General features: G+C 39.0%; 2 protein-coding genes across 3 annotated transcripts; one reads left to right on the top strand and one right to left on the bottom strand.

The window, feature by feature from the left end:
- The first annotated feature begins 15,632 nt into the window (after positions 1-15,632).
- On the top strand, positions 15,633-42,470 carry WASHC5 (WASH complex subunit 5). 2 transcript variants are annotated; one of them, XM_030446460.1, is made up of 29 exons: positions 15,633-15,778; positions 17,005-17,300; positions 19,510-19,655; positions 20,616-20,700; positions 20,967-21,067; positions 21,963-22,155; positions 23,361-23,513; positions 25,822-25,935; positions 27,030-27,201; positions 28,096-28,223; positions 29,096-29,225; positions 30,616-30,728; positions 31,333-31,499; positions 32,131-32,206; positions 32,913-33,023; positions 33,142-33,282; positions 34,688-34,768; positions 35,439-35,540; positions 36,179-36,358; positions 37,015-37,139; positions 37,460-37,622; positions 38,343-38,445; positions 38,540-38,619; positions 39,547-39,650; positions 40,123-40,252; positions 40,364-40,460; positions 40,867-41,020; positions 41,293-41,380; positions 42,049-42,470. In XM_030446460.1, the coding sequence occupies exons 2-29, from the start codon at positions 17,115-17,117 to the stop codon at positions 42,103-42,105; spliced, it is 3,480 nt and encodes a 1,159-aa protein (XP_030302320.1). In that variant the 5' UTR covers positions 15,633-15,778; positions 17,005-17,114; the 3' UTR covers positions 42,106-42,470. The 2 variants fall into 2 exon arrangements, with proteins under 2 accessions (XP_030302320.1, XP_030302319.1); XM_030446459.1 differs by lacking the exon at positions 15,633-15,778 and adding an exon at positions 15,827-16,070.
- A 6,729-nt stretch (positions 42,471-49,199) lies between these two features.
- On the bottom strand, positions 49,200-66,036 carry SQLE (squalene epoxidase). Its single transcript, XM_008505327.2, has 11 exons — positions 65,120-66,036; positions 62,581-62,833; positions 62,119-62,299; positions 59,843-59,939; positions 56,665-56,778; positions 54,606-54,777; positions 54,217-54,312; positions 53,508-53,650; positions 52,353-52,449; positions 51,769-51,856; positions 49,200-51,047 (listed from the first exon to the last, which is right to left on the bottom strand). Exons 1-11 carry the CDS (start codon positions 65,402-65,404, stop codon positions 50,855-50,857), a joined length of 1,719 nt encoding a protein of 572 aa, XP_008503549.1. The 5' UTR covers positions 65,405-66,036; the 3' UTR covers positions 49,200-50,854.
- Between the last annotated feature and the right edge of the window lie 6,053 nt (positions 66,037-72,089).

Raw genomic sequence — 72,089 nt, 5'->3', positions numbered from 1 at the left:
TACATCAAGATTGACTAAAGCTGCTCAACCTGTGAAGTAAGAGATGCTAAAGGTGACTTTCTACTATCTACCAATACTACCCTGATGATTTCTGAACATATTGAACTCTTTGATTATAAGACAGAAACCTAAGATCCACTGCCTGAAAAGTGAAACTCAGCTTATGAAGAAAGAAAATACAAGGTTCTCCATCAAACAAAGCTGGACTGTTTATTCAGAGATGGGATGAATTCTCTTATAACTTCAGTTGACTTTTTGCTGAACTGTGGCTTTCCCTGGTAAATTTTCTTCCCACAAGCAGCTTTAGTAGAGCATTTCTTCAATCAGTGTAATATTTTCTTTCTTCACATAGTACAATTTATTGACCCACTAATAAAGATTGAACTATCCTCCTGTATACATGGCTAGAGGATCCACTCATAAATTTTATCTAAGTACAAATCTTTTCTTAGTATCCTGTGTATATTTTAGTAGCTCAGACCAGTTCATACCAACTATAGTGGTTCTTGTAGATGTGATAATTCCTATTATGTTAATTCACAAAAGGTAAAAATTCTATCTTTGCTAGGCAGTTATCTTCTGTTGCCTTTTATTTTCCCTGCACACATTTTTTCCTGCCTGCCTATCTCCTACCTTTTCCAACCACCTCCTGCCATTAAACACTACCCAATTTTTATTTCTAGACTCTTGCAACATAATTTCCACATGCACAGAAGGCACAAAGAAACAACAGAAGTTAACATCTACACAGGAGTTTGAGATATTCAGATGTTCATACATTCTCTCCCAACACTCCTAACACCTCTTTTTATAGTAGGGAAACTGCTATAAAAAGTGAACTTCAATGCCTTGCCCAAGGCCACATGGTAGCAATGCAAGTTTGAAAGCAGAGTTGTTCCTAGCCTCAAGACCTCAGGAAAACTGGACTTTGAGCACCTCATTTGTGTTACCCTTTTCATATAACACTATTAGGAGTTCCTTGCTCTTCTTGAGAGAAAATAGAAAAGAAAATAAGAAGAAAAGCAAAAAACCCTGTGAAAATTGTAATAAAAAATATTTTGAATCTACTGTTTGGTCAATCAACATCTGCCTCTCCTCCAAAGAATGGTATTTTTTATATGCCTCAGTATCAGCAATTATAAGGAAAATACAAGCCTTACATGTGATTCCAACTGATTAAGCAAATGTTCCCTTTCGAATTACTGCAATTTAATCAGTACACATTACAATTCTCATTCTCCACTAGATCATCAGTGTGCTATAGAATATTGGTGTAAATGGAAATGTCACAAAACCTGGATTTGAGTCAAAATACATTTTTAAGTTTTGGGTTTTTTTTTATTTTTAACTGAAAATATTAATTCTACATACAATGACCAAAAAAGGTTATAAAAAATGATAAAAAACCCCCTACTTGCAAGTTCTTGAATTCTTGACAAGAACAAGAAGAGAAAGGAAAAGAAAGGGGACAAAACAAGATGAGTGTCCTGTGTCTATGGTGTCTATTTACCAGGAATTCAGATTTCAGAATGATCATGTCTACATAAGGGCTTCCTTCATGTTTTGACCAAACATTGAGAACATTTAAGCATAATGTTTACTTTTAACCCAGATAAATCTTTCCCTAATGGAAAGCATCAGAAAAGAAATACAATTCTTTATATTCTTAATCTTTTGAGTGCTGCCAAACCCAGATTTTTTCCTACTTTTGTGGGTTTTTTCCTCCCTCCCTAGATATTTAGGCCTACAAATAGATGACTGGAAGCTAAATACTGATCTACTCAAATTGATAAAAATGAAAGCTTTCAGAGCAGGTTCTTCAAAGCCCACACTACTTTCTATATATACTGTATGGATCCACATGCAAGCAGGAGTTAGCAGTATTTTCTTTTTTGCCACATTTCTGTGGCAGAAATATGACAATAAGAAAATGACAGGTTAGTATACTACAGAGAATATTTTCATACAGTAAATTATTCAGATAAAATATTCCCTCTTTGGCTTTTGTTCAAAGAAGCTGATTTATCTTCATGCAAAAGAGCCCACACAAGACCTCTGCAGTACTTCATAGTATTTTGAAGCTGGAACAGACCATTAGAATCATCTATTCTGATCTCATGCATAGCAGAGGCCAAAGAACCTCACCCAGCAATTTCAAGCCCATAACTTACAGCTGTAAGCTCACTCATTCTCTCAAGGTTAACATCACCAGTGTGCAGAGGGTCTGCAAAAAGGTCTACACAGCATTTAAATCCCACTTATGATCTATTTTGAAGCCCACTGAGAATTTATGAGGTCCAGGACACCAAGAAATTTGCAGTGACTATGGGTACATGAGGTAACCCACCAGGTGACTGCAAACCTCCATATCTCATAGTGACCTTTGGGGGAGAAAATTACCCACTGCCTTAGGAAAACACAGTAAAAAGTACAAATATACACAAATCCATATGTACGTATATTAAATCAGTGTAGGTATGTATATTAAATCACAAGAAACTGTGATGAAAACTGTGCAGTTTTCATCTGAGCACAGACTGGAGTCCTGACAAAAACTGGGACTGTCCAGAGGACAACGTTCTGTTCCAGAGCAAGTTCTGTTCATTTCCATGAAAATGCACTAAAGAAAGTTGTCCAGCAAACTAGCTTTAAATCAAGACTCAATCTCCCTCTGAATTATACCTTCTACTGCAACCAAAACATACCAGCTTCATTCAAGAATAATTCTATGAAATGCAACGATCTGTGTTATGCAGGAAGTCAAAGCAGGAGATCATGCTGGTCCCAACTCAGCCTTAAAAATCTATATTCTGGTAATATTAATTATTTCCCTCCACTATTAATCTTAATTCTCCATTCATTGGTTAGTGTTATTAAGTGTTATTAGTACGGTGACCCGGGACAAACACCTCTAACTTCATTCTAGGAGTGTTGGTGTAGAGCCACTACAAGATGAACACCCTAGGTGAAGGGGGAACAGCACAAGCTGCAGAAAAGCCTTTGCTGCCACCTGATGGATTTCTCTTTCCTTAGAGAAATGCAAAAGTTGAGTAGCAAAGACACTTTGAGACACTCGGCTTGCCGAGTACCCAAAACAAGAAAGCGCCAGCAGAAGAAAAGTGTGCTGCTTGATAAGCTACTTTCACCTGGCTGTGCTCTTTGGAAAGTCAACATTACAGCTGGGAAATAACAACCCCACACATCTGTTTCTTCCCAGTTTGTAAGATTACAGACTATAGTCAGGGTGGGTTTTGGATAAATATAAAAAGAACATAAATCTTTCATTGCAATCCATGCTTCTCCAGATTTTGAAGCAAGGGACATTTGCAATGTCTCATTTTTCAGCTTCTATGAAGAACAGCCTTCAGAACCAACCAGTGTGTTCTAGAAATAACACACAGTGCTGGCTATAAATGTTGTGGCTATAAAAACGTTTGCACCGTAATTATTGAAGAACCAAGGTATAGAAAAAATTAATCCAGCCCCCTCTTCTAAAAATTTTGGTATTCATTGAAGAGCATAATACACAAAATGTAATTTTTTTGTCATCAGAAAAGCATTTCACAAGAACCTAACCAGCCCACTGTTCCAAAAAATAACATTATTTGAAGAAGAAATACATAGTGTGACACCATTTACCTATCTACTTCAAAATAACATATATATCTTCCTCAATGTTAGTTGAAAGGTTGAATACCTATAAAACAATCCAAGAAGAATAACATGACAGAGAACCGGAATTTTTGAGAATCTGAAACATTTTATCTCACACACCCAAAAATAGAAGTTTTCTTTAAACAACAGAAAAAGAACCTTCCAAGAAGAAAGATGTAATTTTGGTGCCTCCACAGAGTTTGTGCATACCACCAGTTAGTACCACAGACACTGGTGGAGCAACTACCCAGGCCAGTCAACCAGCAGCTTCTGGGAGTTGAATGCCTGAGGTCAGAAAGAAACTTCCTCTGTGTCCAGCTCAGTACGGGGAGGGAATTCCTGTAACTTCACAGGTAGCATCTTGTAGAAGCTAAAACAGAAGGGTTACTGAACTTCAGGGATCACTGGTCTCTCTGTTTTCTACAGTACCTTCTATCTATCATAAACAGAAAACATTTTTGTATAGCAAGCATCAGTGAAAAGTCATTTATCTCCAGGATGGACTTTGACATTGCACTCATACATTCTGCAACAAGAAAAAAAAAATCTGCAACCCTTACTTGGAATTTAATTTCACTTAAAAATCAAGTGAATTCTGAGAGACTGAGGCATACTCTTGGGTATTTCAAATCCAGGTAAGATTGTTCCCTCATGTCAATAAAAATATATTACTCAATTTTAATGCTATTCCTAGACTGCATATAGAAGTGTTTGTTTGCTATTCACTTCCTCACTGATGAGGATGAGCCCCTTTACAGAGATATGGGCTCACAATGGAAAAACAAAGCCTGATTCCCTTTACAGGATCCCTACAACACAGGACACAGCTTTGTCCATTATGAGACCACTATGAGGTGGAAAGGGACCTAACAAAACCTTGCATACCAAGGATGTGCAAGAAAACATCTTGACAAAGCTTATCCTCTCTGGAAAAACAGTAGGATAGCAAATCAAAGTTTAAGTCCTGGCTCCTTTCCTTAGTCACCACTTTCAAGCAGGTATACTATAAATACTATAGAGTGTTCTCTGGACAAGTACCTTATGTTTTGTTTATTTTTACTAAGCACAATGATCTCTAACACCATGGAAAATAACAGAGCATACAAATTTTAGAAGCGCAAGTGTCATCAGGTTCATTTCTGGATCCTCAAAAAAACATATCATGGTCATTTCATAGGAACTTTTCCAACTTTTCCAAACTGACACAGACAGCCAGTCAAGGGAGGGGATTCTCCCCCTCTACTCTGCTCTTGTGAGACCCCACCTGGAGTACTGTGTCCACTTCTGGAGTCCCCAGCATAAGAAGGACACAGCTGCTGGAATGTGTCCAGATGAGAGCCACTAAAATGATCAGAGGGCTGGAGCACCTCACCTATGAAGCCAGGCTGAGGAAATTGGGGTTGTTCAGCCTGGAGAAAAGAACGATCCTTCTTATTGCAACCTTCCAGTATCTGAAGGTGCCTACAAGAAAGCTGGGGTAGGGCTTTTTACATGGGTGTGTAGTGAAAGGAGAAGGGGAAATGGTTTAAAACTTGAAGAGGGGAGGTTTAGGCTGGACATTAGGAAGAAATTCTTTAATTTGAGTGATGGTGAGACAGTGGCACAGGTTGCCTAAGAAGTTGTGGCTGCCCCCTCCCTGGCAGTGTTCAAGGCCAGGTTGGATGGGGCTTTGAGCAACCTGGTGTAGTGGAAGGTGTTCCTGCCTACACAGGGGTGTTGGAAGTAGATGATCTTTAAGGTCCAAACTTAGACATTCTGTGACTGAAGGTTATGATCCTCAAGTGTGACTGTTACTGCTACAGGTTGCTGCAATGTGTTTAGAAAACCACTGTATGTATGACTCGTGGAAATTCCATAGAAACTCATGAACTGCCTATTAGAGGCTGCCAATAATTTCATAAAACTAGGCTGACCACTGTGTCTATACTCTCTACACTCCCCCCTATGTCAATAAGGGTTAGCAAAGTTTGGAGTGTAACACCATATTAAGGCAGCAGTGAGAGAAATTAAATGCTGTAGGCAACTTCACAGAGTTAAACCCACATTGAAAAAAAGATCCTATGTTACCACAGTTTGGCTAGTTCTTAGCAGGCATCACGACACAAGTGGATCCCAAGCAATCTGGAGAAAAGGAAGCAGTAAAGGCAGGACATTGCACATGGTGAGATGCAGTGCAGCACATGAAGAAATGCAGAGACAGCTCTGATGCAAGGGAACCAGACAAATGGGATAAGCAGCTGGAACTGAGGTTATGCAATAGGAAACAAGCAGACAAGCAGGAAAAGCCTGAGCTGTAAAGGGCTAACTTAATCCGGGGCACATGCCAAAGAATTGTATCACTAACACTCTGTAAAACCCATGGGCCTACCCTGTACATAGTGAGGAGCAGAAAAATCCTTCAAAGTGTGGGAAAAGAAAGGAGGAATTCTAAAGCAGACCTTGCTATTGCTACAGAAGATTACTACTAGGTAATACAGCTGGCAAGGAGCCATGGATGGCAGCTGACCATGACATTCATTTTAGTGCAAGTTTTTAAGGAAAAAGAAGCCATCCCCAAATAAGATGAGATTTCAGGTACAACAACTGCTTCCCTCCCAACTGTTCTATGCTCCAGGGGCTCTGGGGGAATGTGGGAATGTGATATGGGTGCAAACACAGTCCCAGACATCAAGGAAACATCTTGCTCTCTACCTTAAAACCCGTTCAGCTAATCAGACAAAACCCTATCTGTTTATGCTATAAAAAGCTGTCAGAGGTTTTATACTAAGAAATCCTTATCACCTTGTCTGTGTTAGCACACACTTCTGCCCTCCCAATTATTTCCCATTTGTTTTGGGCATTGCTCTCAGTCTCACACAGCTTTGTCTCCAGCCACAGACAAAAGCAATGGTCCCTCTAAAGAGCAAGCTGCTAGGCTGGGCACCTGGAGATGACCATGAGTCTTCATTTCAGTATCTACAGATTTCTCTACTTCACAGTTTCATATCCTTGAGGAAGTGGTGCTGCTTTGTCCTGAGGAGTCAGATAAAACTGTCATCCTCAGCAAGATGGCAGAATTTACACCAGCTAACTCCAAACAGAGCTGGGAATGGGAGCCTGTTGTGCATATGGCAGATCTGCACTGAGCTTGCACCTTCACATCATTATCAGCACATCAGGCAACATACAGAGCAAGTTACACTAATTACAAAAACAAAGAATAAGACCTATCCTTCAAGTAGTTCATATGGATGCCCATCAGTGCCTTCTAACTCTGCAGAAGCACCTTAAGGAAGTTCATCAACAAAGAGAATTTAGATTAGCAGAGCAAAAAACTGTTCCTCAGGGTGCAGAGATGTCAACAGGGGGCTTACGGTCCAACATTAGGAGCATTAATATTGAGAGACATCTCCAAACAATGACAAACTCAGCAAATTCCTTTTTCAGCCACACCACTATAGCTCAATCAACAGATGGAGGATAAATCTAGGAAGATGCAAATTACAGTAGAACTTGCATGATTTTTCTTGCATTATAATTAATTTTAAACATCATCACCTTCAAATTCACTGTCTATCAGGACAATCCAGAAAATTATGTAAGCACGTGCTTAAATTTTAAAATGTCCAGACCACTCTGAGAGATGGTGGACCACTCAAAAATTTCATTGTGTCCTTCACTATTTTGCTGGGCTGAGCCACAGAACATTGAAGAGTGTTTTGACAACAGGGTAGACATAGTGAAAGCAGCTGTGTGCACTCTGATTTTCTGCTTATATGGTTCTTATATAGCAAAATTTTAAAATGTTTCTACACCACAGTGGTATTCTTGAAAGAAAAGTATAACCTATAGGCAATGTCAGTATCTAAAGGCAACTAGCAGAAAGACCATGATGGACATAAAACCTACCTTTCTTTTAAACTCATTAAATAAAATAAAGTTTTAAATTGGCTGTTTCCCATTTAGATTCAGCTTGGTAAAACCAGTTTTCACCTCTAGATAGAGATCCTTAATCTTTACATTTGTGTCTTTGCCAACACAGCTCACACCACTATGAATATGCTCAGTGCTAAAAGTCTGTAGGTTGTCAATGGACAGGGAGGTCTTAACACTTTCTTCACAAAGTTATTGAAAAATACAATGTTTTAAGGATCAGATGCATTAAAATTGACTAGTCTTCACCTAAATTAACAGCAGCTAGCAGAAACTCTGCCTTATTTTGCTAGAGAGCACCCATGTTCACATTCAGCAATGCCTGACCTGAAAGGTAACATCAGTCATTTCTTTTCCTAAACCTATAGAGGACAAGGACATAAATGTATGAGTGGGCTAAGCAATAGAATCACTGATGAAATTAAGACTCGGTTAAATACAATTTTAGCAATAAATCTTAAAGTAGTCTAAGTATCTCATCCTTAAGACACACTGTGAACAGTGGATTCCTTAGAGAAAAGTGACTTGGGAATGACTGTAGTGAGAGCTAACTTAAGGTTTATCTCCAGAATGCAGCAGCATTGAACAAGAATCTAGAAGATACAGAAGAAAGGGGAGGTAGTGCAAAGCTCAACAGACTCTGAGGCCTAATGAGAGGTCTCACAGACATTTCAGTGTTTTAATTCATCTGTGATTATTTTGCTTTTGATTCTTCATGTGAGGTCTATTATTTACAATTTCAAGTAAAAAATCTGTACTTCCATATTATCTCTCACTAGGAATTCCCAGCACATCTCACAGCATTAAATAAAGCTTAAACGTACAGGAAAAACTTTGAATTTACTATTGTGTTCCACTGCAAACAGATGTCAAGAGAACTATAGCCTAAGTACAGAATAATGTGAACCTGCCTGGAAATATTGGGTATTAAATCTTTCCCTTATTCATAATAAGTAGGAAAGCATTATTTTTATTAGAACTATTTTGCAGAAAGTAATAAAACAAGCAAGTTCAAGGTCATGGAGAATTAGATTAATTGTTAAATTCTGTCCTACATTTCAAAATGTGGGGCCACGTGGTGAGAGGCTATATATCTTTAGATCTTCAAAGTAATCTGAATTGCAATTTATATTCATGAAGATTATTCCCTCACTTCTCTATATTTCTCTGACCAACATTTACTGCAGAATTACAACATTTAACTATTCAGTTGAAGCCTTCCTTTCAATTCCTCAGAATAGCTGTGTCCAGTGAGATTAATTAATCTTTCCGGATTATATTATAATCTAACAGAAAAGAAAGTTAAAAGCTATTGGGGAAAATACCAAGCTAATAGGAAGTTCTGAGCAAATTAAGAAAAGAACCCCAAACCTGAGAACTCCATCTGAACTAAAACGCTCTGTTGTTATTGCCAGAAAGTAATTGTCCCATGCAAGTTAACTATGAAGAGTACAAGTGTTCTTTTTTCAGAATGTAATGAATAGATGTACACAAGACTCTTCAGACAGAATAAACTTAATAAGAGCAGCACAATAATGGACAGTAGGCAAAGTAATCAGTGATATCATCAGTTTTGTGTACTCATTTGAAGCCATGCCACCTTTACGCAGAAGCAAATAAATTCCATTTAAGCAGGACTGAAATGAGTTAGCAGATGGCAGCTTCCTAAAAGGAATTATTGTGTGGGGAAAAAGGATAATAATAAAAGGAAAAGGGTGAAAAAAGCATTTTTATATGAAAATACTGTTTAAATAAAAACCCAATCTGATTTATTTCTGAAACTTTCAAACATTATATCAAAATAAGGTGTGAAATTCTTCTGTGGTATTTATTCGTGAGTAAGCAATTTAATCTGAAGTCCTTGATGTCCAACACAAAACCTCTATCTTCTCTAAAAAGGTTTTATTAGTTGTTTCAGTCAGTTGGAGGAAATTTTTTATTTTATTTTATTTTTCTGTGTTACATTACGATAAATTTACACTGTTCCCATATAGCAACCATTACTCACCCAAGAGATTTCAATTTCAGTAATGGTGAAGTAAGCAATCCCTGTAAACACTATTTACCTTCCAGAGAGCTGAGAGGCTTAGTCACTGTTTGCAAAGCATCTGGGATGTCTGAAGAAAGGTTAGTATAGGATTGGAGCTTACTGTAGGTTATGGAATATCATGAGCCAATTCCTGCCCACAAGTCTGGCACCTCTTTCTATCAGCAGTCCTCTAGTTCCAGGATCAAATAACTAATTTTATTCCCTCTTTATACTACGTAACCCTGCTACCATCTGTTTACAAAGCTTAAATTCAAAATCATTCTGAGGGGGTTTTACAGCTTCCACAGCCATTGTAAGAGTTCTTTGTTCTCTGAATGGTTTAACCAAGGATGACTTTAGTTCAGATCAACAACAGGTTAAGAGGCCAGTTTCTTTTCAATGCCTTTTGTAGCTTCAATTAAAAACTGCACACTTCTTACCTTCTTCTGCCCCCTACTGAGCTTTGATTTTCACTTCGCTTGAACAATGATGTGGCTGCTTTATAATTTGCATGCACACAAAGTGCTGAAATGCCAAATTGTTCTCTTTTAACATCCCCTAGAAGGATTCCTTGTATCATTCTCCATTAAAAACCTCAGAAAATGAAGAGCTTTATCTAAGTTCTATAGAGCTTATATGCAGAAAGTAATTTTTACTGAACAGGAAAACACCCCATAAAACTGGCTTACCATAAAGTCCTTGTCAAACAAAATGAACTTGTCAAAGAAAACTTAAATTTGTGAATTTATATTTCTCTGCTTCACTAGAGCTCTGAGGTCAGAAAAATCACGCACAGATTCTTTCACAAATCCCTGCTCAATTGTTAAAAAAAAAACAAACCAAAAAAAAACCTTTGGTGTTCGCTGCTGACAAAGCATCTCAAATGCAGCACCAGAGCAAACCCACCACCATACTTAAGAAAGCAGAGAAAAGTGATCCAGTTAGCTCTCTGATCTATCTTAGAATCAGGTACATCTCTAGGAAGTCCATCCATGATACTGCATCAAACAGCAGCCAGTTCAGCCAACACTACCTACCACGTACTATTTAATAAATATTAAATAAATATTAAAAACTATTAAATATTGGAACAGGCTGCTGAGAGAGGTTGTGGAGTCTCCTTCTCACAATGAAACCTGGCAATGAAAGATGATGTACAAAGTTACATTTTTGTAAACGAAATTAAAACAAATTGCAAATGGAACAGGAACAAAAATGCAGAAGCACATTCTCTAATGCTGGCTCAAAATTAGTTTCTTGCCCCAGAACAAGAAGCCACAGTAGGATAGATGACTAACAGTTCTAGAAGTGAAACCTTCATGTATGTGTTGGATTGGATGTAGAAACACAGAATCATATAATCATAGCATTGTTTGAGTTGGAAGGAACCTTAAAGATCATCTAATTCCAATTCTCCTGCCTTGGGCAGGGACACTTCCCATTAGATCAGCTCAAAACCACATCTAACCTTGCCTGTAAGAGCTGAACAGTCAAGTATGGTACATCAGATGATACTAACTCTAAAACACAAGAAGTATTTACCAAGAGTATGTCATGCTACAGAAATCCAGCATCTTTCCTGATGACTTTGTACAAAGAACATAAGAACATGAAGTCCAAATGGAGTAGTCAGGGCAGTGAAAATCAATGTTACAAAAGTGAGGAGCTTCACTCATTTCTTCCATGTACACACATCCACAAGGGACAGTGTAGGAAGACAACTATTGTAAGTAAAAAGCTAGCACAGTAACACCAGACCAAAGCAGTATAAATTAAAAGTTAGGCATAACTTTTCCATAGAGAAATGAGATGCACTATTTGAAAAGATCATGTTTGATAATTCTTTTACTAAGATTCTACAGGAAACTTGTTTCCCCCCCCTAAATAAAATTAATATTATGGTCTGAGAACTGTTTTCCAGTCGCATAATGTAGCTTAACAGTAGCAATGGCCACAGGTATTTCATCAAGAGTAATCCCCTCCTCTCAGGACAGGATGTTAAATATGGTCCTTTTTGTTACTGAATGAAGCAGGCAAAATAATTTCAATGTTGTAATCAAAGATTAATGTGAAGCAACTGAGGAAAACAATATTTCCTATAACGCACAGGCCTCCAGCTGCAGACATACACAGTGAGGCTTAAGTTGCCTTTCACCCTTCCAAGTAGGAATGCAACAAGGGCTTCTACTGAAAGGTGATATTATTCAAAGCTTGTAACTATTGTGAAAATAACTGAAAGAATTCAGTACATTCAGTGTATTTCCATGTACTGCTTATGGCTAAGTAGGAAAGACAGTGACTGCAAAAGCTGAGAGGAAAAAGAAACAGCTATACCAGTTGTACCTCAAAGGAAATCCACAGGTGACAGTTCATTCAAACTATCCATTTCCTCTATCCTTCTCCTCTAAAAAGGTCATACAAATTCAGGTTGGAAGGCATCTCAAGGATCATCTCGTCCAACCCTTCAACTGTCCCTGAAGTCAGTATGGATAAAAACATCAAAGAGAGAATGACCACACTAGACAGGGAAAAACATTAATCTTGATTGTACATAAATCTTGGCTTAGTTGAGTGCACAATTTATAATCAGCAGTGAGGCTTTCATTTCAGAGGATTCTAGTTTACCACTCATAATTAAAATACTAAGTTTTTGGAGCTTTGAAGTTTTTTTTTCCAAGTGAAAACATTACCACAGATCTAAGATGAAAAAATGGGATGCTTAATATTTGTCTTTGAAAAGGAGCTCTGTAGTGCATGTTATTGTGAAATAGCAATGACAAGACTATTATACAGATTTAAGGTACCCCACTTCGCAAGGGACCAAATGGAAGCACCCTAAAGGGGTCTGATTTTTGGCAGAGACAGCACTTAAAGAAACAGCATCCCCTAGCAGGTGTCTCAAGCTTTGTGCTCAAAATTACTAGCATTATTTTAATATATCTTCCCCTAAACATCAAATAAAACACACACAAAGAAGCAGTATTAGAATGAAAAGTAATTTTATTAACCCTTGGCTTTCTCCATTTCATTCAGCAACATTATAAAGATTTTAAAAAGGTGCATGGTGACAACTACTGGAACTCAATTAGATCTTGGGTGTTACAAAAGTGGGAACAGTATCTGACTGGTATTTACCTTTCACTGAATTTATTAATTTAAGCCAATTAAGTGATTGGAATGAAAACACCCCGGTCTAGACAGAAGTGCTTCAGTTCCTATAATATAAATTTTGAAAGTAACTAACTCAAAATACATAGGCCTAGGACTCACCTGTCAGATTCAGGATGCAATGAAAGAGAGAATATACTTACTGAAGCTTTCCACAAGGTCGAAGGCAACATGAGTAGCAATATCCATTCCAGTATTTATGTAAGATTGGCAGTTTTTCAAAGATGAAAGAGAGGAATCCACAGAGTTGAACGAGATTCTTGCACCACCTGGCATCTTGAAATTGTTACTCTAGAAATAACAGATACAACATTTTAATGCAGTTTACACCCAAAGAATCTGGGAGGAAAAACAGCTACCCACAAAGCACTGTTAACAGAACTACTGACACATCCTAGAGCTGAGCTCCCAAGACATCAGTATTTTCAATGAAACTGCAATTCACCTCCTGTTCAATATTAAGCAAAATTACACCACAAAAAACAATTTGCAGTTTTTCATCAGTTCACTCCTATTGCTAGACCACAATGAAGTTCAAAGTCAATTATTATGTTCACTTGGAAATTACCTCTCTATTTCAGACCCAAAGAAGCCCAAGTGCTCAAAAACTCATGTGTTTTTTAAGCTTATTATTAATTAGGCTAGAAAGAAATATGCTTTCTCACATCCAGTTCAGCCTCACCAATTACAAACCTTTTTCAACAGTTAGCTCTTGGAAAAAATAATCTAATAAAGGGACACTTTTCACAGAAATCACAGAAAGTTGGAGGTTGGAAGGGACTTTGAAAGATCATTTAGCCCAACCCCACTGCCAGAGCAGGATCACCTACAGGAGGTCACATAGGAACACATCCATGTGGGGTTGGAATGTCTCCAGAGAAGGAGACTCCAAAACATCCCTTGGCAGCCTGTGCCAGGGCTCTGTCACCCTCACTGTGAAAAAGTTTTTCCTTACATTTACGTGGAACCTCCTATGCTCAAGCTTGTACCTGTTGCCCTTTGTCCTGTCATTGGACATAACTGAAAAGAGCCTGGGTCCATCCTGACACTCTCCCTTTACATATTTGTAAACATTAATGAGGTCACCCCTCATTCTCCTCCAAGCTGAAGAGACCCAGCTCCCTCAGCCTTTCCTCATAAGGGAGATTTTCCACTCAATAAAGCAATTAGCATAATTTTTAAACAAAAGTTCACCTTACAAATGTTGCCCACTTCCCCCAAAGATGTTATAAACTTTCAGAACCCATGTTCCACTAGGACAAAACAGTGTCACACAAGAATCATGTTTATCTTCTTTACCATCATCTTACTTTCCAACATGAAGCCACAACCTACAGCCTTGAGGGTGAACTGCTTCTCCCCTGCCATTAATACAACCTTCAAGTGGGTTTGCTTATGCTGTGCCTATCCACACTGCTCACATCAGTTTGTTCCTTCTAAAAAATTCCAACTTCTGCTCTTATTTTTTCATTCTTTGCTACAACTTGCTCAGACAACAGGTTGCTATTACAAGAACCACAAACATGGTGGGCAGAGTTTTGTACTCAAAGTTGCAGGACACAAGAAAAATTCTGCTCTGCTCCAGATAGACAGTTTATAAAAATGTAAGTCTTGGATAAACAGAAATAACACATTAGACCATGTAAAGAATACAGGTATGATCAAGGACTCTACTGCTATCATATCAGCAGAAGGAAATCCACAAAAATAGAATCCACAACCAAATTCAGAATATAGCAGATGTTTTGTCTGAATTGTACACAACATATCAATAGGGAGGAGTTATTCTATCAACAATAGCCTTTGACAGGCTATAATCCAGTCTCAGTAGGACAGTTTGTATAGAACCTCTGTGATTAAAATATACATTAATAATTAGTGACATAAAATCACATTAGCAGCTTTGTCTTTTTGGACCTGTTTAGTATATCAAATTTAACAGTGAGAATCTAATTCCCTTCTTGAATTTGGTAAATCTCACTAACTGAGAAAGCCTGCTGTTCTTTTGGAAATTTTACAGATACACACTGTGAAAGGCAGGAATCTAGAGGAAAAAAACAAAAAAAAACCCAGTGAAAAGTTAGAAAGGCTTCTTCATCCTCTTGACATTTGTGGAAGCAAAGAGCGAACTACACAGGAGTTATTGTTTACAATATTAAATAACACCATTGCATTGGTAGTTTCATCTCAATATGTCTTTTGGAAAGTAATTTAGGTACTTTTGGGTAAATTTTCCCTTTAAAAAATACTGGTTTTCTTAGAAAATGCTTATGATCCCAGGGAAACATTTTGCTCTTAAATTTCCTAAGTGAATTCGTAATGCTTTTAAGACATTTTTTTTTCTTCCCAAGAAGGTCTTCAATAGACACATCAATGAAACATTTAAAATTTGCAACTCCCACTCCCTTTATTTGTGGAAAATACAACCAGCGAAATCAGAGTTATATAGAACACCATGAGAGACTACCGAGGCAGGTTGGTTTTATTTTCTCTTTCAATGAGTGATTAAACAATACAGACAGGATTACAAAGCTGCAAACTTTAAGTTTCTATCCTGCCACTTATTTTAAAAATTTAAGCAAATTACCTAATTTCTCTACGCTTCAGCAATCCAAACTTTGACGCTGAGGTAAGAAAAAAAAAAGTTCCTTCTGTAACACAAGACCCATAGGTAACAAGTGCTCACTGACTACCAGGGATAGCAGCTCCCCCTCGACAGAGGTGGTGTCCATCTGCCACGGGGAAACGGGACTTCCCTACCAAGCAGAAAGCTCTCCCAGCCTTCCCTACCTCGTCCATGACAAGCCAGGGCACCCGGTCCGGCACGCCCTGCCCCTTGTCAGTCATGCAGGGAGGGAAAGGGCCCCACATCCCCGCCCGCCTCTCCCCGCTCCCTCGGCCGGGAGAGCGCTGCCCTCACCCCGCCAAGGGGCAGCGAAGGCGGCTTCCCCCTCACCACCGGCTGCTGCTCACCTCGTCTCAGCTGCCGATACCCAAAGGGGTCCTGGCCCGAAGGTAACCCCCAAACCGACCCTCTCAGCTGCAGCAGCGGAGGAAGGCGGGCCCGGCTGCCAGCGGAACCGCCTCATCAGCCGGCGCCTCTCCACGGGTCGGCGCCGTCATGTGATGGGGAGGCCCGGGCCGCCCCCTCCTTCTTTCCCTCCTTCCCTCTCTCCGTGCTGCTGCTTGCGCCTCACCTGCCGCCCCAGCTCCCCTCGGGCGGCCGCCGGCCTTGCCCGCGGGCGCTGGCGGAGCGGAGCTCCCTCCTGCGGGCTGCCGCCACTCGCCGCACCGGCAGCGGGGGAGGGTGAGCACCGCCGCGGGGGGTGGCACTGGCGGGGAGGCCGCTGGGTGCGGGCGGAGAAGCGGCGGGAGCGGGGGGCGGTGGGAGTGGGATCGGGATCGAGGCCGTCGCCGCTGCTCCGAGGAGGTTGAGCCGAGGCGGGTTCAGACCATGAGGGCGTTGGCGGGAGCGAGCGGGACGGCTGGGAGGGTCCGTGACAGGGAGGGCATGGGGAGGCTTAGAGCTCAGTCCGGATGGGGTCTGCGAAGGAGCCAACCCTGCACCTCCTGGTTCTCATTGTGGGGCAGAAGAGGTACTGTTATCTCAAATTTATCTCATTGGTTTGGAAGGTTATTGGTGAAAAGCCAAACTGCCCACAAATGTTTCTGAACGCTAGAGCTTATTTTTAGGAGTGCTGCGCTCTGTGTCTTGCAGGAAACATAGCAATAAATAAAACTGTGGCCAGGAAATGCAACCACAGCATGGAATAAAACCCTTCATCAATTAAAAAAAAAAAAAAAAAAAAAAAAAGAACAGAGCACATTTCAAATAGCTGGGAAAGCTTTCCTTGTTGCTAAAGCGTATTACAGTCGCTTTGGTGCTTTGGTTGTATTTTTTAAGGCTTTTATATCTTGTAACATGTTTTTTCTTTCCTTGATGCCATCTCCTTGCATGGCCTCAATTGCTTCAGTATTTGTCATCATTTCATTCATCAGCAGTTCTTTTCAACTTCTCTGTTACCCAAGGTAATGCTTTCCTTGCCTGGTCACACACAGTGACAGTCAAACACTGTATATGTGCTGGAGATGTATTTGATGCCATTCTCTCATCCTTCAAAACTGGATAATTTGGGTTTATAAACTGAAATAGTTGATAGTATGTTTAAGAATCCACTTAGATAAAACTATCAGAAATATTAATATGAACCACCCTGAATGTGATGGGTTTGTTTTTGCAGGTTATTAATGGCGCAGATAGTTTTCTCATCTGTCATTCTTCAAGAAACCTAAAGACCAATGATCAGAACCCAACTGCAGGACATCTGCTGCTGTCACATCCAGCTCCACAATGGTTGATTTTCTAGCTGAAAATAATCTCTGTGGTCAGGCAATTCTTCGAATTGTCTCCTGTGGAAATGCCATCATTGCAGAACTTCTGAGACTGTCTGAATTTATTCCTGGTGTTTTCAGGCTAAAAGACAAGGCTGATCAGCAGAAGTACGGGGATATCATATTTGATTTCAGTTATTTTAAGGTAAATCCTTTTATTCTTAAATTTCTTAAAGCATTGCTTTAAGAAAGCTTTTCTTAAAGCACTGCATAAGGGTGCTTCAGGTCATGAAATAGCCATTTCTGAGCATTGTGGTTATCACTAGCATTCTTCAGAATTGAGTATCATGACTTCTTACTTGCTTAGTTTTTACCAAAAATTCACCACATTGAGCTAGCAGTTAGGATATGCTTGCATGCTAACATTCTACTTCTAGGTTATCTTGTATTTTATATACTTATGATCATGTTCAGTCTTATCTGACTCATTCCAGTGAGCAGAAATAGTCTAAGGAAGACTCTGTGCTTAGGCCTCTAGGCAGAATATAAGTATATGGCACTGAGATTATTAGGGCAAGATGAGGGTAAGGTAACGTTTTTTAAGCATATTCATGAGCAGAGAAATCCATCAGAACATTTGATAAGTCATCTGGACAGTAAGCCTTAATGGATACTGGTTGTATAAAACTTGAGTATTGGATACTGAGGTTGTGGGCGTGGTTGTTGTTGCTGTTATTTCCTCCAGGAACGTGAAATCATAGATTTACCAGCAGGTTCTGAGCCTGTGCAGTTGCTTGTTTTATTTTGGAGCAGTACGGTGGGCAGTATGCCCATCTTCCTTTGGTTATCTGTAGCTTATTCTTTGCATCTATGAAAACTGCTTTCTGCTTCCCTGTTTGACAGTACTGTGATTGTTCATTCACTGGACTTGTCACATGTGCTGAATAAAATCAAAGGGTAGTCTATATGGAAAGCCCTTCTTTTCTTTATAAAATTAAGCTTCTTGCAGCACCTATTTCCCTCTGTTATTCTTCATCAGGTTTAAGAAAGAACTGCAGACACTGTCTTTATCTGGATTGAACAATACAAGAAGTGTTAATAGTAAAGCAAAGGGGGGGATAATTTTATTTTTTTTTTAATAATAGTGGTAAATTTCAAACACTGACTGTGAGCCTTGAACACTGAAAAACCTGAGCAGAAATTATTTCTCAGATATTTTTGGACCTAAGTGCTTGTTATGAGTCTGTTTTTTATACAAATGACATGAACATTTAAAAGCAGAAATACAATAACCCTTGGAACTCTAAGATTGTTAAATGTTAAGGAACCACAGCAATGCTGCTGTTTTTCTTAGTAATCACCAAAAAATCCATAAAGATACACTTACAAAGCAGAGATTAGTGAATTTACAGCTATTTTCACTGGGAATGCGTTATTCCTGTATTCATGATTCTTAGAATTACCTAATGATTAGAGATTTGAGTTTTTGAAAATTTAGGCTGTTTACTTTTTGCATTTGAACTCAATGTGCATTTTGGGGCTTGGTTTATACTTTATTTTATTTAGGTATTTTCACAAAAAGAGAAGCAGAAAATTCTTAAACCACAAAAAAAGTTGTCAGATGGGTATTATGATTGATATTAACTATATTTTAAGCTATTTTTATGGAGTTCATGTTGACCTTAAGCTGTGATCTCATCAGTAGGTGGACTGTACAACAACAATAACAGTGCTTTCAATTAAAAGTTAATATTTTCACTTAAACATTAACAATATTTTCATTTAAATGATGATGGTAAGAACAAGTGGTGGTTTTGAAAAATGTTAGTGGCAAACGGTTAGTAAAGTTTCTGCTGTTACTTTAAGGAAGTCAGGCTCTTCATCCCAACCCTTTTCCTCCACGGCTGTTCATGACATAGTTTCTGCATTCATTTGGGAGACTGGTGATCGATCCAGTGTCTTTAAAAATAAAACAGGTCTAATACTTTCCAGCAGTTTAAACATATGAGAAGATACTAAGCTTTCCGAGGCCCCAAAATGATGATTTTTACGTGAAAAGTCAATTGGATCAAGTGTGTAAAGCACAAAACTCATATAGGGAGATAGCACTACAAAAAGCAAACAGTGGCATCACGTGTATTGGGGCTTTACCCAAAGTATTAAAGATTCTCATTAGTTAGTTACTTAGGATAAATCCTATTTAAAATCAGTGGAGACTGTAACATGTAAAACTCCTCTTTATGGAGTTGGTGCTGAATCATAAAGCAGCTTGGAAAGTTACAGATCCTTGTTCTAATAAGAAATGTAAATTCTGGTGTTGTGCATACAGTTTTGGATGTTATGTCCTGTGTGTTCTGAAGTTAAATAGGGGTGAAAGTCAAATATTGCCTCTAAAGATGAATTTTTTATCTTAGGGGCCTGAGACATGTGAAGGCAAACTGGAAGCCAAACCTGAGTTACTGGATTTAGATGAAGAATTTCGTGAAAACAATATTGAAATTTTGACAAGATTTTATCTAGCATTTCAGAGTGTGCATAAGTACATTGTAGATTTAAACAGGTATGGTATCAAAATCACAGGTGTGGTATCAAATCATGGATTTTTTTACAGACTAGAGTTCTCTTTAGTCTTAATGAGAAGCTTTTTCCTTGGAGGCCAAATATTCTCACTGTTGAAGCACATTGATGTGCATCTGGAAACCTGAATTGTTGAAGTGAACACTTCTACTCCTACTGTTTCTTACCAGCTTAGTTTATAACTTTAAAAAGTTTAACCTCTCTACCTCCTCTCCTCAACTATTATAGAGCTAGTTTCTTTTTTATCTTGGAGGTTGTATTGAAGATTTATCTTTTTAATAAAACAGACTTCATATTGTTGAACTAAGTTTTTCTGTGGTCTTGCAAAACAGAGTATCAGAAAAGAGGTTTTTTTCTTTAATTTTCATTGGCATTATTTTCCTGATCTGAATTTTTCAATGGAGTTGCCATAGTCTCAAGTTTGCTAATGTTGGTTGTAAAAACCAATACTCTAAGAAAAAGTTCCAGAGAATCTTAAGTGTAAGAATTGTTTTTGTTACTGATCTATATGAAATTATTAATAAAAAGTTTAAATGCTTAACATTACTTACTAGTAATTAGTGTTACTGGAAAATCCTTTAAAAGGAAGAAATCTTCTGTTAATTGAGTTGAACATACCCTATTCCTTGCTTTCTCAGTACTCTCAGGCTGTTACCATGCATGAGAAGATAAAGAGGATGTAAGTTAAAGAGCTGCAAGTTAATGAGTACCCTCTAGTGTCTTTCACATACACCCTCAGGGTATGGCAGGAGGTTTTTGCCAACTGGTTGACTCTAACTCTTGTTTCATAGTAGAGCATCTTTATCTGAAAAGGCCCATGCTGGTTGTATTAGGAAAATATTTTGATGTGTCTGACTTGCAGAGAAAATAGGCCATTTGAGTTCTGAGGGCATGTGATTCAAGAGTAAAATAGTCAATGACTGCTCTTTTTTATGATCCCTAGGTATTTAGATGACCTCAATGAAGGAATTTACATTCAGCAAACATTAGAAACTGTCCTCCTTAATGAAGATGGAAGACAGCTTCTAGTGAGTATTGAACAGCTTCATTATAGTAGAAAATGTACCAATTAATTTACTGTCAAACTAGACAAAAATTTAAGTTTGCCAAATTCATGGAAGTGCTATGAGTCACTTTAGGGAGGACAAAGACCAAAATTACAGCTTGCTCTTTTTTCATTTTGTGTGGACCATGTAGTTGATATTGGGTTAGTTTGCCAATATATATGTTTGTCTTTAAATGTTACTACAGAATTGTGTTTATTTTTTCATTTATTCTTTATTTTACCAAACAGTGTGAAGCACTCTATTTATATGGAGTTATGCTACTGGTCATTGACCAGAAGATTGAAGGAGAAGTCAGAGAAAGAATGTTGGTTTCCTACTACAGATACAGGTAATGTATATTGTTATGCAGAAACACTCAAGGCTGAAAGGATGTAACATGCCATATATTCATGTAACTAGGTTATTGAGTTAAGATAAATGGAAATACTGGAACTATTTTGATTGACTGCCTGTATACAAAGACTGATAGTTCAGGAGAGTTCTCTGAACGGCAGTAGAACTCCTTGCTTTAGCTGTGTTTGCAGGTGTAGCTGCAAAACCAAAGCAACAGATCTTTTCCTGCTGTCACAACAGAAATTTGAAATCCCCTTACAAAGAAACTCTCAGCTAAAGCTTTAATGCTTCAAGTGTCAGCTAAGAAACTACCATAGATTCCCAAATGTGCAAGCAAATCTGGGTGAAGAGTCATGAGTATCCATATGAAAAACATGTTGCAAGTCACACGTCTTGCAGTCGCAGTGCTTGATTAGTCAAATCAGGAATGAGTTTCCAGGGTAGGTTGAGAGCACCGTTCTGTGACAGTTAAGAGTCTTGAAAGGTGTCAGTTCAAATGCTTTCACACATATAAAAAAAAGGTGCTGTCCTCTTTCTATGCTGCTTTGACTATGTTTATGCCTCTTAGTACGTAGTGGGAGAGGATTCCTTGACTAGAATGTAGAAGGGAAGAAGAAAAAAAAAATTAAAGCTGCTTTTATTAATGTTCCTGAATAAAGGTTGTTTTTCTATTTGTGCTTTGTGTGCCTATCTGGGATTCTGGTATAGACATTTTTCAGTGTCCTCTTGTAGTACAGTGAGCATTATATTCATGGAGTAAACAGACAAAAAATCATCCAGACCTTAGTATCTGTTCATTTTCTTGGAGAAAAGGCATGGTTACAGGGTGAGAGAAAAGGAAATTGTTATGCTACACAGCTCAATTTTTGTTCCTTTCTTTTGTAATACAGTGCAGCCCGTTCTTCTGCTGATTCCAATTTAGATGATATCTGTAAATTGCTTCGAAGCACTGGGTACTCGAGTCAGCCTGGAGCCAAAAGACCTCCCAACTACCCTGAGAGTTACTTCAGCAGGGTGCCCATAAGTGAAACCTTCATTAGCATGGTTATCGGCCGCTTGCGGTCAGATGACATTTACAACCAGGTGAGTTACTGTGAGATAGGACAAGGATCTGAAAATTAAAATAAAATGGTTCCTCAGGTTAGTTACTCATTCGTGAAGAACAGAAAAAGATAAGTCAGAGAGTCATGGAGGTTGGAAGGGATCTCTTGAGATCACATATTCCAGCCCCCAGGAGGGTCAGCTGTAGCAGATTGCCCAGGACCATTTCCAGTTGGGTTTTGAGTATCTACAGAGGTGCAGACTGCTGAACCTCTGTGGGCAAACTGCTGCAGTGCTTGGCCACTCACAGTAAAAAAAAAGAAACATCTTTTTTATTTAAGTCTTTAAATAGTATATGATTGACCACTCTTAATAACTTGATTCCTTCAGAGATTCCTGTTCTTTTAGTTACTGCAAAGAGATTCACCATTCCTTAAAATGCAACGTGTTTAAAAAGGAACAGGTATATCACGTTTTTTAATTATGGCAATTTTAATAATAAAACAAAAATATGGTTACTGTATTTACAGTCTCTTGCAATATAACTCCTTTGAGAGATCTCCAGCAAAGCATTTGCGTTTGAGCAGGCCTCAATCTTTAGCACAGAGAAGCAATCTGACTTCTGTAACTACTGGTACACTTAGAGAATCCTGGAAAACTGAAGCAGTTCACAGATGCCAGAAAAAGAGCATTTGTAGATTAATGAATTGATTGTAAGAAAGAAACAAGTCTTTAGGCGGGAGTAGTAATTTAAAATAGGGACCTTATTGATGGGACTTTAATACTGTGGATAGACATTAACCTTTCAAAGAGGAAAAATACCTTTTCAGATTGGATTTTTTAGGATCTGCAAGGTTCCAGAAACAAAAAAAAAAAAAAAGAGAAGTTGGTAAGTTGTGAAGAGCCCATTTTATGACATAGTCTATATCTTTGATAGGAAACTGAGATGTTTATGAGACTATTCTCTTGTAGAGTACTTAACCTAGGAATCTTCCATAAATCAGCTAATATTGTGTATCGCAGTTACTTTTCCTCCTTTTTATATGACACTTTTATTGGTTTGCATTAGAATAATATTACAGTTTGATTATTTTTTTATTTTGTAGTGCTTAGAGTTGATAATGAGCAACATTCATGTTTCTATACAATGGGTGATAATGACCTATGTACTCATTCCAAATGTAATGCAAAAAGCAGGGTCAGCTCAATTCAAACTGAATATGTTTTGGTTTTTTCCCTTTTCCTAGGTTTCTGCATATCCATTACCAGAACACCGCAGCACCGCCTTGGCTACTCAGGCTGCCATGCTCTATGTGATACTGTACTTTGACCCTTCTACTCTTCACACTCAACAAGCAAAAATGAGAGAGATAGTAGATAAATACTTTCCAGATAACTGGGTAAAAGAGAATTCATTTTTAAAACTTTTCCCTGGATTTAATGTTATAGGAACAATTTACCTTCGTTTTGCAGTGTGCATTATAGAAAATAATGATGTCCTAAAATTAGGACAGATTCTTCTCTAGGGAAAGGTTCTTCTGTTTACTTTGTTCAGAATTAAGTGATCTGACTCAGACCTTCTGGAATAATGTGGAAAGCTGTCTTTTCAAAGTACCAGTTATTGTCTGAAAAGCTTGTACCAACCACTGACACCATAATGATGAAGGGAATCATAGAAAAAGTGTAGGCTGGAAAGTTACACAGGAATCTTCTAATCCAGCCTTTTTTTCAAAGTTAAATAAGGTTGCTTGGGCCTTGTCCAACTGTTCTGTAAAAACCTAAAAATAAGATCTACATTCTATGGGCACCTCTGGCTGTGCTTCATCACTCGGTTGCAGCTTGTGACTTACCACCTCTTTTTATTTCCCTGTGTGCCTGAGATGAGTCTGAATGTCTTTCTTATAACTTCCTTTAGATGGTGGAAGTTTGCATTCAGATCCCTCAGTCTTCTTTCCTCCAGTTTAAGCAAACTGAGCTCCTGTAGCCTCTGCTTACATAGTGGGTCACATAAATGTCTTTATTGATTCATTCCAGTTTGTTTGTGTCTTACTGAGGAGCCCAAATCTGAATGCATTACTCCAATCACTTCCCTCAGTGTGTTGGCTACAGTGTAGCTGACACAGCATAGTGTATGGTTAGTCTGTTGTTGTAAGGCTGTAGGTCTGTTTAACGTTCAATTTGTCCACCAGGACACTCAGGCCTTTTTATGCAGAATTGTTAGGTAGTCAGTTCCCAGACTGTGCTGTTGCAAGGGCTTGGTTTTGTCCCAGGTGCAGGGCTTCATATTTATTGTTACTAAACTTGTGATCTCTGCTGATGAATCCCACCAGCTTGTTAAGGCTTTTCTGTATAGGACTCTTGCTCTCCGACAAATAACTGATGTTGTTTCAAAACTTATTTGAGGATTCATTCCATACCTTCATGCAAATAACTTAGAAGCAAAACCTGTCACTCTGGGCAATTCTATAGACCTTACCAGATGTAGTGATCAAAATGGACTTGCTATGTGTCTCAGTGCTGAGGTTTAGGATTTTCATTCTAAAGCCCTTGTCTGCAAAAAATGCTCCTGAAACAGGCTGGCTTGTAACAGTATAGTCTGCAGGTACCTGAGGTAGCCAAAGGTTGATTTGTATTTCTTTGTTAGTTTCAAATTGTATTCTTCTCTACTGTTAGTGAAACAGTGAACAGAGGAGAAAAGAAACTGTAATCACTGGATCTTTTACTAGGCACTAAAACTCACTATTTTCTTAAAAACTGCAAGCGTATTTTACAGATGAGAACACTGGGGGTGGGGGTTTGTTTTTGTTTTTAATTATGCTAGCATTTTTCCTCATTTGACTTCATAGTAAAAACTTCTTTTAAGACAACATCTACCTTGTTGTGATCAGAAATGGATCAGTTAGCTGCACAATCAGAAGACTTGACTCTTAGGCTGGTTTCAGATCCTTGTTAGCAGATAAAGCACAGCTTTTTAAGGAACTGACAGCTGCAAGGAAGTAGTGACCTTTATTTCTGCACTATGAGAGGGATCCTTCTAGCAGCAGACCTGTTTGCCTTCACTGGCTTACTTTTGACACTGTCAGAAGAGCTCAAAGACTGAGAGTCATCCTAGATGTAACCAGTTCTGGATGGAGGAATATTGTAGCAATAGTGTGACAAAGCTCATAATGCCACATCTCTCTAAGTCCTTAATCCATCAACAATCCAAGGATTCCGTTTTTCAGTTCTCTTACAGACACTTGTCATTCAAATTTGGGCTGGGGTTCTAAAATTGGTTCCTCTGTTCCTTAAAAATCATAATAATCAGTTTCCTTCTGTTTGTATTCATCACAGAAGATGTGTTATGGTTCAGTTTTGGCCTTTGGGCATCCTAAGTGTAGAATTAACTCAGATTTTTTTTTTTTTTCCTCTGTCACAGGAATTTTACTAGTTGATTTGTCAGTCTCCTACATAGCATCATTAAAATGAAAAAGAAATCATAAGTTAATTGGTGGAAAAATAAAAGCTAAGGGTTGTTCATAGTGACTGAAACTGTCAGCTTGTTTTCAGAGCTGGTGAATGTATAGAGTACAGCTACCAAAAAAAAAAACCAGTTATCTCATATTCATACTTACAACATATTGTATTCTACTCATATTGCTAAATGAAAAGTATATGTTAATACTAAAAACATAAATGGAGCTTCTTTTTTTTCTGCTTCCATCTTAGGTCATTAGCATTTACATGGGAATCACAGTAAATTTAGCAGAAGCTTGGGAGCCCTATAAAGCTGCTAAAACTGCCCTCAACTACACACTGGATCTTTCAAACATCAAAGAACAGGTACCTAAGCCAGAGCTAGTTATTTTTAGCAAGATTCCAATTTTGTGGGAATCTCAGGTATTTTATATGACATTAATAATGTCTGGATCATTTTCTCTTGAGTACAATTATTTGTATTGTGTTCAAGTACAATACTTTGAGGACATAACTTTGTATTGAAAACACTTCAAAGTTTCAAAATCTGGTCTTCACAGCATTGTTTATTTCAGTTCCTCTTTCAGTATCAAAAGTTTAAGGCAAAAATTGCATAGATGCCAGCACTCATCACTGTGTTGTCCAGTATCAGGATGTTTCTAAGGTGACTGTGGTGTTTGGTCTTTCATAGTTTTAGAAGTTACACATTTATGCTGACATTGAAAACACTCACTGTTTTAAATGAGGCCTGTCTAATTAATGAATACTAATAGACTGGAAAAAGCATTTAATTTCAAAGAATGATGCTGTAAGGCTGCATGATACAATGCAGTTAGTTGGTTTTGTGGGAAATAATTTTTTCCATAACTAAAACCAGTGAGTCATAATGATCAGTTTGTGTGCAGCAGGTTAGTAATTTGGGCATTTTGCTGGATTAATGGTAGCTAAATACCTCCTTAGAATCTGACCACAGTGGTCAGGAAAGAATGCACAGAAGTGTATAATTATGAGAACCTTACTTTATATTGTCTAGTAAACCTAGGGAATTTGAGCAGACATTTTTCCTCAGTCTTTAGGGAAGAAGTTCCCTAAGTAGAGATGACATTTAATTCATAACAATTCATTGTGGAGTAGATTTTTGCTGTTTTTCTTTCTCATTAGGCAATAAAATCTTAGTATCATTTTTGAGGAATGATTTCTAGAGAATACACGCCTGAATTTAAGACACAAGTCTGGTTTTGAAACATTGTGCTTCCTGTGTAGGTTCTTTGCTTTAAAATTTGTGAAAATGTGTAAATCCTTTGTGATGCAGTTGTGTAGTGTATTATATTGTCTGCTAGTGATGATGATTTGTAGCACCTTTTGTTTCTCTATGCCCTTTTAATGAAGCCACAGTCACATTGCACTTGTATTCCATTGGTTGCAAGGTTTACATTGATGCAAGCTTTGTGTATTCCAAGGCAAGCAGACACGCTGCAGTCACTGAGAGAGTGCACACTCAGGTGCATCAGTTCCTCAAGGAGGGCTGCCTAAGGGAAGAGCTGGTGCTGGACAACATTCCCAAGCTGCTGAATTGCCTGCGAGACTGCAACGTCACCATCCGCTGGCTGATGCTTCACACTGCAGACACAGGTAAGATTTCATGCTGACTTTTAATACAGAGCTGACAGTCCTTCCGTAGCAGTGCTTCATGTCATGCCCTGGGGGAAGTTCAGTGTGTGCTGATGTTGAAGTCAGCAGGGTTTCATTGATGGTTTCCAGTGAATGTTTGAGCTATTGTTTTGCTAGCTGTCTCCTAAAGTCTTTGGTGGAAACAGCACACATTCATTTCCATAATTCTTATGGAAATAAGACAAAAAGCTAGACACAGATACAAAAAGGAGTACAAGAAGTCATGACCCTGTTGAATAACACTGCAGAATAAGTCTGGGAACTTTCTTTTTCTGTCTTATCACCTAAAGCATCATTCTGAGAGTTTTGTCTAATGTGAAAGGAAAAGAAGTAGCCAGGTTTTTAAGATCTTAGTAATTAATAGTTTAAAACCAAGGATTTTACTCTATTCAACAGTTCCAGTTGAATTTCAGTTCAACAATGTCTCTGACATAAATTTGAGTCTCTAAATGTACCTATTTAGATATTGTCTTGGTTTCATACTTGTGCTGTCTTTGGGGTTTCTTGGTATATGAGAGTGCTTCTGTTACACCCCCAGGTGTTTTTGTAATGATTTTTGAAATGTTGATCTCCAGGGGTTCTCAGTTAGGAGTACTAAATTCACGCTAAGTTTGCAGAAGCCAGCAGAAGATTTCTAAGACAGTTGAAGCACCACTGAAACATTATTTTCTGCTCTAAGGAAGAATTGTACAGGTGTGGTGAGACCCATATAAGTGGAGAGAAAATGGGGACTTCCATATCAGAGCAAAGTGGTTTTGCTTTCAAATTATTAAAAAAGTCTGCAAAGGTTGGTCAAAGACAAGGTTGGTCAAATTCTGTAATGGTGGAAAGATGATGTTACCTTTCCATTTTCAGCATGTGATCCAAATAACAAACGTCTCCGCCAGATAAAGGATCAAATTCTCACAGACTCAAGGTACAATCCCAGGATCCTTTTCCGGCTTCTTCTGGATACAGCTCAATTTGAATTCATTTTGAAAGAGGTAATGATGTGCTGCCTCCTTCTTCAGCATTGTGCCCTGAATGCCCTGAATGGCAGAACAGAAATTAAGACTTGAATAGTAATAGTACATTTACTGCACACACATTCCCCTTCCATAAAAATATATTATTTGATTATAGGTAATCATGACTTTTTAATAGAAAATTACAAACTGATATTGCTTGGAAGTGACTTTTGCAGTTTCCTTAGTAATTGGCAACTTTCATTCTTACCCAACATCTTTATAATTACTCAGAATTTTGCATGAAGGTCATAATAACAAGTGTAATAAAAATTTGTGGAGAAAGCTGCTTAAGGTTTTATCCTACCATATTCATCTTTTTCAGGCTTTTTTAAGCAGAGATGAGAGCCTGTGTATGCTGAGGATAGGCTGCTAAGAAAACTCTTACACCTATGTATGAAGTTCTGCTATTTCTAAATGATTCTGCATTAGTGCTCTGGTACTAACCTGACAAAATATGTAAGAGTATGCTTAACATCACATACATGCTTTTTTGAATTGGATTTCTCTGCATAGGCTGAGATGACTACTGAAATTATGTCAACATTAGACCAGTGTCTTTTAGGATCTAGGCTAAAAAAGTAACTGGATTTTTATGACTAAAAATCAACAATATCTGTATCCTACTTTTTTTTTTTTTTACAGTCATTTCATTTCTATTACTATATGTCCATCACACCAGCTGTGTTTGTTAATGTTTTTATTGGTTTTAATTTTGTATTTAAAACTCTGGCAGGATTTTGAGGTTAAGTAGTAAACACTAAGTTCCATATATTTTCAGTAATTTATTTAATCTACCGTAGTATGCATTCTTTACAGTTTTGTAAACCCAGTGATTCCTTTTTCAATAGATGTTCAAGCAGATGCTGTCAGAAAAACAAACAAAATGGGAAAACTATAAAAAGGAGGGATCTGAAAGGATGACTGAACTTGCTGACGTATTCTCAGGTGTTAAACCTCTTACTAGAGTGGAGAAAAATGGTAATTATTGAAGAACAAACTGGGGGGGGAGAGTAATTTTATGGGTTTTATTTCTAAGATGATACCAAAAGAAAATACATGAGGTTAATACTGATGTAAAAATTTTCGTGTCTTATCAGCTGCACAGAGATCTCTTACATACTGTCTTGTTTGGGTTTTCTGCAAATATTCCATATATGTCATATTTAGATGGCCCTACTCTGAAAAATTATTTTTGTAATGTTATTTAGTTATGCCAGGTAAGGCTGAAATTCCAATTCACTTTTCCCTGAATAATGGGAGTTCGTGTTACAGTGTTCTGTGTAAAAAGGAACTCAAAAGATCATTACATATGGAGATGTTTTAACCTCTCCTTACATTCTTTCCCTAGTTCTAACTTGAATTTCTCTTCTGTTTTCAATTGTTCTTTTACCTCTCTTCTGTACTGATAAATGATTCTCCAGGTTGTCCAAGGACTGAGATAGAACCCGTATTTCCTTCCAATTTTTTTGCTTGTTTTTTGAAATGTTAATAACACATTATTAAACTGGTGTTAGAGCAAGAATTATAAATCACACTATCATATGATCAGGAGCACTGCATAAAGTGACACTGTAAGGGCAACACTTGTGACCATTCCAAAACAACAGAACTTGGAATACAAGCAATTTTCTCACCTGATTCTGCTTGAAAGCACAATAACTTTACTGAAATATTTCCCTTTATCTTTTTTTTCAGCACACTTGTAGCTAAAGGATAGAAATTGCACTGTCAAGGCAATTATCACTGTAAATCCATTCATAAACCACAAATTTGTACTTTAGAGGGCTTTGTCATCTTCCTGTAGATTTTGTAATGCCCATTTGTGTTGGTAGTTGTTGGTTTTTTTAATGTTTTACAGGAAACTTAGGTGAGTATTCAGGAAACTTTCCTAGGCCTCCAAAAAGCTGGGAAAGGACTCTTACCAGGACATGTAGTGATAGGACAAGAAGTAATGATTTTAAACTGGAAGAGGGGAGATTTAGGTTAGTTATTAGGAGGAAATGCTTCACTACAAGGGTGATGAGATACTGGCACAGGTTACCCAGAGAAGCTGTGAATGACCCCTCTCTGGAAGTGTTCAAGGCCAGGTTGGATGGGGCTTTGAGCAGCCTGGTCTATGGGAGGTGTCCCTGCCCATGCAGAGGGGTTGGACTTAGGTCATCTTCCCAACCCAAACTATTCTATGATTCTATGATTTGCTTCTTCACAAGTCTACATGTTAAACTAGAAATGTAGGAGGTTTCAAATGTCTTCATCTTACTCTTACAGGCATTTAATTTTTTTTCTTTTATCTAGCAAGTTCCCTGTGTCTTTGCTGCTTATCATACATGCAATGGTTTGATTGATTTTTTTTCTTGTTCTTACATAGAAAATCTTCAAGCTTGGTTCAGAGAAATCTCCAAGCAAATTATGTCTCTCAATTACGATGATTCCACTGCAGCAGGCAGAAAGACTGTGCAGCTAATACAGGCACTGGAGGAGGTAAGGCAAATAAATTTTGAGAAAAATTATCTCATCCTTTTGAAAAATAGCATTTGATACACATGCACTGACTTCTGATAGGTGAGTTACAACACAGATCTGTATTTTAACAATTGTTATTTGTCTGCAATCAGCAGGACTTATAATCACAGCAGATCTTGTGATTATAAGATAAGGAATATAGTATGAAAAACAATGCCACCTGCATTAGAGGATTAGTAAATTTTGTCAAATTAATTTAGCATTAAGCATTATTTGGCAACGTTACTAGCTTTAGTAGAAATCTTGAAAATAAATTAATTTTAAGCTAGAGCTAACATGAAAGTCAGTGTAAAAATATCCATGTTATATGTACATTTCTTCTACTCCCAGGATATAAAAGAGTACTCAGTATGGTGTTTCACAGGACACCTCCTTGGGTAGTTTATTATTTAACATGCTCTAAAGTAAGCCAGGATTTATTAATTTTCTTACTGTAATAACATCCTGAAGACAATATGTTATTTTACTGATTCTGTTTGTCTTGCTGTCCTCAAAGATGAACAGAAAAAAAGGGAGTTTTTCATGGGGTTGGTTTTTTTGTTTATTTGTTTTTTAAATATAGGTCCAAGAGTTTCACCAGCTGGAAAGTAACCTGCAAGTTTGCCAGTTTCTGGCTGACACCCGCAAATTTCTCCATCACATGATCCGAACTATCAACATTAAAGAAGAGGTCCTGATCACCATGCAGATAGTTGGGGATCTTTCTTATGCTTGGCAATTGATTGACAGGTATCTTAGCAGGAGCTTCTTCTACCATGTCTCTCATAAATGGTGAAACTTGTGGGCAATAACATGAATAAATACAATTGATACCATAAACTTTCCAATTTAAAAATGGTCTTGGAGCTTTGTTCTATGAGTTGCTGAGAGTATTTAGCTCTCATTAACCTGAGTAAATATTAACAGCCATCCTTGTTAGCTGCAGGTTAAGTGATACTGTAACCTTTTACTGTCTGCCCTATTCTATCCATGACAGTTTTGTCAAACTTCTCTCATCAGCCTTTAGACTAGTCAAGGGTTCTCCAAAATACTGGAGTTCCTGTTACAACCAAGAAGCAAATAAGTAAAAACAAATATTAGAGAGCCCTTTTTCATAGTGTATTTCTGCTAAGGTGCTGCTTCAGCCTTGGCTTTTAACACTCCCTGATGCCCTCTTCTTTTTTCCCACCTACTCCTTATCTTTGGTTTTTGTCCAGCCCATAGATCTTCAGACTGAAGTCATCCTTCAGTGACAATCTTTAGTGATCTTCTGTGCCATTTTTAGATTACACTGGTGCTAGTGACATATGATTTAAGACTTGAACATAAGAATTTCAGGGGAAGAAGTTGATTGATTTTTTTTTTTTGTTTCTTACCCCAGCTTTACATCCATTATGCAGGAAAGCATAAGAGTCAGTCCATCTATGGTAACTAAACTCAGAGCCACTTTTCTAAAGGTAAGTATGAACAGCAGTGAATGTTTTTGAACACATCAGGTCAGCAGAAGCATTTGTTAAATAACCCTTGAGGTTGCAAAGTCACAAAAGAGTCAAAACTTTCTTTTACCAACATTTTCTATAGCCACATTTTTTAGACTGTATCAAAGTAACTCAACTTCAGTTTTAAAGAAAATAAACCCCAAGTTACACATGTTTTTATATAACTTTGTCATATTGCTGCTGTTAGGCAAGTCTCATCAGACAGGTCTACCTGTTACAGTTATTTGTACAGGACATTGGTGTGTAGGTGGGATCCTCTGTGTGTGCATCTGGGGAGCCTGAAGGCATTACAGGGTTATGTTGGCTGTGCCTTTGCTCTGTCATGATGATCTGTCATCAGTTGAAAATCTTGTCTGTAGAAATAAGAACAGGAAATAATATGTGAGGGAGTGTAAAATTATAACAAGAAAAATGCCTCACTCAACTAGATATTAAAAAAAAAAACAATGAAAAGGGGAATATTATCATTATGAATGGTTGACCTTTTTTGACTTGTAACAATTTTGGGGTTTTTTCTGTTGACAAACCTTGTGTTTCAGCACTGCTCTTCAGGAAGAATTGAGTGTTCTGAGTTACAGGTTAAGAGCCTGAGCAAGAGAGTTCAAGCATGGAATTTATTTTAGAAAGAAAGATGTGAAGTTTAAAATGTTAACTTTATTTTTAGCTTGCTTCAGCTCTTGACTTGCCACTTCTCCGTATCAATCAAGCAAACAGTCCTGATCTCCTCAGTGTATCACAGTATTATTCTGGTGAATTGGTTTCCTATGTTAGAAAGGTAGGCATTTGAAGAGACTTAATTGTCTTGCTCTCTAATTACTTTTTCCTTAATAAAAGAATTATTGTTTTTAATGAGAAAATACTGACTGCGTTTGTTTCTTCTCTTGTTTACGAAGGTCCTACAGATAATTCCAGAAAGCATGTTTACATCTCTTCTCAAAATTATAAAGCTTCAGACTCATGATATTATTGAAGTGCCTACTCGCCTTGATAAGGACAAGATACGAGATTATGCTCAGCTTGGACCACGATATGAGGTGCTGTAAATATAATTCTGAAAAAAACACCCTAGAGGTGACAAACTTCAGCCTCAGCTTAAATAGGTACAGCTCCACAGAGTTACACATTAACAGTGAAGTTGGATTTGGTGACCAAGTAAGAATTAAAATTCACTATGTGTTATCATGATTATATCTTAAATTTCATGAAGATAATTGAGTAACATTTGCTTTTCTGCTTGTAAAAGCTTAAAAATTTGATGCTGTAGAAAAGGACAGAAAAACTAAATATATTTATGAGTGTAAAGATTTTTTAATTTATTTAGATGGAAGGGGTAAAAAACTCTAAAAAGCTAAGTCTGAAATGAAGCCCTCCACCCAGGAGAAGGTTAAAGACTGAATAATCCAGCAGGGTTAAGCTTTTTGATGTCCTCAAAGAGGAAGACAGAATTTGGTTAGATAAAGCTACTATTACTGGCTTTTTATCTGTGGGGTTTTTTTCTGCACTATCAGTTTGAAAATGTGAGCAAACATTAAAACTACTTGGTTTTAATAGAGAAAGATACAGAGAAAAAACCTGAGTAGACCAGTAGCTCTTTCCCTCAAATAACATCTTTTAGCTCTCCAGCTATCTGTTAAAATGCCAGCTATTTCCAGGGGATTTTGCCAAAGTGTTCACTTTTTAAGTGTTTTATGCTAATACACACTGTGTTCTCTGGTTCAGCTTAAGTTCAAACCTGGACCCAAGGTTTAGACTCCCACACTGAACTCTGTAAAGTCCATTTATTTTGTGTGGGGGTGGGAAGGCAGGAGGAGGAGTCAGTATTCAATAATACTTCTTTTATTATGAGGAAGTAGAGGAAAAAGAACTTGTATCAGACAAAAGCTTTTCACTTACGATTTCTGTGGAATTGTAAACACATTCTGAGTCTATTATAAGTGTCTTAAAAGCAAGGACTGATTTGTGTGAACTCTGAGCATAAGGATGCTCAATTAATAATTTAGAACAAAACGAATGTGCTACTGTATTATATCAGAGGAGACACTGAAGTAGACTCATTGCTGGCAGTGAGCTTTATTATGGAATAACTACTTTGAGCTGTGTCCTTGGCCTGGTCAAAGTACCATCTTAGCATGTAGTCCATGAAATTTTGTGCACACATGATGCAGCTGGCAAGGTCTTTCCTCTCATAGTCTCTGTAAAGCCTCTGAGGGGTACCTGTTCTTTCCTACAAGTAACAGATCTACATTGATCTAATGAGAAGAAAGATTATTACTGTACTACAACTAAGTCTAGAATAAGATGTATAATTGAAAGTGTATCAGTGCAAATTACTTTAATCTGAAATAGGAAGCTGCCACTGGGAAGGATATTTATTTTTGGAGTAACTATTTCAACATACTGAATCACTTCAATGAATTATACTTCCTTTTTCTATTAAAGGTTGCCAAGCTAACTCATGCAATTTCAATCTTCACTGAAGGAATCCTCATGATGAAAACTACTTTAGTTGGAATCATCAAGGTAATGTCCCATTATTCCAGTAAGAAAAAGTCATATGCTGGCAATTAGTACTTTAGCACAGGTATTTCAGCACACAAGGCAAAACCTTTATGAAAGATAAAAAGAGAAGTAGGAAAAATAAGTTTGCACGTAAATTTTCAAACAAAGATCCCTAACTTGGCATCCAGAAAAGAACTGAATTGTTTAAGGTTGTTGAGAACCCACAGTTCTCATTGTACATTGATTCATCAACCTAAATTCACCCTCTCAATTGTTATTTATTTCTACTGGAAAAATGACTGCAAGCTTTTCCAAAGAGCTTTTTCTTCCATTGGCAAAGACTTTTCTTCCTATGTTAAGATACTTCTTTTAAGACTTCAGGAGCAGGCATTCTTGATGCATCCTTGCTTTTTGTAATTGTACTGCATTCTCAGTGGATCATTAACAAAAGTTGAATATAGGATCTACAAATCTTTGCCATTCAACTTAAATGATTCCCTTATATCTGGTGGATGTATTTAAATATTTATTCTTTAAACAAGCACTGGTGGGAAAATGCAGTTGTTAGCATTGCCTTTCTATTATATCATAAGTACTTAGTATCTTTCTTGGTACAAAAGAAATCTTTTTGTTTTGTTTTGTTTTTATACTTTTCTGACTTTAAGAAAAACAATATGTCTCTTCTACATAGGTGGATCCAAAACAATTGCTAGAGGATGGAATAAGGAAGGAGTTAGTAAAACGAGTGGCTCTAGCGCTTCACAGGGGACTCAACTTTAATCCTAGGGCCAAGGTGTGTAACTGCTTGACTTTTATTTTTTATGTATCTTTTTTGTGTATTTTTAATGTGTCTGGGTTTGCTGAGACCTCTTAGTAGGCTACCTTCTAGAAAAGAATCTTTACTTTTCTGGTGATTTTCTTTTTGTAAAAAATGTGCACTTTTTTAACTTTCTGAAGGATGTTTTGAAGCCTTATTTGACATTTTAAATGGGTTTATAAACTGTTAAGATTACACATAATTCAGAAACATGTTTTTACTCTATCATCAAGTGTCTTGTCAGCTCTGAGTTCACAGTTCTGTCTTTGTGTGGGAGAACTGATGACAACAAATGATATGTGAAAGCCAGGTAAACATAAAAAGGCAATTATAGACTAAAGAGTGTGACTCCTTGTTTTGATCCTGTCCAGATTCTTGAATCTTCCAGATCAATCAATAGTACCATGGAAGCCTAAAACAAACATTAAAAGCAGGAGGAAAAAAATACTTAGGAAGAAGAATTACTTAAGATATCAAACAACCTTTGATAAATTTCTTAGTGCTTTTCAGTTCTTCCTGGAGCATAGTAAAAAGCATTTAAAAGCCTTACATGTTTTCTTTGTATTCTAATAATTCACTGTTTTTTTTAATCTTTTCCTTTTTTTCATCTCTAGCCAAGTGAACTGATGCCCAAACTGAAAGACATGGCAGCTACAATGGATGGGTTCCATCGATCATTTGAATATATCCAGGACTATGTCAACATATATGGTTTAAAAATTTGGCAAGAGGAGGTGTCTCGTATTATTAACTACAACGTGGAACAGGAGTGCAATAACTTCTTAAGAACAAAGGTGCTAGTCAAAAACAAGAATGAGTAAAAAGTTGACAAATGTTTTTAAATTTGGATGTTAAACTTGTTTATGATGGAATATATGTACCCCGTGGTGCACAGGCCATACTGTTGTGACTTCACAAGCTTTCCACAAGCATTTCCACAACTGTGTAAGGAGAGCAAAGTACTTCAAACTGAATATTTTAATATGTCCTTCAACTGAACAATATCCTTCCCCTCTTTGTCAAAGAAACCAGAAAGTACTGAATCACAATGGTAGTCCCCTCTGTATCTATTGTTAGAGATGAGAATGCAAACTTGGAAAGATTTCAGTGGTTGCCATCTCTTTTCATGATGTTTCACAAGTGGTGGGCTGAATAGTTCTTCATTTTAGCTAACTAAATGTTGTTAATCTTACTGCAGAAAGGAGCAGATAAAATTCTCACCAGGATTGTAGGTAGTTCTCTTGACCCCCATCCTTATCTTCTACTTGCTCTTTGTCATAAGATTTGGGGTTCCCTTTTGCTTATTCTGGGTTTTGTAGTGTCCTGCTATATGTAATTAACAATATTGTTTTACAGTGCACTGTTTTTAACTTAAATTTAAGGAATAAAATTTGTAAGCTAATTAAGAAAATGCCAATGGCAACCCTGCAAATTACAATTTATTTTGCAGATTCAAGACTGGCAGAGCATATACCAGTCTACTCATATTCCTATACCAAAATTCACACCTGTGGATGAATCTGTAACATTTATTGGTCGGCTTTGTAGAGAAATCCTGCGGATCACAGACCCAAAGTAAGTGCTGTGTGTCACAAACTGCATCACAGTGCCATGCATTGCATTGATCCAGTCCCACCATAGACAAATAAAATATACAACAAATAGATTTTCCTTAGCTGTCATATCACCATCTTTATCTAAAACCAAACATAAGTGGAAGAGAGAAACCAGGGAAGGGTGACTGAACCCTTGCTGTGAGGAGTAACTAGACATCACCTGAAATACTTAGAGAGTCTTTGCAGTCTCTGCCTGAGTAAGATAACTCAATTCTGCAGTTATCACAGGAACTGTCTGCAGCTCATTCTGAAGTAGGTATTTGTTTAATTTTTCCTCAGAATCACGTGTTACGTTGACCAAATGAACACCTGGTATGATATCAAAACTCATCAGGAAGTAACCAACAGTCGCCTTTTCTCAGAGATCCAAGATACTTTGGGTACCTTTGGTCTCAATGGTTTGGACAGGTTGCTGTGTTTCATGATCGTAAAGGAGCTGCAGGTAATTTTTCAACATTGTTTTCCCAAGGTCAGGATGATTTTATTGTTTAATAACTCCTCGTGAGATAAGAGAATGGTTCATTTTTGAAATGGTAAATTGCAATGAAAAGTGTTTGAAGAACCTGTGCTCAAACCCAAAGGTGAAAATTCCAGTTAAAGAAATTATTATAAAGGTTGGTCCTCTTGAATGAATGTGTAATACAGGGTTATGTCTTACATTAAACAGTGGTTTGTAAGGAATGCTTCTTGAAGGTGGATACTTTGTGTATACTCAATAATCTCAGGTCAGCTTCTAGTTTTCTGTCTAGATATCCACAAAGAATTAGATGGTTTGGGTCTACTATGATATAAATAAGTTGCCAGTTCTATGGAATGTTTTTTTCCCCTAATATCTCTAGGTGAAATCAAGCTGGGGGTGAGGGGTTTCTGAGATCAATCCAGGCCTAGCCTGCTTAAAGATTGTAAGGGAAAATAAGTTCTTCCTGAAAAATTGAATTAATGGTTGTCTACAATGAGTATTAGGTATCAGTGAAGGGGGTCTTCTAATTGTCCTAGCACTAATCAGTGTAACTCAGAAAAGCACAGTCTAGCTACAGAATTTCTCATCATCTGTGGAAATATTCTTTCCCTGCTGTCAAAAAGTATGGCTGTTGTACCACCAAGATAAACCGTGGAGTAAATGTGTGAGGATTTTACTTACTTATTTCTTCCTTTTATTCAGAATTTCCTCAGTATGTTTCAGAAAAATATATTGCGTGACAGGACAGTACAGGATACTTTAAAAGCACTTATGAATGCTGTCAGTCCTCTCAAAGGAATTATAGGTAAGTACTTGCTGGAAGAAACCTATTGTCTTTGAGCACTTGCATTTATTTCTTGTCTTGTTCTTTTTTTAATGCCTCGCTCTTCTTTTCTCAGCAAATTCAAACAAGGTTTATTCTGCAGCAATTGGAAAAACTCAGAAGATCTGGACAGCATATTTAGACTCCATAATGAAGGTAGGGTTATGTGACTTAGTTGTAGTCAGAATTCACTCTAGGCTCTTCGGTTATATACTTTAATCTACTTATTTTACAGTGTTGTCTTGTGCCAACCTGGAATTGTGTAATGTCAGAAGTGAAGCAGGCCTGGGTTTGTGAGAGCTGCTGAGCTTGCTTTGTGGGGACAGCTCACGCTACAGAGTGCTTAATGCTGAGATCCATATGTAATAGTTAGGCAAAAACATAGTCTGGCAATAGAGATCTGACCTGGGGAGACTGAGCTGGTGCTCTCTATCAGGACCTCTGAGACTGCCCACAGTACTTAAGGCTAAAGTTTGGAGCAGAAGCATTTCTTGAACTTGCCCTGTTCACACAGAGGGCAGCCTAATGGGCCAAAATTTAAACAAGAAGATCTCTTGTAATTATACTTTGTACCCCAGGTTTAGAATACTGTGAGTGTTTATTGTACTGAAGAGAAAAGGTCAGGGGAAGGTTGAGTTAAACCAGCCCCTTCTATCCCTGCCATTGCTGACCCTAAGGTCTAGGGAGAGGTGGGGAAATGAGTACAGACTTTTTTACTTACCAATGAAAAATGAGCAAACACATTTTATACCTGCAACCTTTTTAGTGCCCTTTTCACACTGTCTGTATTTGTTACCCTGAGCAGTGTGTAAATCCTGAGAGCCAGGACTGCATCACACAGCTGGGTCTGCCCGTTCTGGCTGCAGGCAGTCACAGTCAGTGCTCAGTTACCAAAATGAGGAGGTAGCTCCAACCACTATGAATGTCTCTGCTTTGGGCAGCCCTACAAAGGCTCTTAGGTGTAATAAGGACTTTATGCAATCTGTTTAAATTGTTACTGAGTAAGTTTTTCCTGAGGTTGACTTTTCAGCCTAACACTCTTTTTGTTTATTTTTTTGTTTATTTGTTTGTTTGTTTCAACAGGTTGGTCAGATGCAGATTTTAAGACGACAGATTACCAATGAATTAAACTATTCCTGCAGGTTTGACTCCAAGCATTTGGCTGCTGCTTTGGAAAATCTCAATAAGTAAGAAGCAAAATGCGCTGAAGAGCTTCATGTAGCACTGTGATGTAAAACTAATCTGAACTATAGCAAAATAAGGAGTTTCATTGGATTCAGGTTTTTGTTGATGAATATTTAAATTTAGATCCAACAGAAACATTAAAAATAAATAACTTGGCAAGTAGTATGTAAGAACATGCTAATGGACAGTGCAGCTTCCATTTTCATTTGGTTATACTTGGATTTGAAGTAATATTTGGATGGGAAGAATGAACAGTAAAGCTGTGTGGTGCTGATTTTAAAATAAATATGATATTTATGAAAACATACTCCAGAAAAGGTGGTTTACTCTTATGTATAACCATTTACAGGTTTTGTGTCTTTGAATTTTTAAAAGTAATAAGACATTGTATTGGGTCATTGTGGGCATTGTATTGGGTTTATTTGGAGATAGCTTAAATAAATATTTAATATAATCAATTTATATTCCTTTTAGAGCAATACTAGCTGACATTGAAGCCCATTATCAGAACCCATCACTGCCTTATCCTAAAGAAGACAACACTCTTTTGTATGAAATCACAGCTTATCTGGAAGCAGCTGGCATTCACAATCCACTAAATAAGGTCAGGCTTACATCCCTGTGCTTGGTACAGTTTGACTTCTCTGTTTTATTAACTGAGAAAAAAAAACAAATATGTGGAATAACTTTGTTCCTCTTTTCTTTCCCCCCTCAGATCTACATAACAACAAAACGTCTGCCATATTTTCCCACTGTCAATTTCCTGTTCCTCATTTCCCAGTTTCCAAAACTGCAGTACAACAGAAATTTAGGTATTGTATAAGTTGTTTGTCTACAGCGAATGAAAACCCGTGTGAAATTATCTGTAGAGAAGATAGTAAAATTATCTGTATAGAAAATGCTGTTTCAGACTGTAATCCATCATGTCCAGGCAGGTTTGTTACAATACTGAAGTCAAATACAACGAAGTAGGAAACAGAATCCAAATTCTTGATTTTCTCATTCCATCCATCCATTGTCTTTGTTAATAACATTAAGCCATTTGCTATGGAAGAAATGCAGTTGTTAAATTAGTTTTGGTTCTTTTATGTGTGAGCAAGCAGAAGGGGAGACACAGCAAAAAACCTCATTAGACTGTATCAGGTAAGTTTGCCTCTACTATGAAGAGTATGTCCTGTTTTATAAACATGCTGGTTTGGGCTTTATTTTTCCATGTAGGGATGGTGTGCAAGCGGGCAGGTGATCAAATTGACTGGCTGCCTCTGGTGCTGGGACTCCTTACCCTGCTGAAACAATTCCACTCCAGATACACAGAACAATTTCTGGCTCTGATCGGTCAGTTCATTCGTTCAACGATGGAACAATGCACCAGGTATCCATGTTTTACCTTTTACCCAAGTGTCACCTCTGTGAAGGGGGGTTCTGTGGGATTATCACTGCTTTTTTAGTATGTTTCTTAGCAGAACATTGACATATTGACATGACAATATATTTAATTAGAGATTAAAATACTGTTTCTTTTTGTAATGGAATCACCTGGTGCGTAGTGGAAACAGTTATTTGAAGGCTGGAATTTTCGTGTAATTTTACCCAAATAACTGATTAGCTAGTAAGAATATGATCTTCATGATTGTTTAATTTTAGCCAGAGGATACCAGAAATGCCTGCTGATGTAGTAGCTGCCCTCATGTTCCTGGAGGATTACATTCGCTACACAAAGTTACCAAGAAAGGTAAGAGAGAATTCTGTGTCTCCCATATGTGGCCCAGGACTCCCCTGCTCGGTTCAGAGGAGCCAAATTTTAGTTTATGTTGTAGTTACATACTATCAGTTTGATGCCAGGTATTTACTCACAGCATCATTTGTAAGTGAATATCCTAAACAATGGACTTGTTCAGCTTGTCCAGAAAGCAGTATTGGCCCCTTCCAGATGTTCTGTAAAAGTCTGCCAAAAAGAAACACAGATGAAAAATCTGTTACCTGATAGGAATGGGTCATAGTGAATTCTTTTACCCTGTACTAACTACAAATTGTATTGCTTCTGTACTGTGTAACTGTTCTTAATCTGGTTGTAGCATCCTAACAGAAGATTATTTTTGAGAAAACGGGGGATAAAAAGTACAGAAAATATTTCAACTCTGAGTGGATTTAAGAAGAGTCTGTTTCATTTAATCTTCAAAGAGTGTGTGTACATTCACTTTGGGGAAGAACTAAAATAGAAGTTCTGACATGTTGCAGAATTAAGCAATAAAAACACACCAGAGTGCTCATCCTAAAGCCTGGGTGGTAAATAGTGTTGTGTGGTTGATTCATAGATGAAAAGTGCTTGTCAGTGAATGAATAGAGCATGTGAATGCAAAATGAAGAAAGCACCTAACTGTGCCTTCCTGTTCACCTCAGGTTGTTGAAGCACATGTGCCTAGCTTCATTTTTGATGAATTCAGAACTGTTCTATGAATATGGAGAAGGACCAAGTCTTTACCCAAAACCCCAAATGGAGAGCTGGGGCCCGAAGATGAGACAAATACTGCTTGTCAGAACCGCATCTTTTCTGTGCTTTGAGGCAGTATCTACAACTGTCTCTGTGAAATGTAACCATCAGCACTTGTCTATATAATTAACACTTGTTTAAGTCTTGGCATGATACACAGTTTGTATCTCATCCAAACTGTGTACATTTTGTACTGCACATTATAAATGCTGTATGTAATTGTTTATGTACAAATCATTTAGGTTTTTGTTCTGAAGAACTGTTTGTGGAGGTCTGACTTTTTATACCACAAATGGACAATGAAATTGGAAATAAAGGTGTTGGATAGTTTGCCCGGAAAGATGATTCCAAAGTGTCAGTTTTCCTGTTTAAAGAACCATTACTGAGAGCGTGAATATACAATTGAAAAAAGGTTTAGTGTCTACCTGTGTACTAAAAAATGCTGATTTTCTTAGACAACAGAAAAGTAATTAAATATCCATAGCTGAAAAGTCCTATAATGATATTTACAGGCACAAATTATTCTTTCAGTGCAACTGTAACATGACAAGTGTTGGAGACAAGGTGTTTATTCACATAACTTTCAGTTCTGGCATGAAATATTCTACATGTGGCATAATTTTCTTGCTTAGGAGCTGCTGTGGGAAAGCCAGTGGGGGATGTTACTGTATCTCTGAGACACCTTGATTATCCGACTGAAAAAGAGGAGATAAATTCAACAGCTGAAGAAAAAGATGACTTATAAAGGGTCAGGAGTGCCTAGATGACAAACTAACCCCTTGTTTAAAACAGCAAGAGCAAAGGGGAAGGAAAGTGCCCCAGGACACTGGTCTGATCTGCATCATCCTCTGGCTGCAGAGATGTGTCCTCTTTACCTGCCCTTAAATCCACTCACCTTTTCACTGGAAACAAGAACAGGGACTCTGCTGTTCCTCTCCACCACAGCCCATAGTAGGAGCTGCTCCCACACATTCCCCTTGAGCTGGGTTAGAATCTGCTGAATGAATGACAGCTCAGGTCCCTGCTGGTTACTGCTCCAGAAGCAACTCAAGCTCATGGAAATTGCTCCCATTACCACAGGAATAAATAGATGAATATTAATGAATTTAGGAGGAGGGAAGGATTGGATCAAGAAGTTACTGTAATCTTGCAACTCGAAGGTTAACCAGTTTTTAATCAAGTGAGAATGCCTGAACTTTCTGTTACTAGGGTTGGGCCCTAGTAGGGGAAAATATCCTGTGGGGACCTGGCCGGCTTACAACAGAGAGGAGAGGGCTGTAGCTCCCACCCCTGTCCTGATCCCCTCACCAAACCTATATCCTTAAAACAGGAGCAGCTGCTTCCTCAGGGATACCTCACAGCCTCACAAGTTATCACAGGTTGTGGCTGAGCCCCAGGAGGAGTGCAGCCTGTCCCCAGTGTGTCACCCATTCCATTGCTTGAATGACTGGATATACCTAGCAGGATGCTGGGGAGGCACGGAGCAGTGTCATGGGCACTGGATGAGGGCATGGTTGGAAAATGAGTACAAGGATCAGCAAATGATGTAAAATTTTAGGCTTTATCTGGCAAGGAGTCTGCCCAATTATGGAACCACCTTCATACAGCTGAGCCCCAAAGCAAGGTTGTTGTGAAGCGCTTTGTAGGATTCTTGGAGTACTGGCACCAGTTGATCCCATACAAAAGCACAGGTTTTAAGGTCCCTGTATGATGCAGGGAGAAAGAGGAACCAGTTTGTACTGAAGAAAGGTGAAAAGGGGACTTTCTGACAGCTCAGCAGGCTGTCTGCCCTTCAGCCAGGCTGGGTCCTAAGCAGCCTTGCAAACCTTTTAAGCTGGATTTCTTTGTTTTGGAAGACAATGTCACACACTAGAGTTTAAGGCAAAAAAGGTGAAGGAAGACTGCTACCCCCTGCTTGGCTCAGGCAGCTCCACCACACCCACAGAGACACACACAGCCCCCATTTCTTTCTCCTAACATCATATGTCAAGGTCTGAGGCAGTGGAAGGAGCCTGGTGTCATCCTGACAAGCACAAACCTACTCAGCAAGGTCAGGGGAGCAGCCAGCAAGCAGAACCATGCTCATGCCATTGGAAGAGACCCCACCACCACTCCTGAGTTATGTGCTGCCTTCTGGGTGATACAACAGGCACTGACTGCATGGGTTAGTGGTCAGCTGGACAATGCAGAGGAAACCATTGAGGGGGTCAGGATTTATGGAAGCCCCCAGCCTAGAAATATGTGAATTTGAACCTCTAGGCTGAATGTGCTGATGCTGAGGTCACCTGGGGTGTCAGGGAACAGAGGAGCACAATGTCTCAGCTGACTGATCAGATCAAATCCAGGGCTCTCGTTCCTCTGCTGTTTCTGGACCATCACTGACACCAACCCTCCCTCACTGGCTGAATCAGTGCTGGATCCAAGACTGGTGATTTTCTGGATCACCAGAACTTTTTGTCTCCTATTCTCTCTTGCCCTCTCTCTTTTCTTTCCTAATATCATTAAGTAACACAAGTCCTGCAGTTTTTCACAGGTCATGCAGCTTGAACATCCATGTATTGTGACTTCTGTTATCAGCCTTTATGATTGCCAGCCTGAGCACTTATAATAATCAAGCTATCAGTATTCCTTCTACAGTTCTAATTAAAGCTGATGTTCAAATACAGACCTTGAGTGTCATTTCACCTTAATCCAATTAAGGGGTATCTGATGGCTGAGCATTTCCTTAGACCATAATATTTTAATTGCTCTCCCCAGGAGGGCCAACTCTGAGACTAAGGTTGTACCCAGCCACACTTAGGTTCCTCTCTGCGGAGTTTAGAAAGCAAGGGGGTCCCATCTGAAATTCCCCAGGTTGCCCAGTCTGGGTTGTCACAACCCAAAACAAGAATCTCCATTGAGACTATTGCAGTGTTCAAAAAAACCCATGCCTTGGGGCAGGACTGCCTCCTGGCCCAGCACTACAATGCCTGACAAGGGCATCTTAGTGGCTGAATCACACTAAGCTAATGCAGAAAATACCTCATTTCTCTGTCCTCATGTCTTTTAAAACTTCGAATGTTATTTTCTTTTCTATCTTGATATTTGGCAAATAAGCACTTTCATTTACTTGCCTGAATATAACACAATAAAACCAAGATAATCCTTTCTACAGGTATGCCAGCCCGTAAAGGCAGGTTATAATTATATTTTTATGGTGTGCAGCTCCCTAGAGTATTGTCCCAAAGTATCAAGAGTCTTCTTAGCAGCATCAGGCAGTGATGTCTGGTAATGCAGAAGTCTGAGAGTAATAATACCTTCCAATTATAGGCTTTCATTTATCTGATTATAAAAATGATACGTGACAAATACAGTAGCTGACACGTACCACAAAGGCAGTATCTGATTTAAGTGCCCCAGGCTGGGCTTGCAAATCACACCTGTTTGCACTGTTAATACATATTGTTTTCAGAAGAATAGAGCTCTGGATGAGACAAAAATGCAGACACCAAATACATAATTGAGAGACAGAGCAGCTCCATGGATGCTCTGTAGTCATTAGGCAGTGTACTCTGTGTACCAAGGAAACCAAGGTAAGTCAACATCCAGCTTCCACCACCGTGCACTTTCCTGTGGTTTCCCAGTTACTGTATGGCCAAGCCTGAGCCACTGTGGTGTTGCTTAAGAGCTCATGTTTAATAGAAATAAAGACAATTGGAGTTAAAAGCCTGAGTACTGGATCTGATTCCTGCTTGGTGATGGCAGGAGAAATGCAGAGCTTGGAGGAAAATGCACTTCAGGTAGCAGTCATCATCAGAAAATCTTTCTGGCATGGTGCAAGGTACCAGGGAGCACAAGTGACTCCAGGCATCCCAGTGGAGTCTGTGGCAGAAGCTTCTCCTGCCTCCTGCTGATTCTCAGTTGAAACAGAAAGTTCATCTAGAGGAAGCAGTGTAAGGCTCATGTGGTTACAAAGATCTCCTCTGATTACTGGAGATGTTATCAAGTACTCAAGAGAAGGGCACTTGAGGCTGTTTCCTGCACATGATGGTAGCTCATCTCAAATGCTTGAGCACTTTGTGTGCCTGCAACAGGATGTGCATTAAAACTTGATCACTGTCAACAAAGCACATTTCAATCCATCAGTTCAGTCCACATTTCAAAAAGCAAAGCAAAAATTACCTGAGGTAAAAAAATCCACCATATTTTCAAAATAGCAACCAATTTCTTGCTCCCTGTGTCCTCTTCTGCAAGATTTTCCTCCAACAGACAAAAGGACAAAGCACTTGATAAAATGACTGCTATCCTGGCATGGAAAACACAGAGGCAGCAATCTCCATGTAAAGCTCCATAACCTAAAACATTAGCAGCAGGATTTTATATGTGTGGAAATAAAAGTGAGGGGTATGCTTATGCCATACTTTGCATACAAAAAGTATGTGAACCAGGTGTAGATTTAGATTAGATATTAAGAATAAATTCTTTGCTTTGAGGGTGTTGAGCCCCTGGCATAAGTTGCCCACGGAGGCTGTGGATGGCCCATCCCTGGAAGTGTTCAAGGATGGAGCCTTGAGCAACCTGGTCTAGTGAGAGGTGTCCCTGTTCATGGTAGAGGAGTTGGAATTAAATGATCATTAAGGTCCCTTCCAACAAAAACCATTCTATATTAGGTTGCTAGGCTCAGCACTGTGCCCAGGAGGCACCACATGGACATTTGGGTCCAGGATCTTGGTATTCACAACATATCAGGACCACTCCTGTGATGTAGGAACCCCTTGTCACAGCACAGCTCCTACCCAAGCCAGGGCAGTCTGATCCATCTGGTGTTGGCAATGACCTCTACTCCATGCTAATCTCTTCCCCTCCAAATCAATTCCAGGATGTGCTTGGGAGAGCACAATCTGCCCTGTGCTAAGACCATTGCAGTGCCACTTGTGGCCTTGGTGTGCACCCCAGTATAGATGAAGCTTTCATGCTGCCAAGCCACAGCTGGGACTGTGAACTCTTATCCCTCTGGTGCAGATTTCCTTTCCTGTCCTGCCCTTAGAGCATCCAATCTTGTAGCCTAGAGGACAATCTCAAACCCATCCCAATGGTACTGCTATAAACTTGCAGACAGCAGTTTATTTGGTATTTGTATACAGAATTCTATCTAGTTTCACAAGACTATGTACATTTTCAGGACCTGTACCAGCCCCTGTATTAGGACAATCAAAAACGACACCTAGGAAGAGTGTTGAGATGCTGTTGCCTGAAGAACATGAATCTGCACGTGAAGGAGCCCAGCTGCCTTTCTGAAGGAAGTCTGAAAAAGCAGGAGCTGCCTAAGAGCGAGCCACAGGGAAACAAGGTGTTGAGCTGAAGAAAACACAAACATTCCCATGGAAAGCTCCATTAGCCACTGCAGTAGCAGAGGTGGAGCCATTTAAAATAATTTCTGGGAATGCAACATACCTCATGAAGTCTTCTGGGTACCACTCCAGAATTGCTGCCTATGTGCAGATCACCTTAACACTGACACTTCACACCATTAGTGAAGCATTCAGCCTGTGGCTCTGCTGCTTGTGCTTGGCTACCTGAAGACCAGGTCTAAAACCTGCCTGTGATACCAGCAGCCCCTACTTCAGTGGCTCTTCACTGTCCCTTTAACTTCAGAAACTGATACGAGCAAAGGCCCAAAGTTTCCCTTTGCAGTTTCTCTTGTCTCTGCCCAAAGCACTACCAGCCCCTGCTCTACCACACATCAGTTGGTGCAGACTCTTTTTTTTCTCACCTTAGCCCTTCACTAACAATTTCCATCACCTTGTTTACCTTTGTGACTGCTGCTGTAAACTGAGTGGAAGCTTGGAGACGAGCAGTCAGGGTGATGCCAGGACACTCACAGCTGGGTTCAACCATATGGATTATTTTTCCTATACATTGCTTATACTAGCAGTGCACTTTAGTTAGTATTTAAATGTAAGATCAGCTTTTATTTTCAGTACTTTGAAAAACTTTATCTCAGCAAACTCCTTGCTGCTGCTGCTCACTATGCACAGCACAGGAGCTTGTGCAGCTCTTTGGAGCTCCACAGGGAACAATTTAGGAATTGCTGACACTATTTTCCCCCATAGCAATGTCATGCTGAGCAAGCCAAAATTGCAGGATGCATAATTTACCAACTGCTCATACATATTCTGGAATGAATGGATTTTGCTTTTGTCCAGAAGACACAAGCTGGGTCCAGAGCACAGGATGTGCAGGCACCATGAGTTGAGCATAAATTCCTGTCCTACTGACACAAAACACGCAGTCACCGCTGTTACAGTAAACACTCACATGGAGGTTTTAAATGTGACCACAGCCTTTGAAATAGCACAGGCCACGGCTTCCACGTGGGAAACTGCACCTTTCCTAACCAACTTTTCTGCAGTGAAAGAGAGGAGAGGAGAGGGGTGGAGAGGGGAGGAGAGGGGAGAGCTTGAACATGCCAGTTAAGAAAGGTGATGGTCCCACTCTACTCTGCACTGGTACAGCCTCACCTGGAGTACTGTGTGTGGTTTTGGGCATCACAGCATAGAAAAGGCATAAAGCTGTTGGAGAGCATCCAGAGGAGAGCAACAAGGATGGTGAAGGGTCTAGAAGGGATGAGGAGTTTGCAGAAGATGAGGCTGAGGGGTGACCTCATTGTACTCTATGGCTTCCTCAAAGAGATGGGACTGGCATTAAATTCTTCACTCCAATGAGTGAAGACAGGACTCAGGGAAATGGTAGGAAGTTGAATCAAGGAAAGTTTATGTTAGATATATGGAAAATGTTTTACATCCAGAGGGTGGTTGAGCAGTAGAACGGGCTCCCCAGGGCAGTGGTGACAGCACTAAGCCTCTGCCTGAGTTCAAGAAGCATTTGTATGATGCTCTCAGGCACAGGGTGTGATCCTAGGGGTGCCTGACACAGGGACAGGAGTTGGACCTGATGATCCTGATGGGTCCCTTCCAACCCAGCAGATTCTATGATTCTATGTATGTAAATTTGAGCACACTGGTACTTCCTGATAAATCAGGACCTAACGAAACTCATTAACCAGAGATACACAACAAAAAAAAAAACCCACGCATATCAGAACTTTTTATTTAAGTTAGCTGAGGATGCATATTTGGCTCAGGACTGCTTATCCTGTACTTTAAAGAGACTGACTGCAAATAATATAAAAAAATAGAAAATGTAAAATTAATATTTTTAAAATTGTCACAAATTTTGAAAACACTTGTATAAATTCTGCAAAGCTTATATACCCTTAAAGGGGCATAATTTAGTTACCACATATAATGATATTTGAAAATATGAGTACTTTACCCTAAAGCTTAAACATAGACATATTAATGATGTGTAATTTTTAGAGGGTATCAAAATTGGTTATGGTTAGAAAAATATACATAATTTTGCTTCTGGAAAGGAACAGGTCATTTATCAGTCAAATAAAATACTAAAAATGCCTCTCCACAGACTTTTTTTCACAGTCCAACATAAAATGTATATTTATGCACAGCTTATGCATTATGTCATTCTCAAAAGACATAGTCAAAATTTTGACAGTAGAAAAAAATGTCATTTCTTACTGGTCTCAAAGTTGTTGGCTGCACTAATTGTTTATAGAAAAGCTATACAGCAAGATGCAAATCAATCACAAGAAAGGGGGAAAAAATTGCTCAAGAACAAAGGAAATTATAATAAATATAACACTGATAGAAATAGTGACCAGCAGTAAAAGACAAACCAGCATGCTGTAACTTCAACAGGAAAAAATAATCATACTGCAGGTATTAAAAGGACACTTTCATGGTAATTCTCATGAATTATAATAAGTAGCATTATAGATTATTGTCTACTGGAAATAATCTGGACTGAATTTTGTTTCTGTGGATGTGATTCATTGCTGTGCTTCAGTTTGTGGCAGTGTTAAACTTCAGTTGCACACACAGAATGTAAGCAAAAAAAAACCAACCAAACAAAACACACCTCCAGTTTTTAAAAGGAAGTGAGATAGGGAGAAAGTTTCAAACCCATGTGCTTTCAGTACCTGAGTGCAATGCAGCAGCCAACGTAACTATGGTTTGCTTATTACTTCTTTAAATTAATCAGGGTGTAAAGAATGATTTCAGAAGAGCAACATGACACTTGCAACAGTGACTGAAGGTAAAGAGACAGTGGCACTTCAGGATCTGAAATCCTTTCCAGTGGCCTTTCAAGTGTCAGTATGCTGGTATCTTAGCTGCAATAGAAAAAGGAGAGGCAAATCCCCATGAAATAGCTCAAATCAAGTATGTTCCAACATTTCACAGTAAGAAAGACACAGTCTATGGAACTACTGAACAGAAAAAAAGCATGAAGGATAATAGCAGCATATGGTTTACAGTTTTCACTTTTCAGTTTATTAATATTAGTGGTGCATGCAGCAATGGATAAAGCAAGGAATGAAATTCTGACAAAACTGGCATTTAACTACCACATGTCAACACTTAATTATGGTCTTTGTAAACATCTAACTCCTTTTTTAAATTTCATTACAAATAAAAGAATATTTACATATCATATATATGTATATAACCACAAAACCAAAATTTAATCCAATCCTTATCAAGGAAATTGTATTTTGAGGAGCAGAAAACATAATACAACATTAATAGTACACATCCAAAGATTTTGAAGGCATCGTGATTTTCATGTTTTCTTTCTCCAGACATATCCCCCTGGTTTTTAATAGACTAAATATTTCATTTCAGAGTAAATAAGTGGAAATATTATGGAACAACTCTTGTAAAGAATAGCTCCACTGCTGAAAAATGCTCGAGGCATGGTGATCCAGGACTCTGACTTAAAGCAAAAATAAACAGCGTATAATGCCACAGCAAAGAAGTGGCCAATCAATACCATTGGTTTAGGAGATAACCTGCATAAAAATAAATAGATAAAACACATAAATAAACTGAATCAGAAAGCACTGAAAAAATTTCATTTTGCAGAGATTCCCACTCTAGATTACACACAGCCTTTTAACTAAAGCAGTTCTGATCTTGCCATCTCAACTGAAAAATAAAAATGTCTTGGAGCTGCTACAAACCTTGTATTCCTTTCTACAATACAGCCTTCACACACTGCTGCTTTCTTTTTATTTCCAGTAGTCTGTATCTGCTTTTATAAACCCCAAGGGAATTGTTTTTAACAGGCTCTATCAGTTTACCTTCTTATTCAAAACAAAGGGAACTATAAAAGCCCACATTCTCACATTTTCAAAGTAGTATGACTTAGTATGACTTGGTGCACCCATAAGAGAGGTCATTCAAAACACTTTGATAGTTATTGATTTCCCTGTTCCTTTTGCTCTTACATGGAAAACCTCATCCTCACTATTCTCAACATGTCAAGCATGAAACGTTTCTACCAGCTCCTCTACCAGTCTGGACCCCTCTACCTTCCTCATTGAAACGCTCGTGCCACCTACATTAACTAATTAAATTTAGTATGATCCCAAAAATACTGGATCCACTCAAGTGGATCACTGTCCCTGTGCAGAGCTGACTGGCTGGGAGCAAAGCAGCTCCTCATGGTAGCTCACAATGCTTGGCCCAATTCACATCACCACCTATTTATTACCAGTGCACTGAACTTACACAGAGAGCAGTCCAACAGGACCTGAGACACATTCTCCACCAAGTCTGAAGTAATGTAAACAGGCTTTCTTTAGCTGATGCAAGGAATCTATAAAAGGAATTAAAATAACAAATATATTCAACACATAATGAAAACTTTTTCAGCATAGACAACAGTGATACTAAACCCAGAACTTTAGCAGTTGTTAAATTCGTCTGGATTTTGAGCTAGTTTTATTTAAGTGAAGTATAGTCTTACAGAATGCCTACATATTCTTTAATACTGACACAAGAATAAGTGTTTTCTGGTTTTCTTTGTTGATGGGGTTTTTGCCTAATTTTTTTTAAAATAGTAACTCCAGACTTTCCTTCACAAAGTTAAAGCTCAGTTTAAGTAACACTAGAGCTAAATGTCTAGGCACAGAACACAAGCTAACCCATTAAAAGCCTCTGACTGATATATTTATAATATATATCAGCATATATATACACACACATATTTATATCCATACATAAACAGAAACACATGAATATACATACATACATATCCCCTTCCCAGACATATTTATTTACCAAGTCAGAAGTTATCTTTAAAATATATTTACCATCTGTGGCAGCGAAGAGTTCATAAAGTGCCTGAGCAAGAACATTCACTACAAAAGAATGTGATTTTTTTCTTGACCAGTAAAAAGTTTTTTTTGCCTGGAAAATAATTTTTTTAAAAAGTATTTCTGTCAGTAAATACAGAAGAGCATTCAAAAAATTACCCAAGAGTAACTACAAGTCTTACTCATGTGAAAGTGTAGAGTGGATTTAGCAATAGACTAGACTGGATCCAAGGTCTTTATAGAATTTTGGAAACTTGCTGAACCAGTTATCTAGGCTCCTTTTACATTAAATTTAGAGCAAAACAAAATACCAGTTGTTCCAGGATGGGCTTAATCTCACCCTATAGTAGGTAGCTGGGGTAGGTCAGCAACTTAAAGGATAACACTCACTTAGATCTCTGTTGACTAATTAGGAAACAACTAAAAGCCAGAGGTGCTTAGCAGAGTTGTGTCTGGGTGTGGTCAGGTAAGGCCTGTGTTGGTCTGATGTTCATCTCTCCACTTCCAAATACACTTGTAAAATACTTTCTTGTAGTCTATAATTATTCTAGCTCTCTTTTAGCAAAGTCAGCCTGCCTAACCTGACTAAAAGCACTAAATAAATAAATGAAAAATCCCATCTACTGATCCAAATTTTAGGTCTAAATCTCGTTGAAAAAGTTAAACCCAGCATCACCACTGATTATGCCAATTCCCAGGAAAGGAGGGTATTTTCTTACTTACTGCTCTGAGATTACTGCAGTTGTCAAGAGGCTACTCATGCATTGAAATGCATCCTGAAAAACCCTGAACACATATTAGTTAACCTCTAAGTACCACTCACACCAGTGTAAGGTTTCAAACCCATCCTGCTTAAAATCATGTTACAGGTACTCTACTAATAAGGAGTATCAGATTACACTAGCAAAGCAGGCTGACTGGCAGCACAGCAGTCTCCTTAAGCAGTTCTGTCTTTAGCCACACAGCCATAGCACTCCCAAATCATAGCTCAGCTCACTTATAAATGCCTAACATATGATTTAGCTATTCAAAGCTCTGAAAACTGCAGTGCCTCACTAATAATTTACATGTCCTCGAGTTGAATAAAACTTAAAAGTCTGCCATTACATTGCAACAAAAGCTGCCTTAAGTAAGTCCAAAATACAAATTCACCTTTAGAACATCAGAATCTTCATAAAGGTCTGGAATATCCTGGAGTAAAATTCTCCATATTTTAACATCATTTAAAATAACACTCATTCCTCCACCAGTTAGAGGGTGTCTCATGTTATATGCATCTCCTAAAAGAAGAACACCTAGGTAAAAAATAAAAATTAATGGGATACTGCATGACCATTACATAATCTTAGAACTCTTTTTTTTTTTTAAATTCAAACACACTAAGAGTTCATTCCCATCATAAAATAAGATGAATAACAACTAAAAATTAAAACAAGGAAAATGGAAAAGGGGAACAAAAAAGGCTTTCTTGAAATTAACAGACTAAAAAAGGCTTTAAGATTATCAGGGTCAAAATATTTTTCTCTACAGTTATACATACGTGTGTTAAACAACATGAACACACACAGACACTTTTCAAGGTAATTTTGATCCTTTTTTAATCAAGTTATCCTTAAAAAGACCGTATTTGTATTAGCTTCAGCAACTAACAAACTTAAAGCAGGCACTGATTTTGAAGTCTGGTGTCAATATAAGCATTCCAGTGAAATTCTGCAAAGGTACACGTTTTCAAAACACTATTTTTCGAAGAAGAATTATGTGACAGTTGTACTGAGCAACAAACACACCTCTATGAGAACAAAACCTAAAGTTGCAGAAGTTTGTAAGGCCTTTTTCCCTCCTTTTATTTTCTAATACTCACCTTTTTTGTTAACAGCTGAAGGAGGCAAGAAGCTGGCTGGCATAGTCCTTAAACGATCATTCTGAACTGCTGTTAAGAATGGTTCCTTTAAGTGATCTGCAATAATCAAATATTTGAGTTACTCTACTTAAGACAGTCTAAAGTAATTTGTACAAAACCCATTTTTAACCTTCTCTTATTGATAAAGTCCTTCAGAACTCCTAAGCTCACAGATGTGAGCCAACAACTGCTGTTTGATGTGGAACTGAAGCAGGGTGAATGGTTACTAAAAACTGCTTCAGTTTTGCACATGTAGGAAGCCCACACAGTTCAATGGATTCAATGAAAGGTGCCTTTTCTGGCGCCTTTAATTGCAATAATTATGGATAGAAATCTTTCTCCAGACTTACCAGGTAGCTGTGGATGAACGTTATTAACCATGTACTCTTTTAAATTTTTTGGCATTTTCCCTCGAATATCAACGAGGACCCGAGTCTCAGTTGAAGAAATCTGATAGATAAGCACTGGACTAGTTTTGGCTAAAACAAGTTCAGCATGATTAGCTTTAAACTGTGGTGCATCCTTAAAAAGAAAATAAGGAGGGGAAACATTGAGACTGCTTAATGAAAGAATATTAAAACTTCAGATACACAATGTAATTTTTTGAAATATTCTGAAATGAAATCCCACATCATATTAAGTTTGTGTTTTATTTCTCCTTAAATGAACAAGAGAAATATTTACAAAAACAAAGCTCTGAGCTTCAGTGTAGCAACAATTCTTTTGGCAATACATCTTAATATTTACTAGAACATATGTTAAGTTACACATTTAATTTGAATATCTCACTAATATGTAATATATGCCATTGAAAGCCAATAATGTAGTCAATGTAGTTGGTTTTGGTAAGACCATTTTGTTTTCTTTTCATAAAGAAAGTGCTAAGAGGGAAAGAAATACACCAGTCTGCTTAAAACTACATGGAGATACCAACTAAGGAAGAATAATAGGGTCCTATCTAACCAGGTCTTAAACAAGCACCCAGAAGAAAGAGAAGGCACTTGGACAGTGGCAACTATATGGGAAGGGACCCAAAACCTTCTGAAGTTCCTGCAAGTCAGTGTTCCCAGTACAGCAAATGTTCTGTAGTACGTGCTCCTTCTGTTTAATTATTTTTGCTGTTAATCCAATGGTTATTAGAACCACAGAATGGTTTGTGTTGGAAGGGACCTTAAAGATCATCTGGTTCCACCCCTCCTACATGTGCAGGGAGACCTAGGTTACTCAAAGGACCAGGTTACTGGACCAGGTTACTCAAAGCCCCTTCCAAAATGGCCTTGAACACTTTCAGGGATGGTGCATCCACAATTTCCCTGGACAGCCTGGGACAGCACCACACTGTCAGAAAGGCAGGGGCAAGTTAGACCCACCCAGGATTTCTACCTGGGTTCTCCAGCCATGCAGCTACCAACCCAGATTCTCACATTTTGTCTTAAAGCTTATAGGTCCTGGCCACTAGCAAACCCCAACTTAACAGAGGAGCACAGTTTGGGAATTCTTCTGGGGTATAAAACAGAGGTGGTTCGACTCACAGCTGCCAGGATTTGCAACCTCAAGATTTCCACTTCCTAACAAGTGGTGTTAAGTATTGTGAAAAAGTGAGTGTCACCATCTTAGCTACGGAGATCTTATCACAAACCATTCAAAACACCCCTACATCCAGTGAAATTATTTTACAAATTGGGTTTTGTGGTCCCTACCTCTACTCCAGACAATAATGCTATATAACATACAGCACTAATAATGCACTTAACACTACCTTATGCGAGATGCTGAAACTTCTTCTTCCAAAAATAACAAAACTGTTTTCCATGAATTGGCCTAGTGAGTCCAATGTTCAGTTTAAACTATGTTAAATCCTAACCCAGTATTTTTAAACCCTCCTTTGTTCCACTATATGCTTAGATTAACACCATGCTCTGTTCTTAAAACCAGAAATCTACATTAACAAAATGTGTTTTTATACCTGACTCACAGTTACTAAGTGTTTTAAGAGTCGTAAATCTGATATTTAACTGTACCTAATACACTAAATCTGGCATAACAAGTTGAGCTGCCCTAGAGCTGGGATTCTATGCCTCAATAATTTATGAGTTAGAAACACAGGCAAAAAAATTCAACTGCTCCTCAAAAGGACAGAGAAACTAATAAAATGGCTGAAAAAATATTCAAAAGCATAGTTCTAATTGATTCTGTTGGAAAACAACTAATACTAGAATTCCTGACAGTCCTTAGAACAAAACAGTAACTTCTAAAAAATTTTTCTTCTCATTTCTCAGTGTAGGCCACAAAAAGCCAACATAGCCAAGCAATGCACAAAGGTAATGAATTACAACAGAATCAGTGAAATTTAGACAAGATTAAGACATGGTAGCATACATGTTCATATAGCATTACAATAAAAGTTACCTTCAAAATGAAACCAACAAAATGGGATGAAACAGTAACTTTGTTGGAGACCAAGTTTTTTCTAAATTTGGAGAAGATTCCATCAGCTACAATAGTAAGTGGTGCATGAAGTTCCTGCAGCATGGAAGGAAAAAAAAAAAAAAAAAAAAAAAGGAGGGATGTTTTATTTCAGAACAGTGGGAAACAGCTCCCAAGCCTGCATTTTCAATTGCATATTAGATGTTCTACAAAACAGTAAGAGGATAACAAATTTATAATGTAACATAACGTAATGTAGCATATTAAGAAATGAAGTAATTTCTGCCTTCCCCATCTTGATATTTAACTCTGTTTCCTCTAAGAGCTATCTTGACAATGTGCTCCAGTTTTTATAGATGTGAATTCAGATAAAATGGTAGCTGCATAGGAACTTGGGTAAAACAAAGATAAGAAAGAAGAGTAACTGCTCCCTTCAGCCTACAATATTCTTCAGGACAAAAAAGAAAAACAAAGACATTTTAAATGAAAGAACCAGGCACAAGCAACTAAAAAAGTGAATTATAACAAACTGAACTGCAGTAAGGGTACCAAGATCTCCTTTAAAAGACGAAGCAGTGAACTCTGAGCATCTCCTGGTATACTTACCAACTATAAGCACACACAGTGTATTTAGACAGAATACAATCTGAGTAAACTGATAAGGATCAGACTGAATATATACACTAATTCCAAATGTTTAACACACACGTTCTTCTCTCACATAAGCAAATTATCATTAAAATATATATTTTAAGCACTTTATTGTTATGGTAATATAAGAACATTATTCTAGAAAATATCTAGAGGTAGATGTTTCTATCTACCTACAGCTTTCTCATAGTCATGCTACTCAGTAATTTAAATGCAAATGACTATAGATTTATATTGAGCATTAGTCCCTCCCCTTCAATAATGCAAACGCATTTGGCAGGAGCAAATACATGTCTTCATTTTAAGCTTTCAGGTTGTGAGTAACAAGGCAAAATAAAGTGCTGTGTTTCAACATTGTTCCTGGAAAATATTACAGGATGAAAGAATCTGCTGAGCCAGCAGATGAATGGTAAATCCCTGCCTGGAATCCCCATCAAGCAGTTCTCTGGAGCTGAGGAATGGGATTAAGTCACTTGTAACACATGATCCTTACATTGAAAGGAAGTCAGACAAAATCAGATGAGAGCCAAGCTGAGTAAAATACTATAAGTTCTGAGATCAGAAACTAATTAATAAATTAAGCTCAGAATCAGTTCAAGAGACAGCAGAACTAACAAACCCTCTTTCCTACAGGTTTCTGTCTCAGATGATTGCAAGCTCTAATTATTCATGCAATTAGAGCAAGGTCACCTGCCCATACAGGTTCCCTGGTGCATAATTCATGCTATGCTTTTTCCAGTTGACATACTAAGACCTTTCCTATTTTCAGTTGCCTTGCTTTCACAAATGTTATAACTTTTAGTACACTGGCTAATTTCAACCTTATTTAAGAGAACACAAATCTCAAAGGTAACGTGGTAGCCAATGTGAGTGAAGAGAACAGAAAACCAGACACACAACACAGATCAGCCTCCTTTCCTTGAAAGCAGGATAAGGAATGTTAACAGGCTTTGGGTTTGGTTTGCTGTTTTGTATGAGGTTTTTTTTTCCCTAAGCTGTAAAAAGTATACAGACAGGTAGACAGAGAGAGTTAGAAGAAATGTTTAGCAGAAATGTCTTAACACTACATTTCTCCAATCAAAGATTTAGGCCAGCAAATAATATAGCTCTTTCCATGCATAGAACTTTAGCATTAAAAGTGAAATATGAATTTGCTTATCCCCATTACATTGATAGTGAACTCTTAGCCTTAAGAACAAAATAAATGCTGTCAGGAAAGATGGAAGCTAAAACATTGCTTACCCTACTTCTGGTCAAATAAGCTATACTTAACATTACATAAACTTCATTATCCATAAATGTGTAAAGCTGAAAAACACAGCTGAAAGCAAAATATGCACTACCAGCATCCAACCACCTCCAAAATGAAACAAAAAATGCCCTGCTCCCTACTGTATTACTGGATGATGAAGCCAATTACATTTGGGGGGAAAAAACCCTTCTAACAGTCCTCTTCCATAGCTTTCTCCCCCATCCTGTCTTCCCAGCACCCATGTGTGATTCAACTATAGTGGATTTTCAAATGCTGCTTTATTTAATTTATATGACACTAAAGATAGAGAAAGGAACTGGATCCCACTACCTCCAGCTACCTCAGGAAGCACCAAGGATCTTGATTCCATACAGCTCTCCTATAGCTTCCTATTTACAGCACTCAGCCATCAACTCAGCCTGGGAAAACCAGCTCTCCTACATTTTGGGTAAGTACTTTAAAAGGCTCATTTACACGTGCTTTCACCATTTCCTTTTCTAAACGACCTAAAGATGAGAGATGTTGGTAGTAAAGCTCAGTGGAGGATCTTCCAACTGCTCTGGAACTTTTTCAGTCTGGTCTGGGGGGCAACAGAGCCCAGACAAGTGATTCCTGTGCTCCCCATCAGAGCACATCTGAGCACACCAGCTACTTAACTTTAGGCAAAAAAGCAATTTTAAAGCTGATAAAGGGGGAGATTACACATTTGGTGTACCTAGAGATCAGGCAGTATATCCAGAACTTCAGTACATAGATTCTACCTGCACTGGTCTCTCCTAAACTTTTTGATTCTAGGTCCGAACAGATTCACAGCATTTAGCCAGTTTAGCATTGTTTGAGGCAAATGACACTAATTATATCAGTGATGCAATTAAAATAGGCTAGAACTGTGGAAGTGTATGTGGAAATGTTGACTATCAAACACAAGCAAAGCAGAAATCACAATATATTAGTTTTTCTACCAGTAATGCTCAAAATATATTAGAATTCCAGACACATGAATGAATAAATAATTAACTGAATTCTCCAGAGACACTGAAACAAGAAATTATAATAAGAATTCCCATATGCCAGGATTGTAGCCACTGGAAACATCTTCCTTCATTAAAGCTTTCACTTGCTTGATAATTGTAATATTTCTGTACCAGTTCTCCAAAAAAGGCTTTTTAAAAAGTTGTGTCTCTATATAGACATAGATAAGCCAACCCTTGATTTTCTCAATATTGTAACAAAGATCATAATGGAAAACTGTTTTACCTTCGTGTCTCCAGTTTCTTTGTCCTTGTACCGAACACCCAAGACACAGTCATCTTCCTCAAGCAATTCCAACACAGTCCCCTCAATGAATTTTGCACTGAAATAAGAGGGGTTAGAGTAGAACAGAAGAGGATTAATTATGCAAACATTTCAAGGCACTAGACACAAAAGGAAAACCAGATTTTCACTAATCTTGTCTCGGCCAACACAAACACTTTGTTTAAATTTTAAAAAGATGCATTCTTGACTTCTTTCAGAAGCCACACTGGACGTCAAAAAGTGCTTGTCAGAAATTTCTGCTCAACACCACCACTTGGGTTTGGGACTTGAGATTATCCCTAGCTGTGCTTCAGATGCTCCATGGCCATGTGAGAGATACAGAGAGCAGTTTGACACTTAGTAATGGTCAGAATTCAGACAACTGCCTGAGTCATCTCTGCTGTATGGTGGGAAACACTGACAGTGCAGGCGAGATCTAACTCTGGGCAGAATTCAGGAGCAAGATCCAAAGCAGCACTTCAACACTAGGTAAGAGAGCAGTACCTAATTCTCAGAATAGTCCAAAGTAATCTAGAGATTATTATGACAGAGACATCCAGCTTTTCACCTCGGGAATCCAGCAGAGACTCTTTTTTTTTTTTTAATTAGCTTTTAAATTTCTGCTAAGGCTTCAGTTTGAAGTCTGAACTGAGCATCATTAACATCCAACTCCCAACCAGAGCGATTTGGTTTCACAAATGAAATCTCTGTAAATTGTAATCTCTTGTTGGATCTGAGCTGTTAAACCCGATCACAGAAGTTCAGGCTCAGCAGCTTGAAATTGACATTCTTTCTCTCTCACAAATATTTTCATATCCAGATGGAGTGCCACAGCTTGGAGAAATGAGCTTAAAGTCCACAAGAGAATACAACTGCTTGATATTTTAGGCTGGCAGAGGAAACATGAAAAACTTAATTTATATCTTTGCTACATGTCAGCCAGCAAAGAAATTTCAGAGCAGATATTGATTGGCTTAATTTGCCAGGTAACAGGCAGATTGGCTCTGTCAAAATGTGAAGAGTCATGCATAAATACACTACCAAAAACTTAAACAGTGAGGGAGTGCAGAAGCATGCTGGTTAACAGGAGGTGAATCAAGAGTTATGCAGATCCTATCAGCTTTACATTTGTTTTATAGTTCTAATTTCAGTTATCTAAATGAGTTTGTTTTTTTTTAAAGAGAATGTGGAAAAGGAGGAAAGAATTGAATTCAAGTCACAGGTGTTAATTTTGTAAATTTCTGTTTCAAAGACACTACAGCTACTAGAGTTTTCCCAGAAGCTGAGCAAGGGTCCAAATGTCACTTAACTTGAAGCATCAACAGCAAAGCTTTAGTTGTTATGGTTAGCAAATGTGGTCATTCGTTTTAACTGTACTAAAGAGATGCTTTTACTGATACCTTTTATAATTCACATAATATAACAACTATTTCAATTTTCAAGTTCATAATAGACATCATGTAAGGCCAAAAGACAAAGATGTGTTCCTTGTAATCATTATTTAGGGACAAAACCAAACAAATAAACAAAAAAAATCTCCACAGAAAACAGCACCTAGAGTCTACTATTTTTCAATAAAATATTCCTTTTCATGTCTTGTATAAAAGGATGCAGTTACACAGGAAATAGGTTAATAAATGGAAAAAGATACTTCCACTTAGTGCCCCTTTCTAGTAATTTTGCTTTATTTCTTGTTATCAGAAAAAAAGCAGACCATGCAGATGTAAAAGAAGCCTGATTTCTGCTATCACAGATAACATTGGTGGAAGAAATAAAAGCCCCTGCTCATTGCAGGAGTGTTGGAGTAGACAACCTTTAATGGTCTCTTCCAAACCATTCTATGACTAAAAATTTACACATTTGCCACTTGTTTCTTGACCAAAGAAGCTGTACACATTTCTCACTGAAAAAAGTTCACTTCTTCTGGTAAAATGCCAAACAAAGGAACCAGCAGAAGGGAACCAATTCTGTACACCTAAACACAGATGGGCCAGTACTTTGTCTAATATTTAAGCCTATATTTCCATAGCTTAAAGTTTAACTTTTCACAAAGACTAATATATGATGCATATGCAACTCATTAATTTGCCTGCAGGAATCTGAGCAAGTAACTGCAGCTGTTACATTCTCTCAGTCTTGTTCATTGCAGCCTTCTGTGTTGGGATAGAGTGAAAACGTTAAGGAATCTCATAGATACTGGCAACAGTGCTTCTACACCTCTGGATCTGGTGACTCACTTGGGCTCTGCCATTGCTGCCCTTCGGAGGCCCATGATGAACTGGCCATGATGAAAAGATCTTCCACTTGCCACGTGGCCACCCTCAGATGTTGGGTAAGGAATTTCAACCTCTGACTTGCTCTCTATGTCATGAATTATGTAACCATTTACTACTTGTGAATCAATACCTTCTACTGTATCTGCAAGACATAAGCCAATAGATGAGTTGAAAAAAAGGCTTTAAGAAAGCTTTTTTCTTTACATAGTATTTCTTTGCACAGAATCCAGTTTCCTTAAAACACACACATTGAAGGTTATTTTCAAAATGGTAGACTGGAAATACGGAAGCAATTTTAATTAAAATATTAAGTGTAGATAATGTATGTCTTCATTTTCCCAATTGACATGGTTTTTCTAAAATAGCATATTTGAGTGTAGTATCTTGTATTATACACATATTGACATTTTGAATTGCACTCACCTTCAAGGCCCAAATCTCTGAGAGCATTAAAACCACCAGGTTGCAACAGTTCTCCAACAATCCTGTCAGGTTCTTTCAGATCCCTCTCTATCACAGTCACCTTTCTTCCATCCCTTGAGAGCACTGTGGCCAAGGAAGAACCAAGGATGCCTGATCCCACAATGATAATTTCTGGATCATATTGGGGTGATAAAGTTGCATTTGAAGCAGTCTCAGTCAGATATACATCTGAGAAGTTTACTTCTCTTCTACCCTTTAGAAAAGAAAGCCAACAAAGTTATATGTGCCAATGTATCTGGATCATAACTTTGTCAGAGAGCTAACTTTGGATTAGTTCTATTTTGACCCAGGGACCTGAGAGAGCATCTGTATTTGGAGAACAGCTTCCAGTTCAGTTTTGTCCAAAATGAAACCAGTTCTACTCTACAATGCGACAAACCCAAAACAAATTAAGAAAAGAAAAAACAACACCCTCTCAAACAAAATCAAGATAATTGCTTAAAACTGCTCTGCTTCTCAAGGACAAACCACTAACGTAGTCTCAGAGAGACTGAACATCAAGTTCTTATAAAAGGCAGTAGTCAAGGCTGTCCTATATTCTTGGTCTGTAAAATTAACACACCACTGCATTCATTCCAGTGAGCACTACTACACAAAGGCCTTAGCACTTTGGACTGAAAAAGTTAATAGATTTACAGGAAAAGCTATTTCTCTTTAATTTTACTGTACGTGAATCTACCTACCAAAGTAACAGTTCATGATAATAGTCAGAATAGAAAATTGACAACAGAAGCAACTACCTGGTAATTGTTATAAATAAGTGATCCTGAAATGAAAACACATCATTTACCTACACTTAAAACTGCTAGGAATTTATGTACCTTAGATCACATATATTAACATATAAACTGGCACCTGAAGATCATCTGTGTCGCAGATGTTTCTCAACATCCAATCACATACAATTTTAAGTCAAAAAGTTGTATGGGTGATTCCAGTGCAAACCTGGAAGTCATTTATGCAGCTGGTAGAATAGAGTCCTGAACTTGATCTCACCCAATGGGTTGTTAAAAAGAAATTAATTAGAGGAGGAGGAGGATTGGGCCCAGCTGCATGAAAGCTCATCTCTGAGGGAGTTTAGAAAGCAAGGGGGTCCAGTCAGAATCTCCCTGGGATGACCCCCACTCTGGGGAACCCTGCCTGCGTCCACTCTGTGGGACTTGATATTTTGTTTGACCCCCACATCTAGGGAGCTGTGCTCACTTTGTGAGAAGTGACAGTGCTGCACCCACCTTGTGGGGCATGACAAGTTCAAATCACTCTTTCACAAATGCCTCAGGCCTACAGTGCTGACAGTGGTAAAAATATGATTGCATCAGTAAAATAAATCCTAAAAACAACACTGACACCAGGCTTTCCAGTGTCATAGTGTTGTGTTTATATCAACACAGCAAGGGTGTGCAAAAATAACTATCTGAATTCAGCTACTACAAGAAATTGGGGTAAAGGCAGGCTTTACCAGAAAAACAAACTAAAAATCCAGAACCTTTGTCTTGCAGCCAAAAATAGTTTTAGGGGCCTTTGTGCCAGGGGTCAGTGCTCATATTAAAATGCCCAGAAGCACACAGGGAAGAAGCCAAACAGAGCCGAGACCAACAAATGTACTGAATATGCATGTCGAGTCAGTAGTCTGAGATGGCACAACTCCAGCTGAGCTCCAGTCACAAACTACAGTCTCACACTGAGCTCAACAGAACAGACTGAGTCTGTAGCTTACTGTGCAAGCAACACTTTTCAAATCACTCTCTGCAGTTATCTAGACAAATGTGTTTTATACAGAACTATTAGGAAGATGATGACAGAGTCACAGAATGGCAGAGTTTGGAGGTCACCTCGTCCAAAGCCCCCCTCACCAAGCAGGGTCAGTTAGAGCAGGCTGCCCACAACCACGACCAGTTGCATTTTGAATACCTGCAAGGATAGAGACTCCAGCACCTCACTGGCACTCGAAGTGCCAGTGCTCAATCACCCTTACAGTAAAAAAATGTTTCCTGGTGTTCAGAGGGAACCTCCTGGGTTTTGGTCCTGCCAGTGGACACCTCTGAAAAAAGAGTCTGGCTCCACCCTCTTTGCACCCTCCCTTCAGGTATTTATATACATTCATGAGATCCCCCTGAAGCCTTCTCTTATCCAGGCTGAACAGTCCCAGCTCCTGCCTTTCCCTACAGAAGATATGATCCAGCCCTTTATCTCTACAACAGACTGGCAATTGAAGATATTTTCCTATTAGTAGAACGATCCTTTATTACAATTCTTTCTTCAAACACAAACATTTGACTTGACTCTACAAAACTCCTGTTTTATCTCTCACGTAAATTTGTTTCGTCATCCAAAACTAATGCAAAACACGACGAATAAGACATCCAGCATCTAAAGACAAACTCACCCCAACCCTTTCTTAGCTCCTTTCCTCACCAGGGCAGAGGTTCAACAGCCAGAGGGATCGGCAGGAGGACAGGACATTGCACCCCAGACCTACCTTTCTGGATTTGAGTTTTTCGACTTGTTGAGACCCTGGGGTGGGTTTGGACCAGAAGAAGCCAACAAGTGGTAAAGCTGAGAGAACGTCTGACACCAAGCTTGAGTGGGTCTTCCGCTGCTGCTGCTGTTTGGGTCCTCTGAAGCGGTACCTGTATGACAGCAGCAAGCCGAGGGAGAAAAACACCAACACGGAGAGCAGCACCTCCTTATTGGCATAAGTCATGAGGTCTCCACACTTTTTATACACGTAGATGAAGGAAGCGATACCCAGAAAAGTCCACATCGTGAGGGGACTGGTCACCGCTCCTGGCTGCTTCTTCCAAAGCTTTCCCGCCGATGAATGCTGTCCAAAACCGGGTTGTGGTCAAGGTGTGAAAAATATATGTACAGAAACGCAAAGATTTCCTTTGCGATTGGAGGGAGATCTCAATGCAAAAATAACGAGGTCCACAATACCCTGTGGGGGAACAAGCCCCACCTCGCTTGGATGCCTCAGGAGCCCGGAAAGAGGGTCCAAAAATGCCAAGAAGGCAAAAAAAAAAAAAAAAGAAAAAAAAATCAACCAAATAAAAAGTAAATATAAAATTTCTTTCAAATGCCTGAGCTCGCCACACAAGATGCTCGCCGAGCTGGAGCTCGTCCCCGCCGCGTCCCGGGCTCACCTCTGTGCCCAGCCCCGCCTCGGCTGCCGGGACGGATGCTCCTCCGATGTCGGCGAAGGGGCCGGAGCCTCCACGCCGGTACGTGAGGGAACAGCGCTGAGAGGCTGACCACCGGTGACGCGGCTCCGGCAAGGCACTGCCGATGCCCCACCTGCACGGCTCAGGAACCCCCGCAGCTGCCTCACGGAGTGAGGATGAGGCGCTCGCCCGCTCGCCCCCTCCCCCCCGCCCCGGGTCCCGGTACCGCCTCACGGCGAGAACCCCGCAAGGGCGGGGGTGCGGTGGGGGGGGCGGTGGGGACAGCAGGGCGCCGCTGAGGGGGCGGGGCTATGCTAATGAGCAACCGCCTCCTCGTAGGTACCGCGCGCCCAGTGCCCCAGCGGCATCCGCCCAATCGGCGGCGCTATGCCGAGATGGCGCCACGGGCCCGCCACCAATCAGAGCGGGAGGCAGGCGGGGCTTGCGCGCGACGGGCTCCTAGGGCGATGTGACGTCATGGGAGGGCGGGGACGGCAGCGCCGCGGTTGCCATGGCTACGGGATGAGGGACTGATCCTGGTCCTGATCCTATTCCTGATCCTCCTCCTGCTGATCCTGCTGCAGTCGCGCGCCGGCCGGCGCCCTTCCCGCGCGCCTGGCTCATGCGGACCGCGCCTGCGCACTGCCAGGGGTGCGGAGGCGGCGGGAGCGGGCGGGTGGTAGCCCGGAGGGACCGGGGACTGGTGCCGGTGCCGGTGTCGGTGCCGGTGCCGGTGGCAGCGGTGCACAGGAGGCGAAAGGCAAACAGCTCATAGGATGCAGCGGCAGCAGCGTTGGTCCCGGTGCCGGTGGGTCCTGAGGGACGGCAGGGTCCGTCCTGCAGACTGAGGAGGTTCCAGAATATTTTGGAAGAGGAAAGGCTTTAAGTGTGCGGCTGCGGGACAGCCGGGGGGGCAGGAATCGGCCGGCAGCCGCTCAGCTGCAGGCGGTGTGGGCCAGAGAAAGCCCTGGGAGAACTGTGAGAGATGGGGACCCTGAGTCCTGGGTTCAGTTCTGGGGCCTTCACTACAGGAAAGACGCTGAGGGGCTGGAGAGAGCTCAGAGAAGGGCAACCAGGCTGGTGAAGGGTCTGGAGAAGAAGCCCTGTGAGGAGAGGCTGAGGGAATTGGGAATGTTTAGTTTGGAGGCTAATGGGAGACCTTCCTGCTCTCTACAGCTACCTGAAGGAGGGAGGGGGGTGCTGGCCTTCAAGTAAATAATGTTGGGACTGGAAGAAATGGCCTCAAGTTGCATCAGGGAAGGTTTAAACCAGATATCAGGAAGAATTTCTTTACTGGGAGAGTAGTTAGGCTTTGGAACAGACTCCCCAGGGAGGGGGTGGAGTCACCCTCCCTGAAAGTGTTTAAAAGCCATATAGATGAGGCACTTCAGGACATGCTCTAATGGGCATGGTGATGCAGATATTAGTGATTACATTTTATTTTTTTTATTGGAGGGATGTTGATGATTGGATGCAGTGATCTTAGAGGTCTTTTCCAACTGTGACAATTCTGTGTGATTCTGTGAGGGAAGACCCCCTGTGCCCCAGCTGTGGGGGTGGCAAGGGGAATTTTGAGATTTTCTGCTGAGATGTTTTACATGGCTGGACAACACAATCAAAACAGAAATAATCCTTTTTTAGGATGGAACTCAGCAGGGGCACCCAGCATTGGTTCTCCCTTGTCTCTGTGAGACCTTTCTTGAGCCATGTACTGGTCACAGCACAACGATCCTGCATGTGGTTCTGCTGCAGTATAGGAGTGATTTAAAGTGGTGAAGCTATGAAACATGTCAGGATTCAACTGCAGGCAGAATTGCTGAAAAAATAAGAAAAAACCAATCAAACCCAAATGGAGCAAAAGGAGACAAGATCTTTGTCCTGGTAAAATGGAGTGGATTTTGAAGAAGGGAAGAACATTTAGTAGTTATACATGTAGTAAAAGGTTTGGCAGACTGGAATGAAAACAGGAGAAAATGGGAGACTGTAAGAGAAGGTCCTGTAGTTCATTCAACATGTCACTTGAGGCTAAAAGTAAAGATCTATGTGATTAAATGTCAAGCACAGATTTTTGTGTATGATAAAGACACAGATCTCTCCCAGCGATGGTGATTATTCCCTCAGTGATGAAATGAACTCTGGTGTAGCAGAGGTATCATTAATCATAGGCATCTACCTGTTATAACCTGTTCACAGCAGGAGCTGCTTTTCCCCAGTTTGAACTAGGGTTATTACAGCTGTCAGCAAGTTTTATGTTTAAACCACTTGAGACTGAACCTCTTAAATACATCTGCACTTGATTTCCTATGTTCAGTTTATAAATGTTTCCTGTGCTGGCTAAAAATGCCTTTTTTATGGACTGAGCTCCACAGAGTCATTCAGTACATTGTAAGACCAAATTAAACCATGTTAAGGCTCTTGTGGGTATTTCATGTTAGACACCAAACATAAGAAGAGCCACAGCTTTTAAGTTACTGGAACCAATGCAAACCTTCCAAAGAATAAGTTATGTCAGATGAGTTATAGGAGCCAATAGCTGCTGAAAATAATACCAGAATAATGTAAGTGCACAGCCAGAACTGCACGAAGGACCAGAACAAGCTGAAGTGGCTAATACAAAGAAGGATGGTGGTTAAGAAAACAGACTGAAGTGGAATTATGTGAATGAAAATAATGGCATGATGATTTTGAAATTAAAATTTTGTCTACACTTTACTGCAAACTACCCAAAGTCCCTGTTCACCCCCTATGGATCCTGCTTCATGCAGCTCTGGGGTTACTGGTGTCATCTTGTGACAAGTAAGTATAACTCACAACAGAACATCAACTTTCTGTCTCTTCCAAGTCACCCTGTAGCCACTGTGCTTGAGCCAGAGGAGAGGGCAGTAATACATGGCTGGTACAGGAAGGAATGAGTGTGTGCTTTGTCAGAGGACCAGCAAAACTGCATGCCTGTTCCTCTTCCACCCCAAGAAGTCACCTTCTGTTGATGAAAAATATCCATGGAAATGTCTTTTGGGATTATGTAATTTGTGTGTCCGTTTTCTTGATATGTATTTGGAGTGGTCAGCACTTGGAATTGAAGCCATTGTAGAATTCTGGGTTTGAATGCAACACCCAAAGACCCACCCATTCGACGCTCAGATATTATCAGAACATTTTTGTACTTCTAGCCAAGACATTGAAAATGGGTGGCTCCCCACTGCCTCCTCCTTTCCTCTCACTGCCCTGCCTATGGTGAAGAGCTTGACACATTTGCATGTCTGTGTTCACTGTGAGAGCTACCTTCTGTTGCTTACATTCTTGTAAATAAAGTATTTCTGTAAGTATCTAGGCAGAGTTACTTATTTTTTGCTATGACCTTATTTTACAATTTTTCAAAATTACCCATTTTTTCTATTCTGCATTTACATGCATTCTTGATCTTCGTTAAAACATTTGTTTATAGAAAAACTCGCTTCTCTTGTGAGACACTGTCAAGATGACTACTATGAAATATCTTTTAATTATTTAAATTACACAGGCAAATGTGAGAAAGCTGAAACAAGAATGTCGAAAATTTCATAACAACTTTACAACCAGGAAATAAAAGTACACAAGAAGAGGTTGGAGTTGAGCAGATTTTTCTCTTAACCTTTCTCCTGAGGCAGCTTCACTCACTCAGCAAAATGCTATTTTCAGACTCCAACAACCAGCAGTTGGCAGGGCAATTGTGATGTTGGAAGGACCAGAAGTGGTTGGCTGAAGTCCAGCATATCAAATCCCTTGATGAAGACTTTGCCAGTTGGGCAGGAGCAGATGTCATGCGTGCTATCTTAAGGTGTAGACCCTCAAAACACAAGACATGGCCCTGGCTCATCGTCACAACTACCCTGGCAGCTCATGCATCAGGACCAGTATCTGAGGTTCCAGGCATATTGCTTATAAGCCACACAACTGACCATATGCTGTAAAAGACTGAGCCTTGCTGTCCACAGGAATGCTACACATGATGTAGAGCCTGGTCTCACTGCTCATATAATTAATAGAAATCTGTTCACACTGGTAAATACCTTGGTTGGAAAAGATCTTTGAGACCATTGTGTCCAACTGCTAGCCTAACTCTGACAAGTCCTTAACTAAACCATATCTCTAAGTACCATGCCTATACAACTCTTATATACTTCCAGGATTGGTGCCTTCACCACTGCCCTGGGCAGCCTGTTCCACTGCCTGGTAACCCTTTGAGTAAAGGAATTCCTAATATCCAATCTAAACCTCTCCTGGTGCAACTCGAGGCCATTACCTCTTGTCCTGTCACTTTTAACTTAATTGAACAGACTGATCCCCACCTCTTTACAACCTTCTTTGAGGTAGGTTATCTGTCCTTATGTTTTACTACTCATGAGAAGATGCAGACCCTGGTAAATGTTGGAAGAGGAAGCTGTTAGGGTTTCTGAAAACAGGAGAAGCAGCTGTTATTATATGAAACTGCAATTATCCAGAATTAGAGATGCTTTGAGCTCCAAAGCAAGAGGCCACGTGAATAAAAAGCTGTAATTGTTGCATCTATACCATTGTGTGTGAAACACAAAACTGGTACCCTTCATGTGGAGATTGTATTGTAGTGAAACACTGGCTGGTTTAATTCATTTCTCTAACAAAGTAGTGCAGTACAGTTGAATATCTTCAAGACTGATCACAATGATTGATGTAAACACTGAAAATACAAAATATGTCTCTCGAATCAGTATTTTTTCTGCTCTTTTTAAAATATACCAAACATTCTCAATTAACAGATTTGTTCCCCAAACTTAACTAGCTTCTGTTTTGTATCATGCTTGACAGGCACCTAAAGATCATAGAATCATAGAATTGGCTGGGTTGGAAGGGACCTCATAGATCATCAAGTCCAACCCTTGAACCACCGTTGTGGTTGCTAGACTATGGCACTGAATGCCACATCCAGTCTCTTTTTAAATAGATAGATAAGATAAGACTGCTTATCAGGTCACCTCCTGGTACTCGTTCCAGACAAAGATAATAAATTTAGCAAGGTAACAAGGACTGAAAAATAGTAATAAATAAAAAAAGAAGTTCTTGGGATGGCAAAATCTGTGTTATCTTTAGGAAGTCTGTGTGCCAGTGATTTATGAAAAGACAGAACCCCTTCTGCTGTATAAAAACTCCAAGAGGAAAAGGAGAAGCGGCGGCTCTTCTTCCCCCCCTTCTCTCTCACCACTTCGGCTTCGGCTACGGGACAGCAACAGCGCAGGAAAGGAAAAGCGGAGAACACCAACCTCCCCCCCCTCCAGCCAGAGACCAGGATCTGGGGACGGTGATAAAATCTTAATTGCTCCCTCGTTTTCTTTTCTTAACAACTCTTCTCTCCAAAGTAACAAATCGTGTTTACCCTTTATTAGCAGTGATATTTTGTTTCCCCTTTCCTAAAATAAATCCTTGTAACTTGCTTAAGTTTCAAAACGCGTTAGTGTGCAATTTCCATGCGTTTTCTCTGAGTAGTGGCTGCATTTTCCTCATAATCAAAATATTAAAATAATAACTCAGATCACGACAATGATCTCTGCAGTAGTTTTCAGTATGTTTTTAATAAATGTAAAACAATTCCAACAGCTTAATGACTGAGAAACAGCAAAAACATAGTCAAATATATACATAATTCATGAATTGCAAATCCACCAAGAAGTTTAGAATACTATGCAGCACATCATGAAAGTTCATCCTGATGACATCCTGTATTTATAAAGTGTTCCAAGGGATATTTAGCATTATTTTCTCTCTATCCCAGCAGGAAGATTGTAAAAGAATTTGTCTCTTATCAAAGCATAATTAGGGAATTAAAGACAGTATCTATTATGTTCTCTGAAGTATGATTGTACAGACAGTTTAAGAGGGCACCTATCTGGGGGCAAAGCTGTAAAGCCTGGAGAGTCTGGGCTGTAATTTAAAGTTATTTGTGCTTGAGGAACACAGGCTACACACAGGCAGTGGCCACATCCCCAGTGTCAACCCCAATAGCTACATTCCTAAACATTTACCTCTCCTTCATTCTGTTTTCCCTGTAAAGTTGGAATTGTGCTGTCCATTTTTCTATCATTTTATCTGTTAGATTACACGTTGTGGTTTGTTTTTTTTTTTTAATATATTACCAATGTGATTGCTTTTTTTCCTTACTTTGTGTGTGAGTGTTCTGTCAGTGATATCCAGAAGTGCAAGTCAGCTGACTGGGACAGAAGGAAGGAATGGGAAAGACTAAGTCATTATTTTTAAAATTGCAGTCCTCACACCAGC

This window comes from Calypte anna, chromosome 2 (genome assembly GCF_003957555.1).
Source record: "Calypte anna isolate BGI_N300 chromosome 2, bCalAnn1_v1.p, whole genome shotgun sequence".
NCBI lineage: Eukaryota > Metazoa > Chordata > Aves > Apodiformes > Trochilidae > Calypte > Calypte anna.
This window is presented reverse-complemented; position numbering and strand designations above follow the sequence as displayed.

Excerpts from the sequence above, each read along its gene's own strand:
- WASHC5 (XM_030446460.1), top strand. The coding sequence starts at position 17,115 with ATGGTTGATTTTCTAGCTGAAAATAATCTCTGTGGTCAGGCAATTCTT. Across the intron at positions 23,514-25,821 it reads AATACTTTCCAGATAACTGG|GTCATTAGCATTTACATGGG; the intron begins GTAAAAGAGAAT and ends CTTCCATCTTAG. Across the intron at positions 32,207-32,912 it reads TCAGAGCCACTTTTCTAAAG|CTTGCTTCAGCTCTTGACTT; the intron begins GTAAGTATGAAC and ends CTTTATTTTTAG.
- SQLE (XM_008505327.2), bottom strand. The coding sequence starts at position 65,404 with ATGTGGACTTTTCTGGGTATCGCTTCCTTCATCTACGTGTATAAAAAG. Across the intron at positions 59,940-62,118 it reads GCAGCAATGGCAGAGCCCAA|TGCAAAATTCATTGAGGGGA; the intron begins GTGAGTCACCAG and ends CTCTTATTTCAG. Across the intron at positions 51,048-51,768 it reads CCTGTTGGACTGCTCTCTGT|GTTATCTCCTAAACCAATGG; the intron begins GTAAGTTCAGTG and ends ATTTTTATGCAG.